Raw genomic sequence first — 59083 nt, forward strand, 5'->3', positions numbered from 1 at the left:
TGCAGTGGCCATTAAGAAGCAGTATTTGAGATTGGTAAAGTTACGTCAGTGAATATTGCGTATTGTAGCATCACATAGCTTGAGCGCGAAGAGCGAAGAACCGGGTAGGAATTCTATCGCTGTCGTCTGCTTCAGAAGGCAGGAAGGGTCACATGAACCAATCACGGTAGACCTCTCGTACGCTGGCGTAAGAGAGCCCATTTACGTGCGTGCTGTAGAAATGGAAGCTTTCCCTCCATAAAGGCAGCAAGGAATATAGGAGTCCTGTATGCCGAACCTGCTCGGCGTCCGGCCGGGAAAGGCATTGAAAAGAGATGCTAGAACGAGTGTTGAGAGTGGAGCGTTGCAAGCGGATCGCGAAAAATAGCTATTATAATGTCATGAAGGTCAAACATATTTGAAATTAGTCACGTTTTACTTTGCATTTTTGAAATTTTAAATCTGGGAACGCCGGGCATACGGGCGTACTATAATGCTACGCCACTGGAAAGAGGGCGTATGTAAATAAGGTGAATCGCATGAATATACTTTCATTCGCGAAAGAGCACATCCACAAGGACCAGGAATTTTGGGATAGTGTCATATGGTCAGATGAGTCAAAGATTAATATATACGGGTCAGATGGGATAAATAGGGTCTGGTAACAAAAAAAAAAAAGTAAAGTGCTCCCCTGTGCTTAGCACCATGCCATGAAGGCATAGGTGGTGTGGGGGTAAGGCCCCCCACACTTTCTTGATCTGAGTGGGGGTGGGGGGTGATGTGATCAACATCATGCCCCTGACTGCCTTTTCCCCCCAGGTACCCATGTCATTCAATGCTGGGTGGGCACCGGGGCCGCTTCCAACGTTAGAAAAGTTCCTGGATTTGAACCGGCTGGGGATCGAACCAGAGGGTTTTAGCATGGTAGTCAGATGCGTTACCAACTGAGCCACTTCGTCTAGAGAAAATCAAATAAAGACAATGATCACATTAACACAGTTCCAACAGTTAAACATGGTGATGGGTCATTAATGATTTGGGAATGTAAGTCATCCAAAGGTGTTGTACCATCCAGTTTATTGATGGTATCATGCATATGTCTATTTGGACATATTGAAGAACAATGTAAAGCAGAGTACCCAAAAAATGGACATGCCGCCTATCTACAGATTCCAACAAGACAATGACAGTAAGCATAAGGTGCGAGTTAACATGAATTGGCTAATATGGAATGTGCCCAAACTACTACAAACACCAGTTCAAAGTCCAGACTTGAATCCCATTGAGCATTTATGGGCAATTTTGAAGAGGAGTGTCCATAACGCAGGCATCAAGTACAAACAAGAGTTGAAAACTGTTGTGCAAGCCGAGTGGAATAAAATAAGCTCTGAAACTGGTTAATTCTATGAAGAACAGGTGTCAAGCAGTAATTAAAGCCAAAGGATCTGCATAAAAGTATTAGAACTGTCAGTCAATTTTGTATTATTAAGTGTACGATAGCAAAGTTGTACAAAAAATGGCATGTTTTTCTTTCAGTTTCATTTAATTTATTATTGTCATTGGTTATACAGAATTTGGGTAAGATTTTATGTTCCTAATGATATTAGTTATTGAATTGTAAAGAAACAATTGTATTTTCTTTCGGATATTAAAGCATTTTCTTTGAAAATCTGTGTGTACGAATAAGAATATTACATACTGTATATAAACTCAGATTCCTTTAATACTTTAATCAGCAGCTACAGCGTAACTTTGGGACTAGGGGCAGAACCTCTGAACATGTAAAATTTAAACCGGCAAATTTTACAGGCAAGTGCCCTCCTTTGACCCAGCCAAGTTACACCTGAGATCAGCAGAAGACATACTAATTTCCTTTCGCTAGTGTTTAAACCCTTAAAAGTATGCTCATAATTTCCAATTTTTGTAAATACCCTCTATCACTTGAGAAAACTTAACAAGCAACCCTTGCCATCACTTACCTACCATTTTTTGGATATTCTCCACAATGAAGATTAAGGATGATTAGATTAAATTTATGCAAGCACATATAACATCGAAGATATTTATACATAAATTGCCAAAGTTTTGGTCTACTTATGAACAGATAGGCTAATCGAGACTGACCTGGAAGTTGAGGAGGATTTGAACCAATATGTACCTCCACAGGGGATTGAACCATGGAGCTATTGATTACAAGGAGATATCCGTATCAGTATGCAATTGGGAGGTCAACTGGCAAGTTGCCCATCACTATTTTCATTCTTTTTTTTATTCTACATCCTGTGTTATTTTCAGAAATGAATTCTGTTGATGTGAAGCACATGTCATCCTGTGCTTATTGACATTTTTATTAATTCACGATCATCACATTGTGGAAAAACATGCTGCATGAAAATGATGGTGAACTGTTCACCTACCATTACTTTTGTCACTGGGTTTACATTCACACACACGCACACAAGAAAAACATACTCAAGACTTGTCTAGAATCTTTTGTGGCAAGGTTACAAGTCAACCCCTCAATGAGGGGAAACCCCACCTTCAACATTCCCTTTCAAACACAGAGAGAGATATAATTAGTGTGCAACTCTTTCAGATTATATTTCTTGAAGTCAGCAATCTCAATTTTGAAACCCAAGTTGGATACTGACCTTGCTGTTGGTTCCTAATGCAGAGAAAATATAGAAATTGAACAAGATATTTCTCTACGAATTATTTGTTTTATTATTCTGGAATGAAAATTTACCATATTCCAGATATTTCAGACACTTATAGTGTAGAAACTTTTATTACGGGACTTTTTTCAACTGTTCAGGATCCTGAAAATCTGACATAAATGAAACAATGGTATCAACTATACACTGCTTGATTGATTCTCTTCAATTTTCTATTGGAATTACAAAAATAAACGTCATGGAGAGACTAGACTTCTATGCTGACCCAGCCAGAGGCAGGAAACGGCAATGGAGGATGATCTGTAAGAATATACATAGTGACTATAATTGTTAAAGATCTTATTTTTGGTTATTTCATGTTGCTTTCTTTAAATCTCGAAGTTAGTTTAAACAAAACAAAGTGCAACATTAACAAATATCTTTTTAAAATAGGGAAATCTAGTAAGGCTACATTAACTTGGGAGCCCTTTGAGTAAATCACATTTACAACTAGGTCACGCAGATCGGCAAATAGAGTCATTGTGAGGTATAAACATTGTTAAATGACACGGTTAAGAGCCAATCCTGATGTTTATTCAATTTATTATACTATGCAGGATTCAATAATGTGTACAAGTGTACTATAATAATTACTAAACTGGACATTAAAAGAGAAACAAATATTCACATGACTATTAATATAATTTATTCATTTTCTCTCAACACAATAGTGCGTCACATACACTCAATAACAAAGAAAAAAGAAGAAATTATTCTCTCTCTCTAGCATTGTAATTGACAGAAAATACACCTCTAACCACTTATCCATAATTATAAATATGGAAACATACAATGAGTTTTTTTTTACAAATCTAATAATAAAAACACACTTAGAAAAACACACACTCTCTCTCACTTTACACAGTCTTGTTATTTTTATTGACACTCACAATTGCAAGCACAGTTTTGTTTGCATGAGCTGTTGATCTATGTTTGATATATATAAGCAATCTAGAGAAGACGAGGTGAAAATTTATACACAACATGCGTGAAAGTAAAACAATGGTGTTGAACCACTGTGGAATAATTTTCATTTCAGGCATTGCTTATTTACAGTAGGATTTCCAGGATGGGGGATACCAATTGCCTCAGACGTCTAAAGCTCAACACACACTGAGACACCAGAAACATGCCAACCCGACCCTCCAAATGGAAAATTCCATGTGCCTTTCTGACGATAGTCTGCACGTACCGTGCCGTCACACACTGAACCATGCTCAGTTACAGCAGGGCTTACCGGAGCTAAATGAAGAGACTGGAAATTATACGAGAGGGCATTTGGTGATGCGGCTGATGGAAAATTTCCACTCTAGAAACCTGCACCCTTCTGGCACGGAAATTCCACGCATTTTGCTGTACTGGGTGTTACTCCATTTGATTTCAATAGAAGCATATAACAGAAATTCTGTTGCTGCATTTCCCCATGTCTCAGTGTGTGATATGCTTTAAACAAATGAAAGTTCGACGTATGGAAAAATGGTAAAGAATATACTGAGCACAAATAGAAACTAGTGATATCCCACTCCTTTTTAAACATGCTACCGTAAACTTTCGTTGATAGTTTTCGCTGTATACCAGCATTCTTTTCACTGATATTCTCTTGCTTTGCTGCATTTTGTGAATATTCACCACAATGATTTCCCATACAAATATGTATAGGCCTCATGTTCACATAAGTGTATACGTATTTCAAATTTCACTCTTATCACATGGAAGGTACGAAGGTTTAGCTACACGAGCAGCACGGTATGAAATGATTTACATAGCTGTTGCTTTTGTCAGAATATATTTCGCGATGCGTTAATAAAAAAAATAAAGAAAAATATTGTGGGGAATACTTTTGGTCATTTCATTGTTTATCTTTTAAAATCACATGAGAGATCATCAACATAATCAATATCACACGTAACTACATAATATGTATCTTCTTAAAATTACCCACCATTTTAGACATGTCTGTGCATTTCATAAGTTTATGTCGCATTAAGAAATATTTTTTTTGAGGTACCTGTTCATTTCCCATCTCAACTTTCACCTTAGCAATTCCACCTTGTCTGGAATATCACTCTTTTTTAGGCGAATACATTTCAAGTGGCAGATATTTTGTTTTAATTAGTGAAATTACAGGTTGAACCAACATTTTTTGCTTGATAATTTATTCATATTCAGAAAAACTAATCAACTGTGGGATTTCTACAAATATTATTAAACTAACAACTAAAACATGTGCCACTTCAAATTAATTTATTCTCCTAAAAAGAACAAAACATAACACACACGACAAGCAGGAATAGCAGACTTGTTTAATTTTATCCTCTGCCTGATGCAGCAGCGATGTCAAAATACTTTCAGATATTACGTATCAATGGATGAATTATCGTTAGACAAACAGCAATCCAAGCATTCTTTTACACATAAATTCAGTCCTATATATATTTGCTCATAATATATACTTTAGCCTTGCACAAAAAATGAGGGGCATCATGTTAAGTAATTAGAGAAGGGGAAGGGGCACTGAAATACAATAAACAAATGAATATTTGCAGCAAACGTAGGAGCCAACAAAATAGCAGCATCAGGTGCATAAAAAAATAAAATTCAAAATGCAACCGAAACCAAAAGATTGAGGACAACGTGAATATGCAGTTTCAACATAACATTTGAACAGCAATTCTATCTTGGCAATACAAAACTGTTGAATAAATCTTCTTCATGATTTATCTGCTTAAAATACTGTAATCTTTACTAGACTCATCGAACACTTAAGTACATTAGTATACACAATAAATAAACAAGCAGCAAAAGTTTATGCATAACCATTACAATACTGTATGTGACAAATTATACTCCACATTTGCATACTCTCATCATGAACATTAAAATTTACAAACACCTTTAGATTGTTTAAGAGCCACCAACAAAATAAAATGCAAAGTTTTCAACAGTATAAAAGATATATCCACCGTACTTGTTTCAATGAAAAAAAGACTGCTCTTCGAAGTTACATTTTCTACGTATACCACATTGATATTAGAATTTAATTATTGCAATAATAATTTGGAGTTATGCACCAAAATCTGATGAATTATTCTTCAGCGTATAAAGAATATTGCACTTAATGCAGCAACAATAACAAGATAATTACAGCAGTGATGCAAAAATTCATTTTATGAAAAATACAAAAAGAAAGTTGCACATCAATGCATGGCTCGACTCTCATCATCACGAGAGAGGCCAGCACGGTTATGCACTTACACCAATAGCTACACCACAGACAAATATGATTAGTCGGTCAACTGTGCTCGCCCAAAGAAGGAAAAGCCTTGGGTACTATGAACAAGACAACTTACAAACTGAACGGTTGCATTGATCTTCACGAGGTGGGTCTCCTGAATAAACGCACACGCATTCAAATCTCTGAATGCAGCCGCAACTGAGGGCATGGCACCAATTCCACAACCACGGCAAACCAATCACAAACACGAAGTCCAGAAAGCAGCATTTCTTCATTCTCTTCCCCATCAGTCATCATCTCCCTTCGGTTTCAACGGTGGCAGTCTCCTCAGGTTTTACAATCTGGTACGTGATAAGGTACTCAGGGTATGCCTGAAATTTAAAAGATTTGTCATATTTCATTGTTTTATTTAACATCACATACTTGTAAAAAACTAAATATGCTGACCAAGGCAGTAATTTATTTTATTAAAAACATAAACTAAACGTAACGTTTCAACCTTCTAGCAAGGTCTTCTTCAGACTCTGTATCAAGTACAAAAGTAACAAGATACAAAAACAGGGCCTTATATATACACAAACATTAGTCCCTCCAGACTATATAGAAAGTTGTTTGGAACTTTCTAGAAGGTGACTTTCACTTTCACCAACTTTACTTTCACCTCAAAGGCTAAACTCAATTACTTCCATATAGAATGTGGTTGGACTTTTAATCTCATGATCTTTTCCCTTCATTTTTCTTCCTTCTCTCCTCTTTCTCTCTTGTCCTTTCCACTCTTTCTAACATCTTCTTCCATTCTTTGTTTAACTTCAGTCCCCCATTCCAGTTCATTATGTCTTCTTCACCTTTCTTCTCTATTTCCTCGGCTTCCTTCCATTTTCTCACTAGCATTCTCTTCTCCCTTCCTATCTGCTTAGCCTCATCCCACTCTATGTCATGTCCTGTATCTCTCGTGTGTTTAAATATTGCATTTCTCTCTCTCTTAAGTCGTACATCATCCCTATGTTGTTTTAACCTGTCTTTCAGCCTTTTCTTCGTTTCTCCTATGTACACACTCTGACATTCTTTACATTTCACTTCGTAGATAATCCCTTCCTCTTCCTCTTCTCTGTTTTCCTTATTCTTGTTAGCATTCCTCGCTATTCCTAAGATGCTTCTCCCTCCCTTCCTGTAAGTTTTAATTCCCGCTTTCCTAAGCACTTTGCATACCTTTTCTGTGGTCTTCCCCATACTCCTTATTCCAAACCTTCTCTCTTTTTCTTTCTCTTCCAATTCTTCCCTGCCCGTTTTCTTCCTTCTTCTGTTTATGTCCAGTCTATCCTGCTCCTCATAGCCATTCTTTTCCAGCTGTTTCCATAGGCTATTTATTTTGCCTTCTTTTTCACATTCTTTCATGCATATTTTCTTGATTCTGTCCTCCATATTCCTTATAAAATTTATTTTTGTCACCTCACTTACATCACTTTTTTTGTGGCAGAATACCCCTGCTGCACACTTCTTCTGATGCCAAGCGGTTTCAATTTCTTGTCCTCTATTCCTTTTCATCAATATATCTAGAAAGCTTAACCTGCTTTCTTCTTCTATTTCAAGTTCCAATAATATCCCTCTTTCTTCATCTTGAATTTCTTTGGCAAAAATGTCAAGCTGCCTCTTCGTTCCCTTCCATATGCCAAAACAGTCATCCACATATCTGCAAAACAGAATTATTTTGTCACCTCCCTTTTCTATCACTTTCTTTTCCCATTCATTCATAACCAATTCAGCCAATGCTGGGCTTAGACTGGAACCTATATTTAGTCCTTCACTCATTAACATTATTTTATCTCCCATTATACTGTAACCGTTATTCCAAATGGTTTCCAGCGCCTTGACTACCCTTTCACTATCCCATTCTCCTATAATTTCTTGTCCCATTCTCTTTTTAATAATGTCCAAAACGTGTCCCCTCTTGATGCTCGGGAACATACTTTTCACGTCTAAGCTAAACATTGTCGTCTTCATCTCATTTAACTTAAGTCCTTTTATGAGGTCTACTACTTGTTCACTGTTCTTAACTGCTCTGCTTTCTTGCTGTGTTACTAACACGTCAATAACTTTCTTAACTTTCTTTTCTAAGGGTTCCAAAATATTATTTCTGCAGTTCATTACTGGTCTTAACTTTATGTCCTCTTTGTGTATCTTTGGAAAACCTTTCAAACTTGGTAGTCTTCCTGTATCCTTTATGCATTTCTTGAATCCACTCCTCCTACAGTCTTTTATGATTCTTTCTTTTATAGTTTGTTCCCCTCCTGTTCCACAAATCTCCTCATATCCATTTTCTTTTAGGTCTTCAAACTTCCTCTCGTACCATTCTCTTTCCATCACCACAATTGCTCCTCCTTTATCTGCCTGCTCTATCACCACATCTTTTCTTTTCTTGATTTTCTTCATCCCTTCCCTTTCTTTTTGACTCAAATTATCTACTTTTCCTTGTTTTCCCATTTCATTCTTCAGTATGACTGCTGTTCTTCTTCTAATCTTGTCTCTTTCTGGTTCTTTTTTTATACGGAGCACTGCTTCTTCAATATCATATATAACTTCCTCATAATCTACATTTCTTTCTTTAACTTTAAAACCTCTACCTAGTTTTAAAAAAGCTTCCTCTTCATTTGTTAGGTCTACATTCCCTATTACCACAACTCTTCTTCTGGTATCCTCTTCTCCTCTTTCTTCTTTCCATCCTAGTCCCTCTCCTTTCTTCTTCAATTTTATTTTCATTTTCTCTCTAAATTTCTCCTGCCAGATTTTCATTTCATGAAAAGTATATTCTCTCGTAAAAATGGTGAGACCATCTTCAATAGCTTTTTCAATTCTTGTCAGGTTCTCCTTTATTATCTTTATCTCCTTTCTTCTTGCCCTTATTTCATTCCATATCAGTTCTTTTTCCATTTTCTGAACCAATATCCTCCATCTTCTGGTGTTGCAAACCACTCCCTTCTTACTTATTTTTAATCCTTTAGGCGCTGTGCCTCTCTCCAAACATTTTCTCAGAAGAATTGGAAGAGAAAGAAAAAGAGAGAAGGTTTGGAATAAGGAGTATGGGGAAGACCACAGAAAAGATATGCAAAGTGCTTAGGAAAGCGGGAATTAAAACTTACAGGAAGGGAGGGAGAAGCATCTTAGGAATAGCGAGGAATGCTAACAAGAATAAGGAAAACAGAGAAGAGGAAGAGGAAGGGATTATCTACGAAGTGAAATGTAAAGAATGTCAGAGTGTGTACATAGGAGAAACGAAGAAAAGGCTGAAAGACAGGTTAAAACAACATAGGGATGATGTACGACTTAAGAGAGAGAGAAATGCAATATTTAAACACACGAGAGATACAGGACATGACATAGAGTGGGATGAGGCTAAGCAGATAGGAAGGGAGAAGAGAATGCTAGTGAGAAAATGGAAGGAAGCCAAGGAAATAGAGAAGAAAGGTGAAGAAGACACAATGAACTGGAATGGGGGACTGAAGTTAAACAAAGAATGGAAGAAGATGTTAGAAAGAGTGGAAAGGACAAGAGAGAAAGAGGAGAGGAGAAGGAAGAAAAATGAAGGGAAAAGATCATGAGATTAAAAGTCCAACCACATTCTATATGGAAGTAATTGAGTTTAGCCTTTGAGGTGAAAGTAAAGTTGGTGAAAGTGAAAGTCACCTTCTAGAAAGTTCCAAACAACTTTCTAAATAGTCTGGAGGGAGTAATGTTTGTGTATATATAAGGCCCTGTTTTTGTATCTTGTTACTTTTGTACTTGATACAGAGTCTGAAGAAGACCTTGCTAGAAGGTTGAAACGTTACGTTTAGTTTATGTTTTATGTTTTACTGCCTTGGTCAGCATATTTAGTTTTTCATAATCATGGAAACAAGGCTTAATGGTGTCACATACTTGTACTGTCAAGGTTACTGCTAAGGACAAAGAATCTTACTAAAAAAAAGTACCTTTCTGTGTTATTGCTCACGTAGACATTTCAATGTTTCAACCAATTGATATTGGTCTTTAAGGTTAAAATTAAAAATGAAGTTGCTCTAGGATCACGCAGGTATTAAAAAGATAACATTTAGATCTAAATGCTGAACATCTCAAACAACTTGGAGACTTTGCAATCAATGCACCGAATTTTGGGTTCAAATTCAGTATATAATAGGGATGAGCCGATATGAAATTTTGGCCGATACCGATAATGTACCGATATACTGGTCCATGAAGAACCTAAAATGTTCATTGATATCCTTAATAAATATGCGTTTCAAGGTGGCTGCAGTGCAAAAGAAGTTGAATATTTAGACAATTACTTTTTAAAAAAGTAGGGCATCGAGATTATCCATAAAAATTACAACAAAATGTAATTTTGCACTAAAGATATAAGATACGTATCGATATATCGGATCAGTAAAATAATCTGTAATTTTACTGATACACTGATATGCGTATATCGGCCAATACCGATTAATCGGTCCCATCCCTAGTATATAATAATAACATTTTAGTATTATGGTGACTAAAATCTGAAATTTGATTTTGAAACTTTAGGCATATCACACAAATTGAAGAACTTTCATTCTAGTAGACATATTTATAATCATAGCCTATACTCTGCGCCGGCTACCGCTTGAGCAACGTCATGAACAGAAGCAGGGAAGGGGAAGGAAATTGAGTGCGCAGAGTGAATCAGTACACACTGCCGCGAAGGCTGGTAACTGCAGTTGCTTTCCACTCCACACACTCCCATTCCATCTCACGTGTTCATTGGAGGAGCCATCTCATGTCACAACTTGCGCAGAGACTTGTGTTCTTTCGCTTGCTCCAGAGATAGTTGAACAGAGTATATGTGAAACCAATGGATCATAAATAAAGAAATTCATTTATTTAACAAAAAAAAAAAAATCCAAATACAGGACTTAGCAATTTTATATTGAAATGTACTAATGGGGAAAAATTAACATAAAGTATGGAAAGGTAACTCAACACCATTCTAAAACATGATAAATTTGCAAAAATATCCATTTGGGTTGATAGATAATTCTACTGGCTAGGTAATCTCTAGAAATGGAAATGCTAAATGACGTGCCTGGTGAAAAGTAAGTGTTTTGGATATTGCGCAAAGGCACTTGAAAGTAAATTTTCTGGAATAGCTGCTTGCTTCTTATACATATTACCATTAGCTATTTTACGTAGAAACAAGTGATCTGCAAGTTTCTCATTTTGCCATAGAATTTTAATTTTATCACATAGTGTGATAATCCACACTATGAAAATGGTTTTGTTAGTAAATTAGCTACACATTTATTTTGCAGTTTGTATATAATCTTTGATTTGATTTATAGTTTTGCCTTTCTGCCACTTTTGGCTAATTGCAAACGATGAGTGGTGATATAAAATTGACGAAGTGACACTCACAAACAACACCTATACCCAGGCTGGGATTCAAACCTGGGACCTTTGATGCAGTAGCTGTCATTTTGTGACAAAGTGAAACACACACACACACAAAAAAAAAATTCACCCTTTGAAATGAACATTACAGCGGTAATCTCACATTTTGGGCTTGTCAAAAATAAAACATAGGGGCACTCTAGTGAGCATAAAACAACTTCAGTTTTAATTTACTTCTGAAAAAACAATGTTAATTGATAAAAACTTGTGTATTTATTATACTACCATGTATTTTATTCTCCAAATATGAAAAGTTAATTGGTTGAAACATCAAGATTTCTATACAGTATGACAATAAGGTGTGTATTTTTTCTATTATGAGGGAGTGATTAATGAGGTAACATGAAGATTGTGAAAAATTTAAGGAACAAAAAAATGGGATTTCAACCTTACTGATTTCGTAAATACTGTATGTTATACCTCTGTAGGTCCATCTGTACTTTAGCTTAATTATATTCCTGCGAAGGCTGAAATTCAACTGTGGTGGCATGGACAGACAGTTGACAAGAATTTTGAGACTGAAGTATGCATTACCTGTTCTCCTCTGTAGACAACGTACTCTGGGAAGTTGAGTCCACCTGCACTGGGTCTGCCCATAACTGAGTGATGGCCTGGCGGAGCATGAGCCATCTTCATTGCACTAAATTGGAGGAAGGACTTTCCTAAAGTCACTCTGCATAACAACAAGTGCCTAAAGAAAGGAAATCCCACATTATAGTAACTACAAAGTATCAGAACAATATAAATTTTTTTTTACACTACCAGATTTTTAATTTCACTTTATGCACAGAAAGACTAATCAAGAGTGTATATACAGTTTAAAGTGGGATCCAAACAATTATGTGCCTCCACTGGGTATTGAATCCAGAACCCGTTGATTACAAGGTGATGATGTTATCACTATGCTATTAGAGACACCCTCAACATATTGTTTGTAGAGAAAATGAACCAAGAGTTTCAATACTGCAACAAGAGTCTATGGTATTGTTTAGTTCACATTTACCTAAAACCTCCAAAGTTATGGTGAAAGGAAATAAGCACAAGACACCATCATTTGCTTGTTTAAAAACGGTCTCTTTCCACAAATGTATTGACCATCAATGACACCAGTAGAGCCACATATGTATGGTGAATGAAAGACCAAGATTTATTTTGATACAAAAATTGGGCACATTTCAGGATCAAAAGGGGTAAATAAAATGGTAAAGGTAAAAAGGTAAAGTGTTCCCCTGTGCTTAGCACTACACCATGAAGGCGTATAGGGGATGTGGGGGTAACGCCCCACACTTTCTTGATCCGGTTGTGAGTGCGGGTGATGTGATCAGCACCATGCCCCTGACCACATTTACCCCCCAGGGTTTTCCCCAGGTACCCATGTTATTCGACGCTGGGTGGGTGCTTCCAACGTTAGAAAAGTTCCCGGATTTGAACCGGCCGGGGATCGGACCCGGGACCTTTAGCATGGTAGTCAGACGTGTTACCGACTGAGCCACCATGGCCAATGGTACATGAAATGGCATTTCAGTAAATGGTGAACATAAATAACCCTACATCTTAAACACTACCATATTACAGAAACTAAATCAAGATTTCCCTTCTAATAGTACACTTGTGTAGTTATCAAGGTATTACGTATATTCCAGTGTAAAGGAGTCCATTTTTGCTTCTCAAATATTTATAGCAGAATTAATCAATTTTCTCAGTTTTGCATAACTCAGGATAATTCAGACTTCAGAAAATGCCACATTGATAAATAGTCTCTAAATTTTGTGTTTAAGAGTTTATTTAGCATTTTGCAGTTCATTTGCATCATTTCGTGACAAATGGTAGGAAAGTTCACCTCTCATCTTTCAAAAACATGAAAAATGAACAGTATAGTGTGTTTGCATTTAGTGTTTCTGACGAAAACAAAATATACATGCCTCTAGACATCACCAATGATGTCACTTGGATGTAAGTGTCCATTATTTTACTTATTGATCTAATGTGTGTTATTTCATTTCGGGCAGCTTTTTAACAAAACATTGATGAAATATAAGATAACAAACCTTGTAGTCACAGATACTTCTGGATTGTAACAATTCCATTGAAAGTCAATGTATTCATTACAAGCCAGAAGTGTCAGTGAGTGTACAAACAATGTACCAAGGCGAGTTTTCTTTATTATATTAACATGTTGGCATGTGCCATGACCCAAGTCCTAAATGGCATTGCAATGGTTATTACTACTAAATGGTTTGAATAGGAGGTTTAACATTGGGAGAAACTGACAAAATCTCATATCCAGTTACCAGATGAATTATGTTTGTGAATCTGTTTGAGGGGTGGATATTCAGGAATTTGCACGTGACCTAGAAAAGAATAAAAGGTTCAATATACATACCTATGGCATATATAGCAAGATCTGTCTTTGTGTAGAGGACAGCCTGTTCCTCCACCAATTCCATATACATATTGGTTACTCTTTGAAGAGTGTTCAGCGAAGTAGATTCCTATTGTAAAAAGAAAAGATACTTAATTTTTGTTTGTTAGTTCCACTGAACAAACCAACAAACCATTTACATTTTTTAAATGAATCAGCCAAGAATGAATGAACTATGCTGATGATTTAGCAAATAAAAAAACATACTAAATTAATACACTGGAATAAAGTACTTATCTGTAAAACTGATATTTTGAAGCTCTATTAATAATATCACAAGTTCCTAAGAGAGTGGTGGCAGTGGAAATTGCTAGGTTACTCTTAGCTCAGTGGTAGACCACCAACATTGTTTGGACACAATTTTCGTAAATTTTCCACACATTTTAGTACTAAAATTATTATTCACAGTATTGATAAGAATAAAACAAACAAACTACATTCCTCACAAAAAGTTTGGAATATTGTTATATTAGGCATTAGGTGATTGCCATGGCCTTGGAATGCAACACCATGTCTGTCTGCTGATGTTCTTGTGTTTTCGCTGACATATGCCACTGTGCCTATTACCTATAGCCTAATATAAAAATATTCCAAACTTTTTGTGAGGAGTGTATCTATTCGTTTCAAAATACTAAGTGATATAATACTGGAAATGATCGTGGAAGAAACCTTAAAGTTTGGAGAAACTAATTTATGCATTTGTAACTTGCAAAAATAATTATTTGTAAGGAATTATAAATACGGAGAAAATAGTACTCACTGTATCTGCGAAGCTGTTTTCTTCTTCTTTGTTCTATTAATTTTAGTGGCCACTGCCACCATCCTCGTTAAAACAAACAAGAAAAAACAGTTTCGCGGATACAGTGAGTACTATTTTATCTGTATTTATCTACTACTGCGTCTCTCTTCTACCAATTATAAATAAGGAATTATGTTGCGAAAAGCACTGTACAATCCATTGTTTTGCATGTAAAATGTTTATGAACGATTAGGAGCTTGAGTGATATGCTACGAGCATAAAACCTGACCCACATAATCTAATCACTTAAAGCATATATATAATGTGATGGAAGAATCATTGTAACAAAATACATAGTAAGTAATCACAAAAGCTGCTCAGTGTATGCATATAGTCATGTGTAGAACTAGCATCATGTAGAATTAGAATTACACACCTGGATTTTTAGCTTCCAATTCTTCTGCCTCCCTAACTGTACCAGTGTATTTATATTTTTTTGATAGTTTTCAACCACTTACCTGCTCCGAACATGCCACCTATATAAGCATGCCTCTCATCGAAGCCTTTCTGCACAATAGCATTAATAAATGGTGATCCATGGAAGAGCATTCGTTCATTGGGCTGGTTGTTATTCTCCTCCGCAACTTCTTGCCGGCGATGAGAATAACGCTCCCATAGTTTCCGATTTTGAACTTTTTGAATCTGAAAAAAATAAACATGATTGATTTAGTTTGTTTCACTTTGCTTTTTCTGCCAATTTTGGCTAATTGCAAACATGAAGATGAGTGATGATATGATGAAGGGATACTCACAAAGAGCACCTATACCCTGGCTGGGATCATGGCGTCGTTGCATGCTATGATAACCACTCTACACGGAGGTTGGCATTAGAAGGCCTGTAGGTAGAATTGCTCTGGGGGGGGCCTTGTAACCTCTTGAGGATGGCTGGCATTACACCTGTCCCAGCTCCACTTCGCTGCACTGAACACGTCATACTTGAATTTCAGCACAATATGAGTGTTGGATATTTGTCATAAGTGGGTTTTAATTGGTTAAAATTTTAAACCGTCAGCTTTTCAAATGTACAGAAATGTTTTTAAAAACTCATGGAAGGGGATATATTCATTGTAGAAAGATGAAGTTTGCTTTATTTTCGATGGAATGGCTACAGCTTTCACAGAGGAACAATTTTTGACATTCTGCCTTCATACAAACAATTAGGAGGAGGAGGAATGGGTAATTTACTCAAAATCTATTTTTGGGGACTCCCTGCAGCCCTAACATTAATCTGAAGTGAATAGAAAAATGTAGCAATACTATGTATGTATATTTGTTCTAAGCCATGAAATGTAAAGGAGATATTGATGAAAATGAAGGTGACATGCTATAACAGTAACATCTAAATTCTTAGCTAGGCCACTATCAAATGTTGCTACATTAATTAGGTCACCACCGATCATGCATAAACTATAATTATGTGGTACTGGAAATAATTTACTGACCACATTTAGTGCATGTACTGTTACTTAGGCTCTTACCCAACCTAACGAAACCAAACCTAATCTAATCTAACCTAACCTGAATTATTAATTGGCCTTTTTAATTTTACTTTTTTGATGCCATGTTGTATATTTAATACAGGTCCCAGTATGTACATTTCAATGTGTGAACTTTATTCTCGCATTTGAAGCAATTTAAGTTTGTTGTCAACATGTAGCAATATCATACCAAGTATGATCTTGCGTATGGCAGCAAATTACTGTAATATTCATTCTAAGACTTCAAAAACAACAACAAAAAGCAACTTTTCACTGCTTTATACAAGTAGCTTTTGTGGCAAAGACTATTGGTGGTTACATTTGTTTGGATACTGAATACTGAAGTCAATTTATCATGTACTTTTCACAAATCACTGCTTCATTTTGAAACCAGCATGGAAGAAATGCACTATACGTATTTGAAGAGCAATACTGAACAATAATATTTCTACTGAAACTAACTGAAAAAGTGTATGCATGTTCCTCTTCTGCTCATATCAAAATGTGCAACTTTCCACATATTGCTTTTTGCTTTCTATATAATACGTGGGTTGGAAATTTAATAGTGACAACACTGCTGTATATACGCCATGAAACGGAACCGGTGCTTCTCACTTATACCATATGTTAGCTTGATACCTAAGCTATCTCCCAGTAAAAGGGCTCTTCCTTCCAACAGTAGGCGCATGCGCAGTGACGAGAGGAATAGAGAGTATTATTGATAATGTGAAAATTCTAGTGATTCTTGCCATACCTCCAGGACAGACTGTCAATGTGCAGTATTACAACAGACAAGTTAATTTTATTAACTTATTAACTTGTCTGTGGTATTATGGTTCATTTTTGGAACATAACCTGCAACGTTGCGAAAGAGGGACACTTTCTGCTGAATCCTCCCATCATTTTGCAGGTCAATGCTCGGGTGCATGTAACGTAACCTGTGGACTTTGATTTGATCCCTAAGATGAAGCTTCCGAACTGTTCCAGAGATTCTTCAGGCAATAGATCACTCCATTCGAACCATCAACAGAACAGGCGCTGCTACAGGTATACTACAACTTCCACATCGCTGGCAACGGTTGTACACAATGCTGGTGACTACATCGAAGGGCTGTAAAAGTTTCACAGAGGTATGTATCTCTCTCGTATCATGTGGAAATTAATAGTTGCCACTATTAAATTTTCAACCCATGTACAAATTACACTTTGTTGGAGTGGCTAATTCTTGGAAAAAATATTAAGCTAACTTACTCTAATAATATTATATCGTGAAAATACACCACCAGAGTGGCCATTGTCCCGATGTTCTCTAATCGTTGACTGCATTTCTTCTTCAACAGTCACGTACTCCTTATCCTCATTCAACAGATCCACCAGCAGAGTTCCTGGAGTAGGGGGTGGCGACCATAATGACGCTACAATGACACAACATATTATTACTGTGGCAATGCAAAAATAAAACATTAGCAATAAATTACAATCTACAATCATCAGAATAAACTAGACAATCTGAGAAGGATTAACATTACAGATGAATGGATTGTGAAACGTATTGCTGAAATAAGCAAGTACTTTTTTGTCCAAAGTTACAGAAAAACAGGAAGTAACATGATACACGAAGATGCACAAAGATGATAAATGGTAACATTATCCCATAAAAGCATTACTTACGTATAGAAAAATGAATTCCTGCACATAAAAAGGAATCCATATAAAAATTTTCTTATATTTCTGGAAATGAGAGACGCGTATGTAAATAAACACACAGAAACTTAATACTCACTTTTCCACAAAGCTGTTTTTGGTTGCACTATTAATTTCTGTGGCCACTGGCACAATCCTTGTTGGAACTTTCTGCACTGTTGCTTGGTGTGCCAAAAATAGCTTCGGAGAAAAGTAAGTACTGAGTTTCTCTGTGTTTACTTAAAAATTAATGTTGTGAATAGTGTTGTTATGCACTGTCTTGTATTGCACTATTATAGAAAATATCAATTGCAATTGAGAGCAGAAAAGTAGAAACTAAGTGGATTGCACTCACCTGCACTACTGTAGACTTTCTCTACGCCTTTAATAAGTTTGTGTCTATATCCGTAAGCATGTACACCAACTTGTTTTAAATCCTCGTGGCCCATCTCTGCTAATATATCTATTGTGATCTGTTCCCTCTCAAATAGCTCTAGAAGGTGCTCCAGGCCTAAGCTGCAAAAAAGAAAAGAAAAATATTTAGAGAAGTGAAAAATCAGAAATATGGAAATAATTTGTAATTGATTGAATTGTTGTTTTAAGTCCACTTTATGTACAGAAAGGCTAATCGGGACTGGACCTACAGTTTAGTGGGATCCGAAACCCTGTGTGTCTCCACTGGATATTAAACCAGGGACCCCTTGATTACAAGGCAACGGCGCTACAATTGCACCACGGGGAAGCCCAATTTGTAATTGAGATTAAACTCAACTTTCCTGAGCCAACTTTCCGAAAACTACTATTCTTTTGAAAAAAAAAAAACTGCTATGATATCCCAAATTTTGGAAAATTAAATTCCTTGTGGGACATTCAAGTGAATTTTCATGTAGTTTCCTGTCACTGTGGTCTACATATCTGTGATAGCAAATAGTATTAGAGTACCATATAACTATTACGGATATGAGGACAACAAAAAACAAACCTTTCAATGATTAATAGTTTTTCTTGTATGTACGCATTGCTTGCATGATAGAATTATTTTCCTGTAGTTTACGGTTATTACAAGCATAAGAAAACAGTTTTTTCTTTGTGACGTTTCAGGAGAACACACGCTCCTTTCATCAGACATCAAACATCAAGAGACTTTGTGAAAACAATGATGAATTTGAATTACCTGATGATATTTGGGATTCATAATTAAAAAAAAAAAAAAAAAAAAAAAATAGACTGCTTTTTTCACAGTTAAGTTGCTATATTACAACAATGTAACATTGACAACATCCATTATATAACAGATTCTTTTTGTTTAAAAATTACTAACCATTGTTATAACTGTATCTTTAGTCAAAATGAAAATAAATGTCTGATGAAAGGAGCGTGTGTTCTCCTGAAACGTCACAAAGAAAAAACTGTTTTCTTATGCTTGTAATAACCGTAAACTACAGGAAAATAATTCTTTCAATGATTGACTTGGATACAGTAGAAAGAAATCTAAACGTATGTCATTTTCCAGAATTATGATAGTTGATTTTTCCAAAGTACTGGAATTTTTAAAAACAACTTTGCTGGCATGGCCAAAGATACAGTGGACTTTTAATACAAACTCACCCTTAATGTTAAACCAAGTCCAGTAGTTTAAGCATAATATATCTTTCTTTTTAATCCTGAAGAATATTATGAAAAACCTGTACAGTAAAATCTGATTTTGTGTGCCTCGATTATACATTTTCTCAGTCCCGATAGAAAAAAACAAAGATTTTATATACGGTATGTGCCAAAATATACAGTACTGAAACTTGCGCACTTCGAACGCACATGTGCATTTGTCGATGGGGCATAGCTCCAGCCACTCGTGTTCTCAGTAGTGAAAACAAAGTTGTAAACTCGCTAATAGTGTGTGTGTTAGTGTCTCTTACAGGATAAATAAACTCACAGATGGCAACAATGTAATGTTCGTCTTTTAATTTCAGTATTGTATATTTTGGCGCATACTGTACTTAGAAAACACTAAGACTTTGCTGAAGCTTTCGATTCCATCTTGGAATCATCATCAGGGCTGGTCGAGAGACAGCGAAGGGGACGTGGTTGAGGTTCCGCTGGTGCTACTCACTGTCTGCTGGAAGATGTCTTAAAGTGTATTTTATTTTGCTGTTTGTGTGTTGTTTTTAACAAGTATGTTGCCGGCACGTGACGTAAGAAGTTTTTTACTGTCAAAGATTTTACACATACCCATATTTTAAGTTGTGGCTGCACGGTACACTTACATGAATACATTCTTCCTTTCTGTTGGATTTAGTTGTATATATATATGTTAGTATTTATTGCCTCACCCAAAAGAAACAAACTCTAGTGCAAGAATGTTGCATGAATGTGGGTGGCAACATTTTGGATGAGTAGCATACATACCTTTTTGAATGTCTTCATTTTCCTGTGCTACGAATTTACAGATCACCAGAGGCTGAAAAAATATACCTCATCTGTGTCTTGGGATGTTTTAATTTTATATCTGGACTATTATAAAATCACTAGCTGATTACCCGGCATTGCTCAGGTATTTATTTATCCCAATCTTCTATTAGACAGGAAAATAATGAATTCTAACTATAGTGTAAAATTAACTTGGAGTTGAACGGCATTGCAAGTGTCACTATTCATCTTAGCGACTCCAAAAACTATGGATTCCACACTAACATCGGTTGTTTTACATGCCACCACCTTCCCATCCCCACCTGGGGTGCCTGGGGTATCTAACTCCCACAGTATTTCTTTCCAGATTATAAGTCATACGTGTACCAAGTTTGGTTGAAATTGCTGCAGGCGTTCGAGAGTTATGCCGGAACAAACATACACATCCATTTTTATATATATATATATATAAAAGATAAGTAACCTAAGAAGAAACAGAAACACCACTAGCACTATGGAAACAACTGTTTTGTTAAAAGATACTACATGCAATTAACTAATTACCTGCTCAAAAATCCAGCAACACTCGTAATGTTTCCTATATCATTTGAACCATTCTCCGGCTTTCCTGGGTCAACACAGCCATCGACGGGCATTGGAGACAATCGACCAGGAATTCCCAAGTTCATCGGAGCTCCAGAAGGCATAATTACAGTTTCTGTAAGAGCTGGTGGCGGAGATATAGGAGAAACAACGGAAGGTGGCCGAGGGGCAGTCGGCACGCCTTGTTGCGAAGCCATTGCATCTTGAAGAAGGCATCTAACGTCTTCTGCTGAAGCAAGGTCAACAGGCGACTGCCCTTCCTGGTTCTTTAGAAATGGATCGGCCCCGTGAGCAAGCTGAAATGAAATAAAAGATTCAAACCATTGTTCCTTTCCTCAAATTCTCTTGCTTTCACGTCAGTTTTCTGCCTCTAGGTCAATTGCAACAATGATGATGAATGTTCCTGAATTGTTGTTATGTTGTTGGTGTGATCAACAGTCAATCACTAAATGTGCTTGGTTACCAAGGCACCTTTTCTTTACATTTGGTTGGCTGGTAAATTAACTAACAACTTATTTGTACCACTACATTAACTGAAAGTTACACGGATAGCCTGGTATGAAATTCTAACTCATACTGATGAAATACAAATATAAAATATGTCAAAACTTGTAACCGATATTGAATCAGATATTAAATAGCAAAATATTACCAGAACCTGAGTGGTTCAGTCACCTCCTTAACTAATGTAATAAACCAGGTGACTGCTAGGTTTACCATAGGATAAAGTACAGATTATTTATAACAATGTCTGATCAGTAAATTTATTGATCAACTGCGACACAAATCAATACTCTATCAATTAAGGTATAACTTATATACCTACATACATAGATAAGAGTATTGTCTGGGGCTGAGTTGATACCAATGTTTTGGAAAGTACTGGTTTGATTTTATTTATTGATATACCGACTGACACTTTTCCAGTTTTTTGGTCTTTCACGAAATCTAATTATCCTTGAAGTTATGCAATATGTCAAGTTTAAATTATTTTGCACCAATATTGTGTGAAAAACTGTATTTTGTGATCACATAACAGGTATCTTAATTTATGATGCAGTAAATGTGGTTTTAGTATTTCATACATGAAGTTTGGTGCTTCTGTGTCGTGAAGTTTAATGTTTTCTGATTAATTTTGAAGGCTCACTGCCTCCATTAACTAAGGATGCTGTGCCTGGGATGGAGATGGTAGTATGTCACTGTGTGGTTTGTGTTCCTTGGGTGGGAGGATGGCATTTTTTCTTCTTGTGGTGTGGCATTTTTTGAAGAACAGGGTGCCACATTGGGTGTGCTTGTAAACAACATCACACCAAGCAAAACAACCAAGCAGACAACCCAATATGCCAGTCACCACCCTGCAACGCTGTCGAACGATGGAAACCAAAACAGCTGCTAGAGGAAAGCACAGCAGATGACGTAAACCAAGAAACATGCACCATTGCCACTAGACAGGAGAAATATCTCCACCTGAGAACAAACAAAGCAGTGATGCACTACCATCTACATCCCAGATGCAGCATTCTAGTTAATGAAGGCAATGAGCCTTCGAAATTAATCAAAAAATATCCAAATTCATGGCATGGAAACACCAAACTTCATGTATGAAATAGGTATTTTGATGAAACTCTCGAATATTTTGAAACAAAAACAGTAGTAAATTGATATTTATCAATGGAATAGAATACTCACCCATTAATATTTATCAATATTTTGAACAACTTTCAATTGTTACAATTATCAAGCATCAGTATCTGTGGGAATCTGCAGGAGTATTGGCATCTGTTCAACATGGTATTAGTTCAGCCCTAGTATTTGTTAATTTGTCATATTTTTGCATTACTTACAGATACAAAATTACAAAACTGTACATTAAATTACAGTATTTTTACAAACTGTATTATTAAAATTATCATCATAAACAATGCAGCCAGAAATATACTTTGCAGAGGAAAGTTGCAAGCAGTTCCTCTTCACACATCCTTGTGCAATGAACCCTAAGATGAGATGAATTTCAAGTAAGCAAAATCAAAATGAACCGAATGAAATTTACTCACCAATAAGGCACATAACTGTGTGCGCCCTTTCTGTGCAGCTTCATGTAGAGGTGTGAATCCCCACTTGTCAGTTGCATTGACAACAGTGTTGAACTTAATCAGCAAGGCAGCGATGTCCAAGTGTCCATACGAAGACGCATTGTGCAATGGAATGAGCCCACCTTTGTCCTGGGCATTCACATCTGCTCCATGCTCCAGCAAGTATTCTGCCACCTCAAGATTATTATAGCCAGCTGGAGAGAAATAGTGCATATTAATAAGGCATGTATTTCTATGATTTTTTTAAAGATACAAATAAAGTAGTGATACAGTGATTGTAACCTGCACACAGTGTACAATGGCAAGACATCTGGTGGTAGAATCATCATAGCAGCCAGCCATTTCACAGAACATCCTTTATCATTTCCTTGCCCCACTAACCTGCATGCCTTTTTCCTGACAACCCTGAAATGGGGTCCAAAGCTTGGAATTGAGGTTTGAATTTTGTGTGTGCTGTGTTCATTAACATACTTGCTCCAAGGTTAATTCAGATATCAATAGTAAGGTTTAAACCAATTATAATATACTGGAACCACAATTAAACATTCTTCAGGAATCAGGTTTAAAAACTTAAAATACAAGAAAATGCAAACTCTGGGATTATTATTCATAAATTAACACAGAGCGACTCACCAGCTAGGTGTAATGGTGTTGAATTTCTCCCCTGAGCATCTCGGCAATTGATATTTTCAGAGCTAACCAGTCTTTGTACACGAGCAAGATTGCCCTTCTTAGCAGCATCCAGAAGTGCAGAATTTCCTCTCAGGAGGTCAGCCACATCCTGGTCCCCATCCCTCACCAAGTCCAAGGGAGTAGCACCATCTCGGTTCTTCTTGCATGCATCGGCACCATGCTACATTAAGTAGATAAATAATTGTATGTAGAATTAACTGGAAACTAAGTTCACTCATTGCCAGGGACATGCATGCATGCTTCATGTTTTAGAGGAACACACAATGTGACTTGATGTGCTGTAATGTTCATATCCTGTTACTGCGCTGTCCCCGGTGGCAGAGTGGTTAGCACATAGCGCTACAACACCAGGGGTCCCAGGTTCGAATCCCAGCCTGGGCATGGATATTTGTGAGTGTCCATTCATCAATTTTATCATATCATCAATCATCCCCCATCTTCGCAAGTTAGCCAAAGGTAGCACAAAAAGCGAAGTAAAATAAAGCAAATCAATCCTGTTGCTACAAAGGTGGGAAGTTTATTTTCTTGTCACAATCTGGCACAAAATGGTACGATTAATGCAAAATGTGTAAGAAATTCTTAAACATAAAATTTGCATTGCACAATTTGTTGTTCCGTATTTCCACATTACAAATTTAATTCGTTCTCTGATTAATTTACAAGGACCACTGCTTTCATTAACAAAGGTTACAGCATCTGTGATAAGAGATCGTAATGCATCATTGCTTTGTATATTTCCAGGTGGCAGAAGTGATGTACTATCTCCATACCAGATGCCATAACAACGAGGGTCTAGCGTCTGAACCCATGGCCAGTATAATTCTCTGTTGGGTCGCCCATATATGTTTGTGATTGTTGCTTCATCCATTTCATCTTATCACAATTCATCCTCTTCTTCGCAATTAGCCAAAGGTGAATTAAATATATTAAATCAATGAATCAATGTGAAAATACAGGACAGCACCTGTAAAATACTAAAACCACATTTACTGTGCCCACCATGAATGAAATTTCCTGACGCCAGATTTTCATGTTGTCCTGTACACTAATCACATGAATATGTCTACTAACAAATTTTAATTTTCGTTGATTACGTTGAAGTTTACAAATCAAAACTGAGATTTTATTCAGTATAACAACACTGAAATGTCATTTGTATACCGAATTTGAATCCAAGTTTCATTATTTTTGTAGTGAAATTTTGATTTCTTACTTAGCACAAATATACCATAGATTTAATAAAAAACTGAAAATTCTGGATCCGGATCCGAAAGTACCGGATCCGGATCTGGCCATCCCTAATCCGAACCACTGTGCCATGTGTTGCCACCAGGTATCGAACCTGGGACCCCTTGATTACAAGGCGACGACGCTACCACTGTGCCATCGGGGAGGACCAGATAAAAAAAATAATAATAATAAAAAAAGTCCTTATGCTCCACCATAACCATAACCATATCTGAAACTACTTTACAGAAATAAATATATACCTACCTTAAGTAAAAGCCTGACTATTTCGTATTTTCCTTTGGCTGCAGCCTCGTGTAGGGGAGTGAATTTCCAAAGGTCAGCCACATTCACACTAGCACCATGTTTTACTAGAAGTTCAGTCACTTCATAGTGGCCATATGAGCAAGCATTATGCAAAGGAACCAGACCACTGGAAAAAAATGCATTATATATATGTATGTTGGAATTGGACATTCATATCTGAGAGAACAATATCAAAATAACATACTTGTTGAAGCAGATTATTTATAACAATATTGGATCTACAAAATTAAACACTTTTTTTCCGTAAAATTATCTACAGCTTTATCTGGCAACAATGATACAGTAGTGATTAATCTGTCTCATTCCTGCTACTACATACTCATTCAACAGCTTCATTCTATGTATTCAATAACATAAAAGAAGTACTAACTTTGTAACAAATAGAAGCCATTTATACACTGATATTATCTCGTGCCTTTACTGAACAGTTACTTTGAAACTTACCCTTTATCTTTGGCATGTACGTCGGCACCGTGGGCCAGAAGAAATTCAACAACAGCTACTCTATTGTAACCAGCTGCAAAGTGAAGTGGAGTAGAATGTCTGCAAAAAGGACACAAATCAAATGTGTTAATACAAATTTCCATTTCAAACAGATTAAATAATAAAAATTGGCATTCTGTCAATACTCTTATCAAATTCCAAAATCTGGTTTCCCCGTGGGGGGTAGATTTATAGGCGATCGCGGATTAACAGTTCAGTAGGGGGCCTTTTGGCCTTTTAGATATCAGATTACAACCCCCAAAAGTAAGTGTGTTTTTGTCAGAAAGGAAAGACGTTAACATTTGAAGAGAAAAGAATGGATATGCACCAAGTATAGGGAAATTTTACAAAGACATGTTCGTTTCTTGCATTTTTCATGATTTGGGGGACTGAATATAACAGTCTAGATTTGCCACCAGCTACAAATACAGGTTGGGAAGAGGGGAGGGTCACAGAATGTCCAGGCAAAAGTTAGTTCATAGTGGTTCTTGAAGTGAAACAAGGCAATAAAACAGTTTTGGTTCTTTAGAATGACAAGTTAGTAGCATGCTATCTTTGTCAATATATAGCTATTTCCTCTTTATTTTCTCTTAAATTAGTGTTTCTTGGAGTCAAATATTTGCCATGCAATTTTTACTCTCATATTAAACACTAGTGGTGCGTACCACTCGGCTACACTGTTGCCATACACTGTACACTGTACTTTTAGCTGGAGATCTCCAACAGTAGTTAGGACATATCTTTAAATCAAATAGCTGCTCTCAGTTACCCTACTTTTCATAAAATGAACTTTAAACAAACTTGAATAAACTTTGTTAATCACAACAGAGAAGATGAATGGCAAACATACAAAATAAACAAGAAGCACAATAACATGTTCATTCTTTATCCAATGTTAGAACATAGAAACGTTTCATTGAATTGGAAAAGAGCGAAGAAAAACTACCTCTTATACTGCACAAGGCAATGTTCATAAAATGCACATTGTTAAAATCATGGAAACTACTAGAAAATATCTTGCTTACCTTCCATCCAAATCCCGACAGTTGACTATCTGTGGATGAGAAGTTAGAATTCTTTTCACCTGGTCAAGGTCACCTGCTTTTGCAGCTTCTAGAAGTTGACATTCAATGTCTACACTACCTGACGGTGGATCTGTAGAAAAAAAAAAGAAGCAGGAATTAAAATTAAAGAACACCTTGAATTAAATAGAAAACAAACAAGATGTTCCACCAATACATTAAGACTATTTTCTCTTTTTGAAATGAAATTTTTAATATTGTAAAGAAATAATGATAATTTTACAATTTCTCTTCTTTTTTGTACTAAATTTTGAAAAATGCTCAAAAGAAATGCAAATCCATCTATGCAAATATGAACATAATTAACTTTACCTTGGAGTATTTTGAGAACATTTTCTGTAGCAATCTGTGCTGCAGTGTAACCCTGAAGGGAGACAATACTAGGATCGATGTTGTATGTAAGTAAAATGCGGCAAGCCTGAAGGTTATCTTCCCTTGCACAGCGATGAAGAGCTGAAAATCAAAACAATACAATGAACTATTTGTTATTAAACATTTTTATTTAAAGTAATAATATAGTAGACCACTTTGTTAGCTGTAAACTCAAATTCATGTTCATAATGATCATGTAACCACTGTTATTTGAGCGTAATACTTTAAAAGTCATTCTTATTCTTCTAGAGACATACACTCTAGTTCCTCAGAACTTTTTCAAGCTTGTACAACAAACCACTTTAAGTATAACATTTCCTCCTGCTGAAAATTCACTGATGTTACAGGTAGCTATCCAAGAATACTTATGCCATGGAATCAATTATTTCTAAGATGAAATCAGAACAAATCTGCACTGATGTATCAGTACTAGCTGTCATCAGAAAGTAATGGTTGAAATTTGATCACAGACAGCACTTGATACTTTTCTGCAGTCAATATACTTCAGATAGCATCAAAAAGATGAAATTTCAAGATTTCTGTATCAAAATTTTTGTGGCAAAAGTGGATTTTATGATTGAATAGCAGTTATCACAATATTATGATTATCTCGGGTATGAATCTGACAATAATTTTTATGAAAAAAAATATGTATATTACAAAGTCAAAATATGGGTACCGTGTATCATCAAAAATCAGAAACCCCATTGGTTTGAAGTGGTACCAACACGGCCTTACTTATACAGGGTGACCACTCTATGACCATCATAAAATTCAAGTATAATTCCTGATTTTCAAAGTGAACTTTCCAAAAATTCAAGGGTACAAGCAGATGTTTTCTCTATTTCCACATGTTAACTGTATAAGAATTTCAAACTCAAATTTACCTAATCAACTTCAAGATATCCTATCTTGCAATAATCTTCCGTCTGTCAGATAGATTGTTCTGCTAAGGACACTACCAAAGTAAATGGCTTGAGATAATTCTGTTATATTTTCCACACAGCTTTCTTTCCATTGCCCGATAGAAAATAAAAAATAAACTATGAAAAACTTGCCTCAGACATTTATAAATATGTATAAATTCATCGGGATTTGGATTAATGAAAGTTGCAATTTTTCATGTCTACGGAGAAAAATTCACGCATAATTCCCAGAATTCCCAGTGAGTAGCCACCTTGTTATACTACACATAATTGGTACTCTACATGTATCAACCAATATAGGCATATCAATGTATTGGTAAAATTGCCATCCAATAATTCTAATACACAGGTTGTCATATAGTCTAAAACCACCAGTTTTTCATGTACTATGGTTTTTTGTTGACTGATTGATTTCAGTTATTTAGCATCGCCTTTCTGCCACCTTTGGCTATTTGCGACAAGTGTACATATGATGAAATTGATGAAGCAACACTCACAAACAACTCTAGTGCTGCTAACCACCCTGCCATAGAGGACGGCACTTCGGTTTTTCTAACTTTAATGTCATATTATGTACTTTCTTTTTTGAAGGCAAAACTCACGGTCTCAACTGTTTACATGTGAAGGTGAATGGTCCATTCAGATTATTTTGTTACATGTGTAATTTTATTCTAAATTATTAGAATATTTGTTATTCATGGATTGTCAAAACTTGTGATGAAGTACAAAGGTGTTAGCCATTGGAGTTCTTACCGGTTTGTCCCAAGCCGTCGAGAGCATTGACTTTAGCACCATGCCTGAGGAGAGCATCCATTACGTCGTAATGGGAATTGTCCGCTGCTACATGAAGTGGGGTTAGGAATTCCTTGTTCTTTTCATTCAGGTGGGCACCTTTCCGTATCAGGGTTTCCATCACTTGCTTTCTCTTAGGGTACGGAGATGCCACTGCACAGTGCTGGAAAATAACACAAAAAACATGGCCCTTAGAAACACACTGCAGTAATCCATTCAGACTGCAATCTTCAGCCACATAAGAATGTTAAAAATACATTTTTATAGTTATGCTCTTACTTTCATAGGAATAATAATAATGATTAAAAAAAAATGTTCTGAGTATTTAATTCCTAATTAGGAAGCAGAAACAAAAGAAGTCAAAACAATTTACAACACTAACACTTACCAAAGGAGTATCACCCGTATACGGATGTTTAAAATTCACTATGTCTTGTGATAAGTATTTCTTCACCTTGGCTGGGTCTGCTTGTCGAACGGCTTCCAACAAGCAGTGGCCTTTAAACTCGTCTGTGAAGAAAAAAAATTGTAAAAAAATAGGGAAGAAACTCAGTTGTATTGAAATAAAAACATTCAATGCCATAATCCAGAGTACAAAGCTGAACATGCAATACGTCAGAAGTTGCATTACTACAGACCCACGATATGCTTCATGGAAAAATCCTGAATACAGATAAAATCCATTTTATACGAGGATATCAACACAGAAAGATCAGAAATTAACAACTGAGAAGCACGGCCACAACAAATATTAACTGCTCTTCAGCTGCTTGGTGCACGCCATTCTGAAAGCCTGCTTGGATAGATGGATGCCTGGAGGGTCTTTTAATGAACTGTACCTGGTACAATACATATACAGAAGTGATATTTGTTCTAGGGATGGCCTTGAAACTTTTGTGTAAAAGAAGTTGTTGGTACATGAGATGCATGAGATCCGTACATGAAGAAATGGCAAGATTTCATTAGTAAAAAGTTGTCCATTCATAAGAAATGTTAAATCTGAAAATTGACAGCGAAGAGAAAGATCTTGAATTTGTAGAGTGGATGGAATTTTGTGTTTGGTAAGGTTTGCAAGGGCTGGACATCCATGTTTGACTATTCTGAGAAAAAAATTTACTACTTTGTCTGTTCTCTTTATATTGCTATCACAGGCCATTGACCAAATACAGGAACCATATTCAAGGATAGGTACAACGCACATTGTAAAGTTGGTTTTGAGAGCAGGAACATGTGTGATAGATTTTAACAAATTACTAATGAGGATAATTGCGGTATTCTGTGGAAAGTGGTCCTACTCCTTGTAAATAACAAAATGAATCAATGTGGAAATTATTACTGATTTCAATTGCATTAAGGTTTAAATTATTTGTGAATAAATATAATTTGCATACAGTCAACTCTCCATTCTATGACCCCGGATATAATGACCCTTTTTCCCGGGTATTGTATAACGACCCTTTCAGCAGGTTCCCGTGAGTGAGCAACTCTTTGCCTTGTAGCCGACAACTTCCAGTAACCACTTTAATTCAAAACTTGTTCTTTGTTCCCTGTAACACTTCATAAAAAAGCGAAACTGTTAGAGATAATCAAAGCCACATAGGCCAACTAAAGATCGTCAACCCGCTTAATGCGTTGTCATTCAGGTTTCCACAAAAGTTTACTTAGATCTTACGTGCATCATAACTCCCGTTTCCCACTTCATATGTTTTCTTAACTGTGCCGATGTCATAATATTTGCCAAAAAAGTGTTCCATTGGCTGAGTGACTTCTCCCTCTTTTCCTGTCCCCAATTGGGGGGGGAGGGGTGATGCCAATTGTTTCAGCCACATTTTTCTTGCTTGTGTGTGCACACGTAGGCTGATTACAGGCGAGGGTGGAACTGGACCTCTCTTCCTTTCCTTTGAAGTCTAAAATGGGGCAACCAGTTCTGGACATTTTCTTGAAAACAAACAAAAACCATAGAACAAGTAAAGAAAAGTGACCCTCCCCCCCTTTCCCAGCTCATTCTCAGCCACTGGTGTGCACGGCAATGTGATAATTGCAGAATTCGGGTCCTATTTGTTTTTAATACTGTTGTCTGCATAGGAAATATTGTCTGTTGCATGGTAAAACATAAAGCAAGGGTCATTTCTTTCTTCTTTACACTGCTGATAAAAGTTCATTCTTCGACAGTTGCGTTATCTTTAAAATGTCAGGGATTTTTCTCGTCTGCCACCTGTTACTGGAACTTCCAGCCGGTCTCGTTGCTCTTACGCTGCAGCTCGCGCCAGTGATTCGTCTATATAGCATCTGCAAAGCTGTCGCTTCCCGATAAAAGCAATGACTGATCCAGCGTGAAGGAAAAAGTTATTGTTTTGAATCTCGCAAAGCTGTTTTGATTTGACGATAATGAAATTCGATCTCCAGAAGGAAAAACAAGGTAAAAAACTTCATGTTCTGCTGCATTTTCTGATAAGCAAAACTGTCATGTGAAAAAAAAAGTGCTCAATGTAGGAATGGACGCTGAGACAGATTAAAAAAGTCATTATTCAAGGGGAAAACTTTTGGAGGAGCGGATGTTTGACATTGAGAATACTCCTAAATCCAACATTAAATAGTCGATTAACATGCGAGTAAATAACGATCTCCCATTTGGTTATCTGAAAATACGCAGGTTTCATAAAGCTTGTTTTGAGTTCATTTTATGGGGAGTAAATATACAGTTTAAAGTGAAATCCAATTCCAAACCTGAATGATTATCGAGTGTGATGCTGTTTAATATGTCCTAGAATACGCATTGGGTGCAAACAGATCGCAAGTTGGGTGTTTCCTTTTTCAGGCTGGATTACAATGCAAGTCGAGGAGGAGTTTGGACTGCTCCCTGCAATGGGGGAGGGGGGATGAATATGAAGGTGGTCGAAACAAAGAAAATGTGACTTTTTTACGATGCATTTTACACAGTCGAACCAGAACGAAATTTACAGCCCCGTGTTCTTTTTTCTGGTGCCTAGAAAGGTTGTGTTGTGTCTCCCGACAGATCATATCTTACCAGTTAATCTTGTAACAGACAATGCTCTAGTAGATCTGTTAAAATGTAACATTCATTCTGCCTGATTATCTCCCGACATTTGCTGGCACCAGTTTGAGTTTCTCTTGCAATAAACGAGAGATTATTTTCCTTTCCGTAGGTCTCAGTGCAAACGGGTTTCTCATGAACTAGAATTGTAAGAATTTTGTGGAAGAGTAACGACTGTGCACAATTAGAAGAAAATAACATTATTTTAAATCCTTTTTTGTGAAAACGTTTTCATGTTCTATTTTCCTTCTCACATTCTGAGCATAACTAAAAGGATAAATGGTGTTACAGTCTCCTAGCAATCTTTGTGTCTGTTTGAGCTCCGTTTAAGCTGAAAATTGGTGCAAATTCCAATAACGACCCCTTCGAAATAACGACACTTTTCCTGGGAACTGTGAAAGGTCGTTGTATCGAGAGTTGACTGTATTTCACCAACAAAGCTATTAGCATCTGTAGCCTATATGCTTCACAGACAATGAAGACAAATTTTGCTACACTTTTAAGCGTCACACACATAACAAATTTTTGTTAATGCTTTCCATGCACTCAGGCTATGTCATCATACTAGAGTTTTTTTTTTTTTAAATTTGTTAGCAGACACCACAAAGTACTTCATTTCTATGAAAACAGTTCATTACGAATATTTTAATCCAATTTAAAGTCTATAGCCTGATGAATTATGTGTGAATGTCACACACGTAAGGCTGGAATGACGCTATACATCTTCCAATATATCAAATTATATGTTTGTAGCTTTATTCAGTTCTGCAATATTGAAGGTTAAACATAATATATTGACAGATTAATAGCCAATCAGACAATTATCCTTTTTGTCACCTTAGGTTTGCGAGATTTCTGCCCAGCAAATTTTATGTTTCTATCTTTAGCAATTCTGATAAATCAATTGAGTTTCACTGTTGCTACTTTCTCCTATTATCTGGCAACACTGTGGTATGATGTCATCTTTGTTTATCTGGGGAACATGTCGCCAGAGCAATATAAAAAAAAATGTGTTGTAAGTGTATGTATATGTAACTTTATCATAATTTATGGGCAATGTGATACGAAAAGTAAAGGTTGTTACTTACAGGCAAGTCTCTCTTGTAATTCACGTGTGGGTGCCACGTCTATCGCAGACTTGGAATGGCAATTCAAGAGGGTGGGGTCGGCTCCTTCGCTGAGGAGTAGAGAACAGACTTCGACTCGAGACTTGGAAGCTGCTTCGTGCAACGGGGTGAACTGCCACAGATCCATCGCATTCACGTTTGCTCCATGCTTTATCAGCATCTCAGTCACTTCGAAGTGGCCGTAGGAACATGCGTTGTGGAGAGGAACCAGTCCACTGGAAAGAGAATAACATCAATGTTAATGTCACGAAATATAGCTATTCCAAAAACTTTAGTAATGTAACAACATTGGACTTTCAACTGAGGGACATCTAGTTTATATATCTCATTGGACATTATCCATTGTGTACTTCTTTAACCTCTATTTATTCTAACACTACGTTTCGAGAGAGTACCTTTCTTCTCATCTTCAGAGGTACACATTTCTTGCTGCCAAATATGGGGAGTGCTAATATAGAACCATTGTCACTAACATTCAGAGATTATTAAAATTCAAAGTTCCCACTTATATTACAATGGTATTGTGCGAAAAATTGAATTTTGTGATTACATAACATGTATTCTAATATTTTGATGTAATTCTTCAATATTTTAACGTAAACTCTTTGTAAATTTTATTTGCATGGAATACTTACACACTAAATATGAACCCTAGCTTACCCGTGCTGTACAAGAAATAAACTTACCACATTTTTTATTACTAAAATTCATCGCGCTACGATGCCAGGAGTCCAGGGTTCGAATCCTGGCCTGGGCATGGATGTTTGTGAGCATCCATTCATCAATTTCATCATATCATCACTCATCTTCGCAAATTAGCCAAAAGTGTACAAGAAGCGAAGTAAAATAAATCAAATCAATCATTACTAAAATTCATGAAACAATTTTGTTATTGAATCACTGCTTCCTTTGTTGCTTATGTAGCTGCAATTACATAATAATTATAATAATTTCACAAAAAAACTAGAACCAACTATTGCATGTGTATCACACGTGTATTTTTATCCTTCACTAAAAAAAAATCATCATCAATGTTTTCTTTGTTTATGTACGTGCAGTTGTATAGTACTTACAATAATTACCAAATTACTGTCATTACCAACCAATTGTACCCTGTCACTGGCATGAGTGTCATGTCGGAACACACATCCCAAGAGAGGACTGATAGGTCCAGCACTTGAATTTTGCCTCCTATGTACGATACCTTTATTATCTTATGAACAAGGGTAATACAGAAACATCAAGACATCCTAGGGAACAATATAATTTATTCATGACGGATATGGTAAACACAGTATAGAATTACTTCCGAGAAATTTTGAAATTTCATATTTCCACATTGCACAATTTATTGGTTAAATCCTATTAATTTTGAAGACTCTTGGTCTTCATTCACTAAGGATAAGGCATCTGGGGCAGAAATGGTACCGCGGGGAACGGGAACTGCACCACACCGAGCAGCACGACCCAGAAGACAGGCCAGGCCCAACCCAACCACCACCTGACAACAGGAAGCACAGCAGACGATGCAAGCCAGGATACACAACGCCTGCACCACCCAAACGGGAGAAAGTGCAACTACCACTGCTCAGGAACAAACAGCAGTGATGGGGTACCATCTCCGCTCCAGACGCCGTACCCTTAGTGAATGAAGACAGAGGGTCTTCGAAATTAATAGGATATAACCATTAAATTGTGCAACACGGAAATACGATATTTCAAAATTTCACACAAGTAATGTAATTTACTTCCAATTGAAAAATCGAACAACAAGAGGTGGTGAGTCCAGCATCAGGAGCCCCCCCCCCCTTTTTGGGGTATTTTGAACAACTTATTTTTGCAATTTTAAAGCAGTAGTGGCAATTGGTATACGCAGGGGTAGACAAGAACCATGGTGACTGAAATTTCAAATTCATTTCTTAAATTTTATTTTTTTAATATTTCAAGTTTGCTTATGATAATTTAAATTTCTTTTTTTAATAACGAGTGGAGTATGTTTTCTGTATTATGTGTATCATTAAATCAGGATAATAAACATGACGTTATACATTTTGGCATTGTTGCTAGCCAAATTTTAAAATCTGCAACGATTTGGTAGAGTTAGAATATATTGCATAGTTATTCATGGTGCGCTGGTCGAGCCTTCTTTGCGAAGGTCACTTCGGTGCAAGAATTAATTACTTTTAAACCAATCTTGTATTAGTTAGTAAATTAGATGTTTTAAGATCAAAACGAGTAGCTTTATCTTAGCTGTATCTATGGCCATCTTAACCCATATTTGGGAGAAAAATAAAAGTCTCCCGAAGCAGGGAGCTGAATTATTTTTAGTTTTTTCTACGCCTACGTGTGAGTACTGATTCAAAATGGTTTTGACTCAGTCTTAATCTAAAACACTTAACGGAGATGTCACCCAGATGCCGATCAAAAACAAAAGTGTTTTGTTTAACATGTGAGTAAAATACCTGCTGGACAGAAAGCCACAGTTAACCCTTAAAGGACAGCTTGTGACACCAGTATCAAAAGCAGCTTTTTCTTGTAGTATGTTACTTTTTTAACATACTGTAACTTGGATAATGATAGGAGATACATGTTTGAGTTCTGCCTGAGTCTAGAACTATGTAATTAACAATTAGTAAATACAAAATAAAATATGAAATACAGGGTGTCCGGGCTAGAGGTATACAAACATATATTTTAGAATCTGTAAAGTTTACTAACTTTCTTTTCCGAGTTTTGTACAAAGTAACTCAGAAAGTTTTTATGTACGCTGGTACACCTCAAAATTTGTAGTTCAACAGATATCCAAACGATACTCAAGCTTGTGCCAAGTGTTGACCAGCATTTGATGAGTTATTAGCACAACCGCTTCAACAATACAGTCTCAAATCACCCAAATTATGAACTTTCCTCTTGTACAAAACATCTTCAATGATTTCAACCCAGTCAACCATAACACACACTGCACTTTACGCTGTGGAATCCACATCATGACTGCCAAGGTTAGCAGCCCATCTTATTTAGAGCTGTTCTCATGCCGTTTCTGCGCATGTGTGGCTCAACAGCACTATTAATCGTACTGACTACTGAAATCTTGGATCGATGGTCTATCGACTGAGCACCATTACGAGACAATATAAGGAGTAGTTTTCGTATTATCAGCAGTTATTTTTGTATAACTCTAGCCGGACACACTGTATAAAATTTCATTTAGAAGCATGCAGAATTTAAAATGTCCTGCCGAAAACACGCTTGGCGTTAGTGCAAATACCTGGAAAATCAGCCTCAGCATCTAAGGGTTAACGAAGTTCTACAATTAGTACAAATGTGAAACATTTACCCTTTATCCTTGGCATGGACATCAGCACCATGCTGGAGAAGTAACTGAACAACTCGACTGCGATTGTAACCTGCGGCTAGGTGAAGAGGAGTGCTCCTTCTGCCGTCACTAGCGTGGCAATTCACGTTCAGAGGGTTTAGTAGAGTCAGAAGGCGTTCCTCGTTCCCCGACCTGGCAGCCTCCAGCAGCTCCTCCTTCCTGTAGTCCCCCGTGAGGACAGGGCGTGTCGCTGGATCAGCCAGATCTAAAGCAGTCTTGCCTTCTGTGTTGTGGATGTTGGCATCAGCACCGTGTTGCAGGAGAGCTGGAAGTAGAAGCCACATGTAAAATCAACTGGAAATTTTATGCAGAAAAACACAGAACAATCATGAAATTAAACTAACCCCACAATGGAACAGCCCCTTGAGCTTCAGTGTTTGCCACACAACTCTTCAATGGATGACATGCAGTTAGCTCATCAGTGCATATTACCACATTTACAACCAGTAAACCAACTTTTTCCATATATTTCTAAACACTCAGCTTTAATGTATGGGTTAATTGCTCATATGTAAACCATTAAAACAAGCTTCTAAACCCATAATTTATGTATTAAAGAACTTAAAAGACTGATGCATGCCACTGATCGTTCTCCGTTGCTTTCTTCTGACGATGGAGTTTCTCCCAGATTGCACACGGAGATGGCAAGGGAGCCAAATTGAATGGCTATTTAAAAAACACGCAGCCTGCGGGGTGTGTTCCACCACTGCAAACAGTGTTCACCGGAGAAAACTGTTGGTTCCTTTCTGCTTCGCAGAGGCAGTGTTGCTACATGAAGGGAACAAATGTGAACTTGTTGAGGTAAACCAGGTCAAATTTTCAGATTGCGCAACTGTCATTAAGTCCCAGGGCCACTGTTATCTGGCATTATTGCACAGAGTTCATACCAAGTAGCTTCTTAATGATACTTCTGAACTGAACACAAAGTCATCACAAATGGTATCAGAGAAGCATACGACTACAACAAAAAACATTTGGTCCAGCTTATGGATGCTTTTCACAAGAGAAGAAAGAGAACATGGAAAGCATTTGTGAGATAAAGGTCTATTAAACTATTATTGAAGCTTTGAGAATGTGATTCATGGAGATTCAGCAGCATTTGAAAGACAACAAGACACATAAAGATATGTTAAGGAACATATTGCACTTGTAAATTCTACCTACTGAAAACTTCTTCTCAGCTTCATGTGTGGTAGTAGAAAGGAAATTTGAAAAACTAAGACAGTCAAAACTTAACAGGGTTGACCAATTAATGAAAACACTCAGCAATAAGAAATTGCCATGTTATAAGTACCTTTTGCTATTCTTTAGTGCATTAAAAAATATAATTTGCAATTTATTAACATAAATCCACATCACACCAAAACTGCTTCTAATTACCAGGAATTAAGTTCATTTAATAACCAACCTCAGGGAGTTGAGCTTAACCAACATTGAGCCCCACTCCATTAAAGGTTGAGTTCAGGTATTTCAAATAGGCTTAGTAACTGAATAATTTACCCCTGGACCAGAAAATAATAATAATGAATGATTATTGCTGTCCAACTGAAAAGAAACAAGTCTATATGCATGTTTTTTCCACCATGTTAAAAAATATTGAGATTGTGTACTTATCAAAAGTTGCAACTTAATGAGTTGGGATGAATCTTAAAGGTTTGGAGTAGTTGCATTTAGAACCCACATAATTGATATATTATTACGCAACCTGTTTTGGTATCAATGTAAGGTTAATGTAGCAAAAGAACATCTGATTACTTACTTATGCAAACGTCCACTTTCCCTTTCACAGCTGCTTCATGCAAGGGAGTGTAATTCCAGTTGTCGCGAGTGTTGGGGTTCGCACCAGCTTGAAGCAAGAGACGAACTACATCAGCATGCCCAAATGAGCAAGCATTGTGAAGTGGGTGCAGTCCACCATCATCTCTAGCTTGAATCGATGCACCGGCCGAGAGAAGAAACTCCACTACCTCCTTGCGACCATACCCTAGAAAAATTAACAGTAATAATTAGAACATAATTTCTGCTTCCTTAAATAAGAGGCACAGTTTCCTTCACAGAGCACAGAGAGAGGCTACACTCTACTTTACGTCCTTATTGCCTTTTGGTGGTAATCGATGGGAGTTAACAACACTGCAGGCTCGTCTTTGTGTCCGCGTTGTGAATGCGTGTGCTTTGCTCATTTGCATACTGCGTGGTGATTGCTTCTTTGCGTTCGCAGTGCGTTGTGCGTGTGTATGGTGCAAGAAAAAGAACAGGTTCCAAAAACTTGTAGATAGTATAAAATACGTTTATCCCCAGTAATAAGTTAGTGCATCGTTTAAAACCGTGCTTGCAGATAGCCGGGTAAGTACCTTTTTCTATTTACACTTTGCACGGGTAGCCCCACAAACCATTCACGTTAGCTCCAAAAACCATGCACCTGTAGCCCCACGAACCATTCACGGGGACGAGGTATGCCTACGAGGTTAGGTTAGGCCTAGGCCTAGGCCTGGTAGGTTAGGTTCCATTAGCACTCATTTCACCCATAAAAATGTGCTTCATCATCGAAAAATTTCCTCAGTACGTTCAATTACGCATATCCGGACAACATCGGTGTTTATCGACTTCCTCCTCCAAGTAATTTTTCCTCGCTTTGGGATTTATGTTGTTGAATTCCTTATACAATAAGCTTTCCAATGATATATGACACGTGCGAGAGCACTTATCATTCATTCTCCATAAGGAATACCCAGGAATCTAAACACACTTGTTAACTGTCCTTTTAATAGTTATTGTCTAGCTTTATAAGTGACATAAAGAGTATGTACTTGACACACAAGAAATACATACTTTAGAATACATTGGAGGCATGCTTTCTCAGTATTAAAACACATTTCAACAGAATTGAATCATACTTGTCAAAAACTTTATTAAAAGTTAAAAAATAGGCCTATATTGATTATTGAAATGCATTTATCTTGAACATGCCTTTGTTTCCATTCATTGCGCATAAAAGTGAACCGTTTATAGAATATCATGGCACTAATTACAATGAAGTGGAACGAACTTCGTAACCGTATTACTTCTCGATTTTGCAATATCATACCGACGTGAAATTACGCAAGTCCAGCTACATATATGCACAAACATATAAACAGGAATTTCAATAAAAATGAAGTCCCGAAGTCACGTATAAGTTGCGCTTTACATTTTATTCTACACATAATAGAAATTAATATTTATTATAGTAACATTGTAGTTTTTGCAATTACAAATATTTGTAACAGGCAAAAAAATTACAAGCACCTTTATTATACTGGTTACGAATAAAACAAATAAGCAACATAACATTTTAGCCCCTGTATTATTATATCAATTTACGTGTTTTGTTGTGTAAGCCATTGTTGTGTCTATCAAGAACCAAAACATTAGCGTGTACAAACTTACCAGCTGCAAAGTGCAGTGGAGTTGATTTTCTTCCTGCGGTGTCTCTTGCATTAACTGTTTGGGGTGTGATTAATTTTTTAATCCGTGCTATGTCTCCTGTTTTACAGGCTTCGAAAAGCTCTCTGAGAGGATCAATTGCTGAAGTAGGAAGTGGTTCTAAAGATGAAGACAACAGCGACCTCCTACTCGCCATCTTCTGATGCCTACCATTTTCTCTCGTACTGCAACGAGAAATCGGGAGATCTTTGTGTACTAACCTCACTGTCATTAATGAGCAATTGAACATATACAGCAAGACGTGACGGGCGTATTATTTTTGAACGTTGATTCATTTGTTGATTTTGTTTCTTGTATGTCGATTTTCTTCTCATTTTGGCTAATCGCGACGATTGGGATAAATAGTGAGGAGATGGAATGGATGGATGGACCCCTTCCCCCTGTAATTCTGTCAGATGGGTAGTTATAAAATTAATAACATTTCAACATGTCTTTTTTCTGGCCTTCTTTTTAAAGCAAATTTTTCCCAGGGGAGATTGGCTGCAGCTCCCCTGAATCCGCGGCATTGTGCTTACATGTTGTTACTGACCACTTAATTCGTAGGACTGTCAACAGGTGGCGAATCTTTGCTGACCGGGCAGGACATCTTTCGGTGAGTATGAGTACTACATGCTCGAGGTACAAGCAGACTGCTCTTTCAATTTATACGATTACTGGATGCTCGATGGATTTTGACGAGCCTGCGGGAGCGACAGGGTACTTTCCAAGGACACCAGCAAGATTTTTGCTCAGGGGAAGCAGAATGAGATTTTATATCATTAGTGGTAGGGTGACCAGACGTCCTCTTTTATCCGGACATGTCCTCCTTTTTAGGTGTCTGTCCGGCGTCCGGGCGAATTTTTTAGAAATCTGTAAATGTCCTCCTTTTTTGGAAAGAGTATAGCATTGACCATAGAAAATGTGCTGCATACAGAATGCTTCATTTGGTGCGCGCTAATTCGAGCTATGATTCGAGCAATGCTCATCTAGCATCTGGGAGCTCAATACGATCACTTTCCCGACCGAGTAGGGCGCGTATTTATGGCACTAAAAACCTCTGAAATAGGCAGTCAAATAGGCCAAAATGATGAAAATAGGCACAAAAAGCACCATAAACCAGTGATGTTCGGTGACGTCGACCGTTGGAATAGTAGTAGTCAGTGGCGTGCTCAAGGAGTTGGGGTTGGTGTGGGTCACACCCCTCCCCCCTTTAGGGCCCAGTATTCCTAAAAAAGAATGTCAATAAGAGGAAAAGATTGCAAAATGATGAATGAGTACTAAAACCCCACCCACATTCGAAAATAAAAGACGATTTGATTTCACCACTAAGTCAGAGATCCTGGGTTCGAATCTCGGCTTGGCCATGGGTATTCTTTGCGTGTGTCCCTTCATCAATTTTATCGTATCATCTTCGCGATTAGTGAAAAGTGGGGGAAAGGCGAAGTAAAATAAACCATATCAAGCAATCGATCAATGATTTGATTTCATTTTTGTTACTTAGCGTCGCTTTTTTGTCACATTTGGTTAATTGCGAAGATGATACGATAAAATTAATGAAGGGACAAACACAAAGAACACCCATGCCCAAGTCGGAGTTCGAACCCGGAACTCCTGGTGTCCTAGCGCGCTGTGATAACCACTCCCTCACGGTTGGTTGATTTGGTGTTTTAAGTCCACTTTATGCACAGAAACAAAACAGGTAACAAAACACACTTTTTTGTAGTTTCTTCAATAATATTCATGTGGCTTTTCGAGTTCTGAGATACATTTTTCATTCCAAATTATTTCATTATTCATTGCAGAGTACAGCACATAGGAACAAGAATGCGCGCTCATCACGGGTTCGAATCCCGGCCTGGATTGTTCATATGAGGTCCCTTCATCAATTTCATCATATCATCCTCATTTTCGCGATAACCAATGTGGCAGAAAAGCGAAGTAAAATAAACTAAACCAACAACAATTTGAACACGCGTTCTCTTGCCCAAATAAATACATCCGTATTATGACTGTTAGAGGCCAAGTGTAGTAAATTTAAATAAAACACTACTAAAACGAGAGTGAGAGAGAGCCCGAGCACATATTTGTAATTTAATCATTATATATTCCATACTTGAAAAAAAGAAAGAAAGAAAGCATAACATTATTGTCTGCACATAACACGTTCCCATTTCATAAATAATAAAACTACATCCCATATTACACATACATATTGTAAAACGTGTAAAAGGTTGTGTAAATACAGAGAACAAAAGTACTGCAGAAAATTTTACCCCGAGTTCTTTAGAGGATTTACAAAAAAATCTATGAGAAACCAATCCCCTATCTGTCCTATAGGGGATAGACTAGGGGACCTGAAAGCCTGGGCTTTCAACCAATTGCAGCAGGGGCAAGGGAGGTAGAGGTAGAAATCTTCCTTTTACCTTCGGGCGGCCGTTTCTACCTGGAAACTGGTCAGGCGGAGGATGAGCGAGCTAGAGTACCCAGCCAGCTTTGCCCGCGGATCGGTCCGATGGACGAGAAGAAAGTGTTGCATATGAGCTGTGGTGGCTTAACAAGACAATAAATATTGTGATTTGAATATAATTCGAAATGTGAGATTGATTGATCTATCTCAGACTAGCTATTCCTCAGTCCACGTCACTGCAATAAACTAAGAAAAGGCACCCCAAAAATTAAAAAAAGGACATAAAAATAGGCAATGGATGTGAACTTATTTAAATTTTCTTATTACAATGCACAGTTATACTGTATTAGCACTTCAGTTTATACATAAAAGTGCGCTAGCGATTAACATACTATAATACTCTTTTGATCGAAATTCACATTTGCGGGGAATCGTCTGTTAAAGTAATTCTCACAAAAAGAGCTTGTTCTAACGACTGCGAATTTGAACAAATGATGAATAAACAATTTCCACCATTGTAACAAAAAAATATTTAAAACAATGTTCCAATTCAGACCATCAAATCTGGTGAATTCCAGATTTCAGTCAGTACAACATCAACAAAGCCTTATTACTTCTTTCAATATAGGGAAAGCCAAATGCACGTAAGAAAAAAGCTGGAGTATGCAAAATTGCAGATTATCCATTTTTTGGCACAATTAAGCAAAATAGGCACTAACCATCAAAATAGGAATTTATAGGCACTATAAAAATGTGTTTTCAGAATAGAAACTCCATGAAACGAACTTAAAGTTTAAACATGGAAGCCTATGGTTTACTACAAAGGAATAAAAAATGCAAATTTCCGCACCCCTGTCATTAGTATTAAGCGCTGAGACTGCTGGAACGCATGTAGTCTGTGCAGTTATTTTTCGGTTCTTTGATTTGGTTTATTTTACTTCGTTTTTTTCACTTTTGGCTAATCGCGAAGATGAGTATGAGCGATGATATGATGATTTTGATGAAGGACACACATGCCCAGGCCGGGATTCGAAACCGAGGCCTCTGGCGTGTGCTAACCACTCCAACACAGAGGTCGGCAAGTTCCTTTTCGAGTTATACATACGCGATACAGAAATGCATAGTGAGAATTTTGATTATTAAGTAATATTTACTTTCATGAAATAACGAAGCGAAAAAAAATATCCAGTTTTAAAGGATGGAAGAAACGAATATGGGTTAAAGTGTAAGGTGGTTGCCACTTTCACCTGCTGTTGAAAGAGTGCCAGAAATATTCGTGGCATTGAAATCATATTTCTCTACCCAATCCAAACTACCAAACTACCTAAAATTTTAATTTGGCTTTCCGAAATAAGTTAAGCGAATCTTGCTTGTTACATTTGCATTACTTGTGGAGATATTTCAGTCTAATATCCAAAAATTAGAAAAGGAGTAAAATTCTGTGCTTCAAATTATAGATATTCTTTGTAATTTGTTAAAAAACAGATTAGGAGATTGCTTTCTTTGCTTATACGTAAGATGACGTTCTTGAAAGAGATCTTCTGAAAAGCATCTGTGAGCAAAATGTTGGTAAGATTTTGTATATTGGAGTAATGGCAAATGTATAGCCATTTTTTGGGGTGTCCTCTTTTTTATGACTTCGTCCTCCTTTTTCGCCTGCTCTGTCCTCTTTTTTGAATGTATGTGTCTGGTCACCCTAATTAGTGGCGAAGCGTGACATTTTTACGTAGTCATCGCAAGACTTGCCAAACGTCAGGGTCAATCTTTCAACCGCGGAGGGGGGGATTCCTACATTGATAATGATGATAACAGTGTTCGTACAGACGTGTGAAGTAGAGATGGCCAAACTCATTTTTTTCTACGGAGTATATGATCGTAAAATAAGGAAGACTAGACTTTCTTAAATTCTACCCGAAAAATGGAAAAATCGAAGACTAAAATTGGTAAACGCTGTAAGTGCCACAATAATTCAAACACCGTTTTCCACGTTAAACTGTGAAATGTGCCATGCTTTATAATGTGGTAAACGTGAAATGTGGCTGGTAGCCCTCCAAGTAATTAGTTCAAAGGGCGTGTAAAGAGGTCACCAGTGTGCACGTTCTTACGGGCTGATGTGCAGAACGATGCGATTTCCCAACACTTTCGCTTTTGGCACTTACAACGTTTACCACTTTTAGTCCTCAATTGTTAAACCTCTCTCTCCGAAATTCGGATTGCCTCCGAAATCCGGGTAGTAAAATTTCCGAATCGAGATTTTTAAATTTTCCTGAATCCTGATGTTTTTGACCATCCCTGGTGTGAAAGTAAGACATGTCTGTGAAAGTACGTAGGCCTATGTCTGTCACCTCGAGAACAAAAATCTTGATCAGTCTTATTATTCGTAAGCATAGTAAACACACAACAACATGAAGTACTTCGTGTTTTGTAAAGCAAGAACGTATTTTTCGAAATCGATATTTAAACCGCAGGATCAAAGAAAACAACTTGTGAGGTTGCTTGCCTTTCGTTAAAAAATAAACACATATTTCAAATTCAGAAACATCTTTTATGTGAAAAGTACTAAATAGGCACATATTTGAAACATTCATAGCGTAACGAGAGGCAATGTAATGAGTCACAGGATGCTCTTCTCCATAAGCATCTTAAAGGACTAACAATTCAGTGAAAATATTGGAACATTTCGCGGCGCCCACGGTGTTCCAGGGCGCCGCGCTCACTCTTTGGGAACCACTGATTTAAACCATATGGTAATATCAGTTCATCGTCGTCATTAACATGTTTATAATCCTTCATCTTATGCATTGCACGAAACGAATCGTCCCAGAGGCAGTCTTTTGGATTCGAGTCGCTTGTGTATGTGCAAATGGCAACAAACGCCCAGGATGTGTCCTTTGCCCATCCACCCATTCGGGCGAATTGATCAATTACAAGTACAGTAAAACCTCGTTAATCCGGACTAATGGGGGGATAAGTTGACCGGTTTAACGAAAGTCCAGATTAACTTAAATAGCCTAAAAGAACAGTAGAAAGTGTATTAAAACTCCGTTTATAGCAACAAAACACGTATATTATGGTGTATTTAAAGGGCATAGGCTTAAATACACTATACAGTACAGTAAAATGTAAATAAATACGACGCAGTACGTACATACGACGAATGCGATTGTTGACGTCTAGCCACATTTAAAACCTTGCATTCCGATTTATTTATTTATTTCTTTTTCCTTTTGCCTTTTGCCTGTCCGAATTAAGCGAAGTCCGGCTTATCGGGGTCCGGATTAACGAGGTTTTACTGTACTGTGCGGTGAAAAAACTTTAACAATTCTCTTTTATATCATATATTTATATACTTTTAACTGTATCTATTGCGTCACAAGACTACTTGCTGATTTGCCCGAATAAGTGGCTCAAGAGCATACACTAGACATGCGCTTTCATTTGCTTAAAATCCGCCAAGTTTAGCAAACTCTCGCTAAAGTTTGCAACTATGTAGCACAGACTTTTCGAGTCCTCGTAGACATGCCTTGTATATGCTGCACTCTGGTGCCGAATGTAAGAAGTATTGCCGCATGTATCAGTGTTTGTACAACGAAGTGAACATCTTCGGGGTATAGCCCCTTAGCTTAGGCTTACCATTTTTTTTTTTGGTCCAACCCAGGACATATTCGCGATCAACTCGTTACTGCTGAATTTCAGTTGTTTTTTTTACAAAAATAAATTGAAATGACTTAAAAGCCTTAACATTTTATTGGACTTTTAAACTATAAATTGTACAAAAAAATATTAACATTATTTTCTAAAATCAATCAATTAATTTTCAAATGTTTAATTGAATAATACATTTTCTGATGTTTAGGAAGCCTCTCTGTTCTAGGTAGCATTATCTGTTAGTTGACTCAGTAGACATGACTATTTCCAGAAATGGCTTGTTTGTTTTAATAACATCATAAAATTCACAACATGAAAGTTCTGAATTAATTTTAACTTTCAGCAGATGTTTAACAGTGGATACTAGAAGTCTACCGCTTTCTGCAAACCAAATATTCCCCATAATTGAAAATACTCTCTCAACTGGAGCAGATGTTTCAGGCAAAGACATTCAAAACTCAACCTTTTTAGAAATGTTCTTACGTGAAATATCAGTCTTTTGAAACACCTTAAAAATTGCTTGCCACTTCTCTTCAATAGTATCTGGTACTTTTTCAGAACTTGAACCACAACCTACCTTTTGGCTTTGAATTACCTTGTTCATCAAATAGGTCATCAATATTTACGGCATCTTTTACAATTGCATTGATAACTTGTGCACTCCCTTGTAAATCAGAAAAGGTATAATCGATCCTTGCCGGTCATAAATTTTGGTCGGGAATATTCTATACCGGTAGCTATTTTCATGTTCAGATTCTCAAAACCCCGGACATTTTGCAATTCCGGACATCACCCCGGACAGCTCTAAAAAACCAGGACTGTCCGGGCTAATCCCGGACGTATGATAAGCCTACCTTAGCTGTCAGTTCTATGCAACACGCACAGCAATTGTGTTCAACGCTCTCGGTGGAACACCGTGGGAGTCAGTGTTACCAACTATCTAGAAAAGTTATCGACGTGAAAGAAGTCGTCTCAGAGTAAATTGTGTGTATATACTCGCACATCAAACAAAGTATTTAATATGTACGTAATTTAAAACATGTACAGTACATCAGTGTTCACGTGCTCATGCGAACATTATTAAGAGCGCCTGTTTACAAATCATAAAATTCAAATTGAACTGAAAATAGTTTGGCGTTGCATACAAGTTCTCGAGCCTACTATTTAAACAGAAACTGGAATCGCTTTGCTTCCTTTCCAAAAACATCTATCACTTTGTTGATGAACAGTTCTATTCTAGGTCTTTTTGTACTTTTTCACAATGCACAGATATCAGATACCACTAAATCTACTGTCCTTCGTGGTACATCTGATTCATGCTTTTACATGCCGAAAGGTAGTGTAAAAAAAGTAATTCAAAATGACAGGGTGTGAATTATCAAGGTCGCAGATCCTGACTTCAGGAAACGATTTCCCGACTTTTCGTGATACGGAATAGGAACATTAGCAACGTCCTGCTCGGGAAAAGTGCCTACTACACCTACACGAGCACGTCAGCTGGATGCAAGTCTACTAACTTGGCCACGACCAATCAGTAGCACCATACGCTCTGCAAAGTTTACCCATTATGCTAACCTTTTCTCCAGCGGTGGCATGAGACTCTATTTCACTCAGGGATCGGGAATAAGTACAGTGTCCAACGTTAGAGAAAGTTTAATGAATGTAGCTGGATACACTTATGCAACTATAAACGTTGTAAGTTTAGCACACGCCCGTGTAGGATATTACACTCACTTGGCCAATATATTGCCACACAATGGGGGGAGAATGGCTTCTGCAAACTGCCATAAACTGGGAACAGATACACTGCTGCTGCTGTCCTCTGGGGTCGTATCCTTAGCTCCAACAAACGTCAGGAAGTGCAGTCCTTTTGCTAGCGCCGACTTTTATAGCTGCAGGCTTTTACAGGGAACTGCTGGCTTTCGGGGAACAAAGGGGCATCTATTAGGGTCACTCTCACGATAACCGTAGTATCTCACTGACCTGTAATTTTTCCTTCTGGGCGGTTGCCTAGAAACCCCACGCCACACTACCCTGGCGGGGTGCCGCAGGTTGATGGGGGGAGGAAACCTCTCGCAACAAGCGGAGCGGGTCCTCTCACTCTAAAGTGGAGTTTTTCTCTCTCGCCAATAAGCGGAGTGGGTATCTCTCACTCGAAAGTGGAGTGGGTTCTCTTGCCAAAGGCAGAGTTCAACCTCTCTCGCTGGAAGGCGGAGTGCGGCTTTTCTCGGGTGCTTAGCCTCTCGCAAGAGCGGAGTGCACCTTCCTTCCTTCTTTAAGAAGCTTGGCCTCTCGCCAGAGCGGAGTGCTCCTTTCTTCCGGGTCAGTTGGTAAGAGAGATCTTATTGTGAGCCGACCTGAAAGCCAACTCAAGAAAATCTGCTCCGCGGCTGGTTATATAGCCTCGGTTCAAGTAGCGCCTCTAGCGCCGTTCACGCGAACTACGTGGAACCGTGCTAGAGCAGGCAAGGCCATCTCTACGGCAGACGATTGAACTACGTGCTCAAGGCACAAACGATAAATACATATAACATTAAACGTGTGCTAAACATTAATGTACAATTATCAGATAAATAATACATATTCTTTGCGACCACGCAGGGTCTTATTAAGAGAACAATAAAAAAAATCGCTACTGATAAACACAATTATCAAAGGAGGTATTAACACATGTAACATTGAACAAGTAATTAAAATGACTTTGAACATAATAACATGGTTACATATACACTGAGTAAATAAACATTAGCGTTACTAATGAGAATGATCTCTCAGGATCATTACAAATGCCCCTCTGCTGGGGAAAAATTTTGAAGAAATTTTAAGTTCAAGTTCTTAATTCAAATTCAAAATTTCTGAAAATTTTTTGAACACTTAACACACATTGATCTCTTCTAATATTTCACTTCTCCGTCCTGGGGAACACTGAAATAGGCGCAGATTATCGAAGTTCACTCGATCCACATTTTGCTTCGTCTTGGGATGAACCAGCAAGGCAGTGTTGTTCCGAAGGTCAGTGGCAATGAAAGGGCCGATGAACACCTCGAAAAGCTTAGCTATAGTTCTAGTCTTTCTAGAGCTAAGCTTGTGATTTCTCACTAACACTAAGTCATTTTCGCATAATTTCCGGGCATGTCCTTTGGTTTTAAACTTGCGCTTTTCACACTTTCTTCTCTCACGGGTCCTAGCGAGAAATAACTTTTGGTTTCAATTGGTAATTTGAGCGTCAGCTTCGTCATTGGGCCAGGTGAAATGGTCCAGCACCTCATTGGGCACGGGTCGGTTAAAGAATAATTCCGAAGGAGCATATCCAGTAACTTCTGACACGGAATTGTTCAGCAACCATGAAATGTCTGTTAAATGTTTTGACCAACGCTGATGTTCACTATGGCAAAACAGTCTAAGCAGTCTGACTATTTCTTGGTTCATTCTCTCTATGGAGTTACTACTGGGGTGGTAAGCTGTAGTGAAGAAATATTTGATTTGCTTGCCGTCAAGGTATTCCTTCCATATGTGTGAGGTAAATTGAGTCCCTCTGTCGGATAAGATGGCCTTTACTTTAGGGAAATGAGTAAAGAAACCTCTTTCCATTACATTTACCACTTCTCTGGCAGTTCCACGACGTAATGGATAAACTGATACGAACTTGGTACCTACATCCACAAGGGATAGTATATACTGGTAACCTTGTGAGATAGGTAATTGACCTATTAAATCAATTGACAATAGTTCATGAGGCTCCTTTTGACTAATGTGGAGTTTTTCCTTAAGAATGCCCAACTTATCCATTTTAGTTTTAGCACAAGTAAGACAGTCTCTGATATGCCTAGCTATATCTTGCTTTAACTTTGGCCAAAAGTATCGGAGTTTAAACCTTTTAAGAGTCTTTCCCAACCCAAAATGTCCTTGCTCATCATGGTTGTCTTTTATGACTTTGGTTTTAAATTGCTCAGGAACACATAATTTCCACGAAATTTCGTCACCAGAAGTCTTTCTGAACAATAAGTTTCCATGAACTTGGTATAATTTTCGCAACTTGGCCTCTAAAGGAGAGTCTTCTTGGGAGTTTTGGTTTAGAAGCTTAATGATAGTCTGACAAAAATTATCAGTTTCTTGTGCTTTGGTCCAATTCTCAGCATTCTCTAGCTCTTCTCGTTCTTGCCATATGTAATTTACATGAAAAAACTTGGGATTCTCTTCTATATGGTTATCCTCTGCTGGATACCTACTGAGTACATCGGGAATTACATTATCCTTTCCTTTAATGTAAATTATTTCGAAAGGGTAAGATTGTAATTTTAATGACCACCTAGTAAGGCGACAGTTCCAGTTCTTGGAATTTTGTAGCCAAATTAGACCTCTATGATCTGTGTAGATTTTAAAGTGTCTTCCTTTTAAATAAATTTCAAATTTATTTACACCAAATAATATTGCCAAGCATTCTAACTCGTGAATAGAATAGTGCATCTCATTATCCTTTAGCTTTCGGCTAGCATATTGGATGATGGCTTTTTCACTTCCTTCTTCTTGAAACAGTATGCAACCAAGACCTTTAGTAGAGGCATCACTCTGAATGCAAAATTCTTGGTTCAGATTAGGTTGAGCTAAGGCTGAGGCACCAACTAATTCATCTTTGAGCTGGTTAAAAGCTGTTTCTTGATCTTGATTCCAAGTCCATGTACAAGCCTTGGATAATAGCTTCACTAGTGGTTCTGTCTTTGCCGAAAAGTTTTTAATAAACTTCCTTCGCCAGTTGGCCAATCCCAAAAATTTTCTAACGTCTTTCCTACATTTAGGTTGAGGGAACTTAAGGATGGCTTCGTTTTTCTTGGGATCTACTTTAATTGTGTCTCCAGAAATGAGATGTCCGAGATATACTAGTTCTCCCTTCACGAAATCACATTTTCTTAATTTAACTTTGAGACCCACTTCTTCCAATCTATGGAGGACCTTTTCAATATGTCTCAAATGAGATTGAAAATCTGCATCAAAAATTAGAAGATCATCAATGTATACAGTTAGATATTCTTCAGTTTCGGGGCCAAAAACTTTATGCATTACCGAAACAAAAGTTGAAACAGCATTAAACAGGCCATAAGGCATCTTCAAAAATTCGTACTGCCGACCTTTATAAGAAAAGGCAGTATACTTTCTGCACTCAGGTTTTAAAGGAATTTGTAGATATCCAGAGGACAGGTCCAAACTGGTAAAATATCGAGAACCTTTGAATCTTTGAAGACTCTCGTCAATGGGTGGAACTGAACTTTTTGGTATAATCATGATAGCATTGAGCTGCCGAAAATCTAAACACGGTCTTACGTTTCCGTCAGGCTTGTCGACAACCAGTAAAGGATTCAGGTAGGGAGAGACGGAAGGTTGTATGATATTCCACGTCTTCCATAGATTTAATTCTTTTTCCAAAGGCTTTCTCATGGAAAGTGGTACTGGATATGGAGCCCGGTGGACAGGTTCAGAAGTTTTCAACATAATTTCACATTCAGGTTTCCATCGTTCCTGGTCTTTCAGAAAATACCTCTAAATAGCGTAGCAACACTTCAAACAACCCCTGCCTTTGGGAATCATTCAATATATTTATAGTTTCGACCTTCTCTTTGAGGTCCTCAGGGCTATTCATCCATTCATCATCCTCTTCTTGGATCCTTTGGACGTAGCGTACTATATCTATATTTAAGGGATTTCCCTCTTCATGTTCAGGAGTCCTTCCGAAGTATAAAACTACTTTCTTATCTTTGAAGCTAATCTCGGCTTCATGCTGCTTAAGAAAAGGCATTCCTAATAGAAGGTCCGTTCCGAAACCTCTGAGGATAAACACTTCTGTGCTGAAATTCATTCCACCAATTTCCAATTCAACACTACGACTTCCATAAACTCGTTTCCTGTGACTTCCAGAGAAATCAACCAACCTTACCTCTGGTACTTTTTGAATCCGTATGCCTGGAACTTTTTCCACTAACTTAGTCCACACTGAATGACTAACGATGGAGCACTCACTTCCTGTGTCAATAACACAATTCACCAAAAGGTCCATTAGTTTGGCCTGAATAATAGGAGATCTGTATTTAGTTCTGGACTCACGTGCAGATTTCAACTCTTGTTGTAACCAACTTTCTTCTGTCTCTGTTAACTGGAAATTAACTTGTAACTCTTGAACATCTCTTGTAGTTGAAATTAGTCGCTCCTTCGAAGCCCCTTGCCTAAATGGGAACGAAGCAAGAAGACAAGGTCCTAGTTTGTTTGACAATATTGGGACCTTTGATTCTGATGGAACTCACGAGCCGTATCAATAGCTTCCTCCTGTTCAGATATCAGGTCATCTCTTATCTCAGGAGGCCTTTCCAAGTTTCGAGGAGGATTTGGTCGAGTAGAATTAGGAACATCAGCGTTTTGGTTATTTTCTCTAGGTCCTGGTGACCTCCTACCTTGGTTACGGTTTCTTGGGAAAGCATTTCTCTGACCATCATTTCGAGTATTACCATATCGTGAACCCCCTCTATTATATCTCCAAGGACTACCATTAGTGCCTTCTCTTCCAGTAGGTCTAGATTCGATGTTTCTTACCTTTAAATTTTTAGCTCCATTTACTTCCTTTACTCGTGAATCCTCTTTGTTTTTCCAAGGCTCTGGTTCATCATAGATGTCAAAGTCCTTCAAAAACTGAGTTAGTTCATACACTGTCCTAGGAGCATGGGCTAGACAAAGGCTTCTCATCCGATAAGACAATTGTCCAATAATTAAGTTAAGAACTTCACTTTCACTGAAATTCTCCGCCAGATTCCTGTATGCAGCGTAAACACTCCAAGCAAAGCTTTCCATGTTTTCATACACCAATCGAGAATACTTGCGATTTCTGACAGCCGCCAATTGCCTTTGCTTAGCTTTCTTAGAGGCAAACTCTTCTATGAACCTATGACAGAAATCTGTATAATCAACAAAGTTATCCATGTTGCCGGCTAACCAATGTTCTGCCTTTCCAGTAAAAACTCGGGGAAGTAATTCAAGCCGATAGTGTTCAGGTACCTGCATGAGCTCGAAGCTAACATTGAGCTCTCGGAGATATTTCTCAGCAGATTGTGCTTCTATATCGCCTTTAAATTTAGGTATATGAGCGATATCTGCCATTCTGGGCATCTTAAAGTGCGACTTTCGCCTTGGAGGGAATTCATCTGAACTATCACCATCACGAGGTCTCTTTCTCCGTTCTAGTCGGTCTTTATCTGTAATACAGAATGGGTTTCGCACTGTAGCTGGTAATTCAAATGATTCTGCTTCGGGATTTAAGCTTCTATCTGGAGTTACTATGGGAGAACTTATCCCATGAGTAAGCTCAGGTTGAATTTTTAAATTTTGGAACTGCACCTGCAAGTCGTTCACTCTTCTAACAAATAGCCCAGTTTGTTCTTGTAATTCCCGCCTTAAGCTTACTTCCAGTTTCTGATTTTGTACTTGAAGATTTTTAATCTTATCTACAGTTGTCCTCTCAACTTCATCCCGAAGAGTGGAAGTGGCAACCTCAATAACTTCATGCTGTTTTTGGACTTCTCTTTCTATTACTTCAGTTCTGTCATTTAACACTTGAACAGAAGCTTGAATGGACTCTACTGTGTTTTCAATATTTCTCACCTTCTCTTCATGGCGTTCACTATTTTTTTCCTTCTCGGCTAAAGCCTGGGCCAGCTCCAAGTAAGAATCGATGTTTCTATTGATTTCACTTTGCCAAGTTCTTACAGGTTCTACAACTTCACTAACATACTCCTTTAACTTTACAGTTGTCTTGCCCATTTCCTCCTGTAATTGCCCTGTAAGAACCTGTAATTCTACTCTACGCTTTTCATCTTCCTCCTCCTTCTCTTGTTTTCTCCTTTCTTCTAGACTTTCAACTAATTTCTGAAACATCTCCAGGTCTTCTTGTCTTCTAGCTTCAGACGCCTTTTTCTCAATTTCTCTTTTCTCTTCATGAAACTGCATTAGAGTTTTAAGCTCTTGCAGCTCTTGCTTTCTTTCAGCTTTTTTCACTTTCACGTTTAGATTCATTTTCAGCAGCTTCTAGCAGTCTTTTCTCCTCCAATTCTCGCTTCTCAAGTTCTCTTTTCTCTTCAAGTGATTCAATCAAGCGAGTAACATCAAGAATTTCTTTCTTCCGCTGTTTTTCTTCCTCAATCTTTTCACTTTTCCTTTCCTCTTTATCCTTCATCAGCCACTCTAGTAAACCTGGAGCTGCTGGAGTTTGAGCAGAGAAACTAGGTTCAGGATCGGAGGCTACGGCAGGCATTGACAAACAAGTCCGACACAAAAGTTCACCTTCGGTTATATTAGTCATCTCTTTCCCTTCACAGTGACAATGGAAATTTTTATGACACTGGCTACACTGGAATGAGTCCTTTAGCTCTCCCTGGTTTCTACAGCAAGCAAATTGAGTCTCTAGATCTATTGTTTTCTTAGATCTACTTCGGAGATTCTTCCCTAATTTATCACCTTCCATGTCCTCACTTAGGTTCAACACTCAACTTTAACAGTTCGTAATATACACCTCGGGCCCCACGGTGTAAGCGCCAATTAACTTTGCAACGTCCTGCTCGGGAAAAGTGCCTACTACACCTACACGAGCACGTCAGCTGGATGCAAGTCTACTAACTTGGCCACGACCAATCAGTAGCACCATACGCTCTGCAAAGTTTACCCATTATGCTAACCTTTTCTCCAGCGGTGGCATGAGACTCTATTTCACTCAGGGATCGGGAATAAGTACAGTGTCCAACGTTAGAGAAAGTTTAATGAATGTAGCTGGATACACTTATGCAACTATAAACGTTGTAAGTTTAGCACACGCCCGTGTAGGATATTACACTCACTTGGCCAATATATTGCCACACAATGGGGGGAGAATGGCTTCTGCAAACTGCCATAAACTGGGAACAGATACACTGCTGCTGCTGTCCTCTGGGGTCGTATCCTTAGCTCCAACAAACGTCAGGAAGTGCAGTCCTTTTGCTAGCGCCGACTTTTATAGCTGCAGGCTTTTACAGGGAACTGCTGGCTTTCGGGGAACAAAGGGGCATCTATTAGGGTCACTCTCACGATAACCGTAGTATCTCACTGACCTGTAATTTTTCCTTCTGGGCGGTTGCCTAGAAACCCCACGCCACACTACCCTGGCGGGGTGCCGCAGGTTGATGGGGGGAGGAAACCTCTCGCAACAAGCGGAGCGGGTCCTCTCACTCTAAAGTGGAGTTTTTCTCTCTCGCCAATAAGCGGAGTGGGTATCTCTCACTCGAAAGTGGAGTGGGTTCTCTTGCCAAAGGCAGAGTTCAACCTCTCTCGCTGGAAGGCGGAGTGCGGCTTTTCTCGGGTGCTTAGCCTCTCGCAAGAGCGGAGTGCACCTTCCTTCCTTCTTTAAGAAGCTTGGCCTCTCGCCAGAGCGGAGTGCTCCTTTCTTCCGGGTCAGTTGGTAAGAGAGATCTTATCGTGAGCCGACCTGAAAGCCAACTCAAGAAAATCTGCTCCGCGGCTGGTTATATAGCCTCGGTTCAAGTAGCGCCTCTAGCGCCGTTCACGCGAACTACGTGGAACCGTGCTAGAGCAGGCAAGGCCATCTCTACGGCAGACGATTGAACTACGTGCTCAAGGCACAAACGATAAATACATATAACATTAAACGTGTGCTAAACATTAATGTACAATTATCAGATAAATAATACATATTCTTTGCGACCACGCAGGGTCTTATTAAGAGAACAATAAAAAAATCGCTACTGATAAACACAATTATCAAAGGAGGTATTAACACATGTAACATTGAACAAGTAATTAAAATGACTTTGAACATAATAACATGGTTACATATACACTGAGTAAATAAACATTAGCGTTACTAATGAGAATGATCTCTCAGGATCATTACACATTTCAAAGGATCTTATTCTAAATAGGATAGTTCTTGATATCCTTACATGTTCCCGTAATTTCACCATTCTTTGCATCTAATTCCTAGAGTGCAAATATTGATTCGATAACTACCAATTACCCCCTGGAGTAGTAAGTAAATTCAATCCGCCATGGTAGCCTACTTATGTCCATTCTCACTTCCTGATAAGAATCGAGCTTCCTTATTTCCTTACTTCTTGTCCTCAGTGTCCGACAGACTTAGAAACCTGAGCGCAATTTATAAATTGAAAACGAAAGATGAAAAACTGAAAACTAGTCTATCTGTTGTTAATCATACGTAGTCATAAGAAACTCTTCTCTCGGCCAATTTAAATCAACATTAAAGTGGCCTCCACAATGGCGTAATGAGAGCGTCGTCGCCTTGTAATCAAGGGGTCCCGGGTTCGATACCTGGTGGAGGCACACAGTGGATCGGATCCCACTTTAAACTGTAGGTTTAGTCCCGATTAGCCTTACTGTGCATAAAGCGGACTTAAAACAGCAACTCAATAACAATAACAATAACTCAAAATTAAGAAATTATCTTCTGGAGTTAATTTACCAGTACCTAAAAGAGATATACAATAAAATAAATAAACAATATTTAAAATAGGAATTGTAGCTTTCCTGGCGACGTGATTCGAACAAGTGTTCTCGGGTTACCAGCCAGGTTAAGTCTGTGTTGACTTCCAACGTTTCGAGCGCATACATTGCTCTCGTCATCAGGGAATATAGAAAATCTGTCTTCTTATTGGCTCGCTCTGGATCCTGTTGCTCTTATTGGCTCGCTCTGGATCCTGTTGCTCTTATTGGCTCGCTCTGGATCCTGTTGTTCTTATTGGAACAACAGGATCCAGAGTGAGCCAATAAGAAGACAGAATCCAAATTCCGCACCATAATTGTAATGTGTTTAACCCTACACTGGTCTCCATTTCTATGTTCCCTGATGATGAGAGCAATGTATGCGCTCGAAACGTTGGAAGCCAACATAGACTTAACCTGGCTGGTAACCCGAGAACACTTGTTTAAACCATATTTAGATGCCAACTTGGAGGACTGGTACTTGATTCTTCTGTATATTGAGTATTTGTGTGCTTATATTTTACGTGTATTTTTTACTTTTCTTACAGTGTGCATGACTTCTTGTCATACGCTTTTTCTTTTGAAATTTTCATTTAAATGTTTTTAGTTTTTCTCTGTTTTTCAAACTCTTACGCATGACAAACAATTTGTAAAATGGTGGTCAAGTGGAAAAGAAGGCTTATGACCTAACTTCACCATCCAAAGGGGTGTAAGGGGTGCTCCTTCTACGTAGTGCACCCTGGACTGCAGACTAAGGAGGCTCTGGCGACTGGCCCTATGACCAGTATAATCCTGTGTCGTCCTGTGTTTTTTGACCTTATTTGTGCTGAGCGCCCTTTTTAGCCTCAGTTTTTAACCAAGGTATGGAAATTTTAGTTTTCACACACGCTTTTATTTTTGTTATGATAAGGGGCTGGACCCCGTATAGTGTGACGGGTGAAAAATAGCATCAGTGCTGACGCACCCAAAATATTTTAATTCAAATTCAAATTCACCATCCAAAGCAATAAATAGGCAAAATAATAATAATAATAAAGTATAGATATATCGGTAGAAATCGGTTATCAGTATCGGTAAATGATCGATGCTTTATTGGTATCGACAAAAATTCCATATGGCTCCATCCATACTTAGAAGAATTGGAAGGGGTGATTCTTTAAATTTAGATGCCAGTGAATTATATTGCAGCCCCTGCGCCTTGATAGAGGCTTTGGCAGACAAGTGAAGTAAAACAAATGAAATAAAAGGGGGAATTATTAATTATTGGACTTTCAGGGCGTGTTTTAACGATCCCATACATGAATTTTCTCCCGACTGTACACCCAACGGCAAAAGTAATTGTAGGCGAATTGTCCATCACCATTATTATTCAGTCTGTCTCCCACAATGTGATGATCATGATGAAATAAAAACGCCAATAAGAAGAGAAAAACATCTATTTCGAATCAACAGAATTCCATTCCTTAAAACAACACAGGATAGAGAATAAATATTGAATGACAATGGACAATTTTCCTACTATTGGCTTTGTCGTTGACTCATAAAAACTGGGATCTTATTCATCTTGGTGATATAATGGACGTTCTAAAGAGACTTGCATGCGTTCAAGATCTTCTGCGGTTGCTCACGTTAAACCTGAAGCAACCAAGATGGCGTGACGATGTTCATATGCACACACCACCACACCCATGAATTATTGATTCGCCACGAAGCAGCACGTCTGTTTAAAAATGAGATGGTTGAAGTATACACGCACGCGACCAGGAACAAGAATTTGCTTTTCCCTTTGTAAAAACATCCATCAACTTAGTCGTCCATTTCGCAATGACATATCACAACTGGATGAACCTGATCAGTAGTGGGAAGTGGAAAACACTGAGGAATGGGCATTGCCTCTCACCCCCACCTCTCGGTGTAGACCTGAAACATGAAAAGCGCCCTTTTCAAATATCTACACTCTGTCTTGGGAATCTGTGGAGTAAGGCCGCGCATAACGGCAGAGAAGGGGAGAAAACTAGTGGGCAGAATAAAGGAGTACGCGCTGTTGCAAACACTTCCCCTCTCACGGTTTCATTGATCGAGTCCCCTCGAGTCAGTACTTGCACAGAGGATTAGTTTTTCGTTCGCTTGCTCCACAGACTCCTTGGACAGAGTATAGATAAAATGTTTAAGAGCTTAGGAAACAACACTCACAGTACAGATAACATACGTTTTAAGTAATATCAAAATAAGTAAGTAAATACATAGATTCATTCAGTGGCGGAGATTAGGGGGCGAAGAGGGCCGGTTGCTCCCCTACTTTTTGCCACTTTTTCCCCCGCACTATGCTAAACCTTATCTACAAAGGGAAATACACTGTCTTTGCCCCCTCCCCAGTTTTGGCACCATGCACCACCGGCTTTGGAACCCAATCGCCGCCACTGGATCCATTTCATGTACAGGAACATGTACACAAGGATGATTATCAGTAAAATAATTCTTCAATTCAGTGATTACTTCATATCTGTAAAACAAAATTATTTATTTCTTTAGTTCTGAAAGCAGCTTCGGGAGTCAAAACAAAAATAATATTTAAAAATTATTATAGTTATTAAACTTCACGTAATCAAATACAGAAATATACAAAAATACACTTCATACAAAAATATAAATTATCACCAACTCTTTTTCTCAGCAATGCAAGGGTCTATAGATAGCATACCGGTAAGTT

At 37.8% G+C, this 59083-nt stretch overlaps 1 protein-coding gene across 1 annotated transcript; it reads right to left on the reverse strand.

The window, feature by feature from the left end:
* Positions 1 to 3316: 3316 nt before the first annotated feature.
* Positions 3317 to 39967, reverse strand: Tnks (tankyrase). Its single transcript, XM_083134253.1, has 19 exons — positions 39759 to 39967; positions 38092 to 38316; positions 36294 to 36597; positions 32918 to 33171; positions 29163 to 29284; positions 28736 to 28937; positions 26997 to 27137; positions 26628 to 26757; positions 25564 to 25662; positions 25060 to 25225; positions 23506 to 23725; positions 22834 to 23066; positions 20741 to 21075; positions 18126 to 18286; positions 17339 to 17502; positions 15068 to 15251; positions 13772 to 13880; positions 11923 to 12079; positions 3317 to 6299 (listed from the first exon to the last, which is right to left on the reverse strand). Exons 1-19 carry the CDS (start codon positions 39949 to 39951, stop codon positions 6222 to 6224), a joined length of 3477 nt encoding a protein of 1158 aa, XP_082990379.1. The 5' UTR covers positions 39952 to 39967; the 3' UTR covers positions 3317 to 6221.
* Between the last annotated feature and the right edge of the window lie 19116 nt (positions 39968 to 59083).

The sequence above is a fragment of the Lepisma saccharinum genome, chromosome 1 (genome assembly GCF_977018435.1).
Source record: "Lepisma saccharinum chromosome 1, izLepSacc3.1, whole genome shotgun sequence".
NCBI classification, from domain to species: domain Eukaryota; kingdom Metazoa; phylum Arthropoda; class Insecta; order Zygentoma; family Lepismatidae; genus Lepisma; species Lepisma saccharinum.

What these genes read in the sequence shown, in the direction of transcription:
- Tnks (XM_083134253.1), bottom strand. Translation starts at nt 39,951, where the DNA reads ATGGCGAGTAGGAGGTCGCTGTTGTCTTCATCTTTAGAACCACTTCCT. An exon ending in TCCACTGCACTTTGCAGCTG is followed by an intron (nt 38,317 to 39,758) that starts GTAAGTTTGTAC and finishes TAATTTTTCTAG; the next exon opens with GGTATGGTCGCAAGGAGGTA. An exon ending in ATACGGGTGATACTCCTTTG is followed by an intron (nt 28,938 to 29,162) that starts GTAAGTGTTAGT and finishes GTTATTTTCCAG; the next exon opens with CACTGTGCAGTGGCATCTCC.